The 72,089-nt window shown below is 40.7% G+C and overlaps 2 protein-coding genes across 11 annotated transcripts in view; both read right to left on the bottom strand.

The window, feature by feature from the left end:
- The window catches only part of RGS12 (regulator of G protein signaling 12), an 89,574-nt gene extending 79,574 nt beyond the window's left edge, over positions 1-10,000 (bottom strand). For all 6 annotated transcript variants that reach the window (XM_027642650.1, XM_027642651.1, XM_027642652.1 and 3 more), the window contains exons 1-2: positions 9,920-10,000; positions 1,335-3,278 (exon numbers count right to left, since the gene is read on the bottom strand). In XM_027642650.1, the coding sequence (XP_027498451.1) occupies positions 1,335-3,188 (1,854 nt within the window). In that variant the 5' untranslated portion in view covers positions 3,189-3,278; positions 9,920-10,000. The remainder of the gene's footprint in view (positions 1-1,334; positions 3,279-9,919) is intronic.
- Positions 10,001-22,938: 12,938 nt separating this feature from the next.
- On the bottom strand, positions 22,939-67,375 carry MSANTD1 (Myb/SANT DNA binding domain containing 1). 5 transcript variants are annotated; one of them, XM_027643033.1, is made up of 4 exons: positions 67,341-67,375; positions 41,719-41,983; positions 32,053-32,337; positions 22,939-23,980 (listed from the first exon to the last, which is right to left on the bottom strand). In XM_027643033.1, the coding sequence occupies exons 1-4, from the start codon at positions 67,354-67,356 to the stop codon at positions 23,740-23,742; spliced, it is 807 nt and encodes a 268-aa protein (XP_027498834.1). In that variant the 5' UTR covers positions 67,357-67,375; the 3' UTR covers positions 22,939-23,739. The 5 variants fall into 5 exon arrangements, with proteins under 5 accessions (XP_027498834.1, XP_027498838.1, XP_027498837.1 ...); XM_027643037.1 differs by lacking the exon at positions 67,341-67,375 and adding an exon at positions 55,969-56,129; XM_027643036.1 differs by lacking the exon at positions 67,341-67,375 and adding an exon at positions 42,403-42,489.
- Positions 67,376-72,089: the final 4,714 nt, after the last annotated feature.

Raw genomic sequence — 72,089 nt, 5'->3', positions numbered from 1 at the left:
TACTAGTTTACTTTTTTTATTTTCAGCACAAGAAGCATACAAAAGAACATATGTGCAAGTTTTTAGCTTCACAGTGCAGAAAAAGCAATATAAAATAACTCCTCTTTTCACATCAAAACATTCTGAAGTTCTGCAGTCTAATACCCAAAATGCCTATGACTGACTGTCACGGCACTGCAAAGATTTTTTTTGTAACAGTATGAAACAACTAATGAACCTCTACTGTCATCAACCTGAGTAGCATTTGTATATTTTTAATCAGGTGAAAAAAGCCACATTTTTTCAAAACACATTTGGATAGCATGATGGACATTTGAATCAATCATATAAGCAAAACTTCCTGTCATGGACTGACTAAGCTTCTTGAAGACTAATTTGGACTATAAGGTTCTGTCTTTCCCTGGAGTCAGCAAATGTTTCAGATATAACATTGCTACTAATTCTGTTAGTGTTGGACCAATGACCTCCACTTTACTAAAATCCCAGTTATCAACAATAGACTCCCAAGAGATTAGTTCCCTCAACAGCAAAACGTGTATGTCACAAAGGGAACAGTATGTAATCATGTTGTATACTTGGATACTCCTCCCACACCTTTTTTTTTTTTTTAATCGACTCACTTTGTCTAATATAGACAAAACAAGCAGATGCTTCATCTACTTCATCCAGTAATTTGGAATAAAATTTGAACTACAGATTACTGGCAGAATGTTAGATTTGTGACCTACCACTAAGGTATAGTTTTTGATGTCAGTTTTTAATGCTACTTGTATTGAGAGGTTTGCTGGAATCAATTTTTATAATAAAATAGTCTTATTCAGTTAAAACTAAAAGTCTATAACCCAGGGTTTTGACTAATGATTAGACTACATCTCTATAAAAATAGATACCATAGATTAGATAGATAAAATAACACTTGCAAGCCAGTCTTCTACAAAAAAGAACCAGACTTAAGATCCAGACTGTTTCCATTCTTTTGCTGCTGGAGGTCAAAAAAAACTGAAGTTGCTAAATTGTCATGTCTCCTTTCATTCCAATGCCACTGCAACATTTGGAAACAATGAAGAGACAAGAAGAAATGTGAGAAAACACTAACAGACAACACTTCCAGCAGAAGTACAATTCCAGAGCTGCACTAAATTAAAGAGGAATATGCAACGCCTCTGCAAACAAGAAAGAACCATATTATTTCCTTCATCTGAAATTTTGTAAATGATATAATACATGTTTACATTTTAGTATGCAAATATTATGGTGTAAAAGTACCAAAGACTGATGGGTTTCAGTGGGGTTTTTTGGGGTATTTTTAGGAACCAATGTCAACATATTCTTACCTTTTTATCCTCTTTAGACTTCCTAATACTGTGGGGAGCGCCAAATTTGTTCTGAATGCAAAACATCTTCTTAGACCATTCATTTTTGTGAGATTTTAGCTGAGGCTGACCAAAGCTGCCATCGACTCTGTATCTGTCAGCTGGAATCTTACTCATTGGTGGGGGAAGGGTTCCACAGTTAACACTTGACCAGCCGTCCGTAGAATCCGTGTACGACTCCTGGTCGCTGGCATTTCCATGCTGCCATTCTTGTAACACATGCACAGGCAACCATCTTTGATTGCCCGTGCCTGCAGCATTTTTCTTTGATGGGGGTACTGAATTTCGGGAGGAAACCAATGGCACTTCAATACGAGCAGAAGGACTTAAGTGTTTGCTTACGTTCTGGGTCTTATCATTCTGTATTACTTCCAAAGGGATGCTTCCCTCTTGTTCGTGACAGAAGCCATTCCAGTGGGAAGCAGGCTGATTTTGTCCCCTTCCTACTGGGTTTTCCCATAGGCTGTTAGGAATGTGTTTACTCGGGTTGGTCCCTAAATCAACCACCAGAACTCTATTATTCTTTTCTTCCTGGTTGAAATTTCCAATTCCACTATCACTGTTGCTGCTTGTACTATTATTTTGATGAGCATCTGCATCACCATCAAGAAAAGCCCTTGCACGCATTCCCTCAATCAGTTCCCCCATATCCCTGTACAGGACAGAAATAAACTGCAGAACAGGTAGAGATGATGTTGGAAACTCTAGACAGCCATTTGTATCTGGATCTGCTGTACATTCCAGTCCAAAACGTCTTGCTATACCCTGGTGAATTTTATGATGAAATAATTCAGGATCCACCATAAACACATGGCAAGATGTCCTCAGAACCCCTTCATCTTCTTGAGCCAAGCTTGCATCATTTGTCTGCATTGTAACTAGTCCAAAGAATCTTCTGTCATCTGGGCAAACAGCGCTGAATGCCAGTTTCTCTGCAGGATATTCTGCCACGACACCTGATTTGTCACTGCAGAGCTGAATACAGTCATGCATTATCTTCATCATCACCAGGGAATGGATTTTCTGTTCCGCCCGCAGACGTCTCATGCATCCACGAATAGCCTGCAAACTGTCACTTTCCAAATTCGAGGTCGTTGAAGGAAGTTCGATTGAGCCCAGGTAACCTACGATCATGGCAACATTTAAAATGCTTGCATCTAATCCAAAGTCTTCTGCGCCCTCCAGTCCAAGTCTAAAAACCGAATCATCATTCAGGACTTTGGCTATTTCTTCCTTTGACAGTAGGTTTGGATTGCTCACACTTTCATTGCCAGTTTCAAATTTCATAGCAGCAGAAACTGAAAATGATCTTTGTTTTGGTGCAGAACTTTCTGAGTTACCAGCACAAAGAGCAGGATTCTCAAAGATCATGTTGAAGATGCCACCAGACTGCATTTCTTCAACAACTTTCTCTGCTCTGTTTATACCCAGAGCCTTAGAGTCAGGTTTGGGTTTCAGCCACCCCTTCCCATCATAAAAACCAACTTCTTCATCACTCGAACATGAATCTAGATGACTAATCCCTTCAGCAATGACCATGTGCAGGACTCCAGAACATTTTCCTATAAGTTTCACTACATCTTCATGAGAGGCTTTTTTCACGTTGATTTCGTTAACTGCATATATCTGATCTCCTGCTTTAAGTCCAACATAATCTGCAGGGCTTCCTTTCATCACACAACTAAGAACACAAGGAGCTTGTCCAGAAAGGGTAAACCCATAACCTGCTCTTCCTCTAGCAACTTCCACACTTCTTATCCGTGGAGGAGCATGCATGTTGAGTCGACGTTTGACTGTTTCCCCTGGCCTATACATTTTGGATTTTATTCCTGCAATAGGAAAACTTTTATTCAGTCCAGATTTTTGTCATGTTTCAAGAGCATCACTCCTTCGCCTGATGAAGTCCTGACGAAAGAAAGAAAAAAGACATTTTAATTCTCAATCACATCTCAGGGCTTTTAGTACCCAGTATTCCCTTTACTGTTCAGAAATATTACTAATGAACTCTACCAAAACCTATTGCTAGAGAATTAACAAAACACTCAAAACAACTTGAAAAGAACAGGTACCACAGTCTTAATTTTACCTATGAGAAAGGAGCAGCAAATCCAAATAAAGTGGCTGTCCAAAATGACAAAGTGACTGAGTGGCAAAGAACAGAATCTAAGTCTTTTGATGTCCAGTCAGTGTTTTTATATTACAGCATGTTATGTCCTCCCCAACCCCCCAGCCCTCCCCCCCAGTCTATTATTCAGTTAACTTCTGGCTTACTGCACCATTGCAATACCACTGCATTTTACAGCACAGTGAAAATCCTGGATGAAGCTCATCTATCCTTTCCCAGCAACATCAAAATGAGAGCTCGCGTCTATCCACTCAGCTACACCTCGACCCTTAACATTCAATGTATAGAAACAGGTACCACATGTACCCATGTAAAACAGATTAACTGCCCCTAGAGTTGCCTGTATCTCTCCACTGACTGACTGTAAAGGCAGCTTAAAGTAAGTATCTCATACTTCAACATTCTTACACACATTTCAGTTACATGTGCAACAACAAATGGGCACTCAGTCATGGATCAGACCAAAGGGATCCAAGATCAGATTTGCTGTTACACCAACCAATTAATCTATTCAAAACCAATTTGTCAGAAAGCAAACACTGTAAAAATGCATTTCAATCCGTCATTCCAACATCCATGTGTTTTAGTTTAGCTTAACAATTCAAAGAAAAAAAAACAAGAGTGAGAAAGAAGGAACTCCGCATGCTGCCAGTGTTAATCTAGTCATGACTTTAGAATTAATATAAAGCAGCTTTACATGAACAGCAAGAAATAGTAGATTTCATTACATTTTGGTGTTGACATTGAAGTCTGGATGTCTTGTTCTAAATATACTCTGGGTAAATTCCATTGTTTTAGAGAAATTTCTTCCACTAAGCAGGTTAAAATGCAAAAAAATGTCTTAACACAAATTAAAAAAATGACAACTTGTTCAACTTTTGAAACTATCCCCTTTTATGATATGAACTCTCACTTCCATAGGTCTGGAGGATGACTGACAGAAATAACCACAGGACTACAGCTACATAAAATCACAATAAACTCCATCTGAGCAAGTGAGAACTCATGGCTGGGCTTCGTGAACAAAGATTTGGGAAGGGCTCTACCCACGTTTGTTACAAGCACGCTGGTGGCTAAAAAGACCAATACGAGACAGGCACGTCCGGTTGCAAAAGGCACAACAGAAAGACTCCTTAGGCGGTATATTCTGCAAGACACGATTCTTTCTGTGTTGTCTTCTCTCCTCAAGAGTGATCCTGCGTGCTTTCTCAAAGGAAACAGCAGCGTTACAGATGGTGTGTCTCCAGACCTCCCAACTGGAGGCCAGAGTAGACCAGTTATGTTGATCAATATGGCCAAGGCTGAGATGTTGTTTCAGGGAGTCCCTGAATCTTCTCTTTGGGGCTCCTCTCATGCGGCAGCCAGTGGCAAGTTCACCATAAAGCAAGATCTTGGGGAGGCAGTGGTTGGTCCTTCATCTTGGAGACGTGCCCTGCCCAGCGCATCTGTGTTCTCAGCAACATGGCCTCAATACTTGTGACTGCTGCTTGTTCTAGAACAGATGTATTGGTCACATAATCTGACCAGTGGATGTTTAGGATTGTACGGAGACAGCGTTGATGGAAGCGTTCTAGGAGTCGCAGGTGTTGGCAGTAGACGACCCATGATTCAGATCCATATAAAAGAGTAGACAGCACAATGGCTCTGTAAACACTGATCTTTATACTTTTCTTCAAGTATTTATTTTGCCAAACTCTTTTATGAAGCTTTCCAAAAGCACTATATGCCTTTGCTAACCTGTTGTCTATCTCTCCATCAATCTTACCACCCGAAGAGATGAGGCTACCTAGGTAAACTGCTGGACTGATTTGAGCTCTGATTTGTCAATGGTGATATGGGGATGATGGAAGACTAATCTGAAAATAATTACTGCTCTGAGTTGGTCCACAGGCTTATTCATAACTCAGTCACATTGTAACATACTTAAGGCGTGTAAGGTACTTGAAAGCAAGTATCTTGCACATGTGGGCAAAATGCGGGCAACGTTTTAGATAAAAACACGCACATAAAAATATATATACACATACACACAGAGACAACACATTTCTTTATCACATCTAAATGGCTAAATTAGTGGTGTCCCTCCCACTACTTGTATGGAAGAAAAATGACTAAGAAATCCTTCTGACATTGTTCTCAGCTACAGAAATAACAAAAAAACCCACACTCAGAATGTGATTCAATCCACAGCTTACTACTTTCACAGTATTTCTACCTGGGTTAGAACAAATAGAAGGGCAATTATTTCAAAAGTTTCACCAATTAAAACCAAACCAAAACCAAAATAAAATTTAGGATCAAAGTCTTCACTACTTAAGTACCTATGAGCTCTTTGATTATGAAGCTTAAAAAACCACTCATTGCTTGAATATTCCACTAAATACTCTACTACAGGATGTAATTCCCTTAGGACCCTTCCAAACCCAAAACAGGACAGCCTTCAAGATATTAGAAGACATCCTGTTGGCTTTACTTTTGGGGTTTAGTGTGTAGTGTTTTGAACAAAGGGACATTAGGTTTTTTGTCTTGACGGTGCAGCTGTGACTGTTCAACGTAGTATAGTTTTTGCAAATTGTTTTAATATAGCAATTATCTAGCTTCATTAGCAACAGTTTTCCTACAATTTTAGACAAAAAAACCCTTAACTGTAAGAAGTAATGAAACTTCACACTTAACCTTTGAATGGAAATCATAAGAAAATGCTTTGCAAACATTTAACCAAACTTAACTCTTACATTGCTGTAGGAGAAACCCCTCAACTTGCAGCCGTTCTCATGCCTTAAACGAAGTTTGACCCTTTCCTGATGAGGCTAAACTTGGGAACTAAGATATCACTGTGCATTCAGCTATCTCTAAGTAGGTCTGGTACTTTTTGAGAATAATTATTAAACATTTCAAGAGGTAGTTCTCCAACCAAAAAAATGAACTAATAAATGCCCATCAGTAAATAAAAACCTGCTATCTAGGAGCATAAATATATATGTTTTAATTTGCCTTATAGTGAATATTTCTGTTCTCAACTGTCTGGAGAATAGCCTAATGTGTCCCCTGGGTACCCTCCAAAATTCTGCTGCTAACCTAAGATAATGGCCTGTAGTATCTGGCACCTAAAAGTGCACTACTAGCTTGCAGGAGGAAAGGAAACAATTAAAAGAGCATGAGATTATAAATAAACTCATTCTAAAAATATAATAAAAATATAATAAAAAGCAGTCGTTACTTAAAAAAATTAAGATTCAATAATGTAATGCTGAAGTGGCTGATGAAAAAAAACAGATCTCTCCAGCTATCTTTCTATTCTATAAAAAAGTACCCTAAATGCCACTATAAAAAAAATGTACAATGAAAATTTAGTTAGGGTGCTCTTGGGAAGAAGCAAACCCCAGTGTTGTCTTACCTCACAATTCCACATTTGCTAAGAGAGGGTTCCTTTTAATTCTATTCACAAGTCATTTTACCTATTTGCCTTCCAAACCTATGCTCCTTACACATCAAACATTTGTTTCAGATGATAACCACTGATAATGGAACATCATTCAAAAACCTGACAATTATAAAAACAAAACAGCAGGCTGCTGGTATATTACTTTTCTCTAAGGATGTTTTTCCACAGGTGTGAAGTCTTCCACCTATTGATATGTTTATGTATTTTGTGAGTTTAAAGTTAGGAAGTAATTCAACATTAAAGGGGTTTGCTATTAATGTGTATATCCACTAAAATAAAAACAAAATGAAACAAAACAAATACCAACCAAAGGATAAAACTGTGTTACTTCACTGGAAAAATCACCTCTTCCCTCCCTCAGTACCTGAATATTACTGTGCATTTTTTGTGCCAATTTCAACCATGACAAAGAACAGCTCACTAAATTTATCTAGGAAACTTCAAGACAAAGGACAAATGTATCTCTTCTACAAGAACCTTCAGTAATCAAGTATGTTTCTCTGCAAAAATGGTGTGACAGGCAAATGGAAAAGTTATAAAAATAGTGTTTCTCATAAGCAAAGATATTCCAACAGAGATTTGTTGACGGACAAACTGTTAACAAACTAGTTCAAAACTAAATTATCTAATTGCCTAAGTTTTCTTTTAATTTCTTTGCAGATTTGAAACCTGGAGCTGAAGAGATATGGCACAGAAGTGGCAGAAACTTCCACAGTTTCAAAGTAATAATATGTCTGAAAAACCTTTTCCTGTAATAAATTACAAAATGTGTAGTATCTCTAATGTGAAACAAAGTACAAATGTACTGAAACAGACATCATTTTACTTGCACTGAGATAAAGCTTTGTGGTTTTATAACTACAAAATATTTCACAGAACATTTCAGACAAAAACACTAAGATATACATCAGCTTTGTCATAGAACTGCAAAACAAAATGAAACATTTGAGTTTTCTGCTAGCACACATTCTGGTCTACCATTTGAAGCAATTATTCGTGGGGTATAAACCACCAAAAATACCAGTTACAGTTGGATTGTACTTTAGCCCACAAACACTGCATTTCTGTATGTAACGTTTTTACATATCCATGCTGGCTTTTCATGTCATTTTCAAACCCTCCACTCCAAAGAAAATAACACTTATTTGCTTACTTTCAAGGGAAAGAGGTGGTTTGTTTCCTGCTTCTGCTCTTGTTATCTCATAGCAACAAAAAGAACAGAAACAGAAGGCACACTGCTGTTACAGTCTAACCTTCACAGTTACAGAGGGCAGTGAGGGAGCATGTGAAGTTTGACTACCTGACTGACCACCAGTTCCTTTCAAAAAGCCTTTGCAAATTAGCTGATACTCAGCACTACAGGATCCATATTAATGTGCAGAGACACAGCAAAGAACTGTCTGGCCTAATTTTGTTTTTCAATAGTGGGACTGTAAAAGGATAAAGTATGCAAAGTGGAAGTGCATAGAGGAGAGGGACTGTTCCCTCATCCCTCACACACGTCTTGAAGTAATGCAAAAGACTCTTCAGCATGGACGACACTCTTTCAGGCATCTTAAGGCATCATTGTGAACTGACTTTCACAAATGATGCCAAGTAACTACAAAGCTCAAATGAAGTTATAAAATTTGAATTCCACTAACTATTCAAATGTGGTACATGTTCATAGACAAGTTACACAAGAAATGTAACAGCACAACCTGTAGAAGACACCTACCAGTTGTTTGAGAACTTGGGCAGGACAATATTTTAATAAAAAAACCTTATCAGCATTTCAGAATTGGCAAAACAGACCATTATGTTCCCTGTATCAGCAGCAACTGCTTTGCTAGAAAACAATTAGTTGTACGGAGCGTGATCATTCAAAAAATACTGACTGTAATTAGTAAAAGCAGGCTAAAAAGTAGTTGTTAATAAAAACTGTTCTCACACCGACGTCGATGTACGAAGCGTAAGAAACATAAATAGGACATTCGCTGTTTTGTCTGACAAGAGCCATGCGACCAAGGACGAAGTTTTCTAAAGCTATTGTATAGACAGTCGTGCGTTTACAGCTCAGTTTCATTTGTTGCATTTAAGGAGGGGGAAAGGTTTTTTTGGCAGTCAGGCATTTTTTTTACCCCCTTCTTTTCTTGCAAACACGTTACAGAACTGTTAGGGTGCCGCGCAAAGAAAGGGCAGCACTTCAGGCGGCATCCGCTCAGGGACACGAGCGGCCGGGAAGGGCTCGGGGCGCTCTGCCGGGGCGAAGGCAGGAGGGACACGGCTGGATGCGCCGCAGCTCCGCACACCCGCTCCCAAAGCCTCGCTCCCGCGGGCTCCGGCTCCTGGCGGCGTCTGGGTGCATCCCGCGGGCACGGGGGGCATCCCGCGGGCACGGGGGGCATCCCGCGGGCACGGGGGGCATCCCGCGGGCACGGGGCGCATCCCGCGGGCACGGGGGGCATCCCGCGGGCACGGGGGGCATCCCGCGGGCACGGGGTGCGAGCCGGGACGCCGCGGGGTACGGGCGCAGGGTCCGCTCCCCGATCCGCGCTCCGCGGGGGTTACTCATTAACCGGGGCAGCCGCTCCCCGGGGGGGTGGAGCTGCGGGGAGGGGAGAAAGCGGCACCTGAGCCCGCAGGGACGGTTTGAAAAATCAAGCGGTAAAAGACAGGAGTTCAAGGAGCACCCCCGAACCTCCCCCCGCGGGCGGACCGACCGCCCGCCCCTCCGCGCTGCGCGACGGGGGTCGCGGGCAGCGCCGCAGCCCGAGGGGCGCGCACAGGGGCTGCCTGGGGCTGCCTTTTCTCCCCTCCCTCCCCTCGGCCCCCGCCGCCGCGCTCCCTTCCCCCTGGGCCCTCTCCCGCCGCCCATCTGCCCCCCCGCTCCTCCCGCCGCACCCCGGCGGGGTCCCGGGCCGGGCGCTCGGCGGCGCGGGGGATGGGAGAGCCGGGCGGGCAGCGGTGGGCGCTGCCCCGCTCGGACCCACTCACCTCCGTCCCCCGGGGCTGTGGCTGCTCCGCCAAGGCAGCGGCTGCGCCGGTCACCGGGGAGACGGCACCAGGCTCGGCCTGAGGGCGCGGCGGCCACTGGCTGCCCGGCGCTGTCAGTCACGGCGCCCGCCCGGCGGGGTGGCGGTCGGGTTCCCGGACAGAGAAAGGGGAGAGACAATACCCAGCGCCGCGGAACTACAGCTCCCAGCGTGCCCCGCGAGGGGCCCACTAACTCCGGCCGTGGGGAAGGGGCCGCGCAAGGCATGACGGGGTGCGTAGTTTTTTAGTCTCGCCTCGCCGCCTCGCCTCGTCCTGAGCTCCGGCGGGGCGTGAAGTGCGCAGGCGCGGGCTGGCGGCGGCCGTTCGAACGGGGCTGGGAGCGATCCAGCGGCGGGATCGGGACCAGGGCAGGGATTCGGGGATCGCATCCCACAGCAGCCGCTGGCGTAGAGTCCCCTCGGAGTCGAGAAAACGGGGTGCACCTGTCCCCATCTGAGCGGCGGCCGGCGGCAGGGAGGGACCCAATAACCCGCGGCTCCAGCGGCGAAGGGGCGGGTTGGTGAAGGAGGCGCTCGGAGGTGCCTCAGACAGGTGTGCCCGGCCTTTGAAGCCCGGGAACAAAGGGAGACAGACCTGACAAGGTAAAGACAAAGGTGGGAGGGAGCAGGGTGGCACTGGGTTCAGCCTTTAGGGCATCCAGTGAGGGTGAGGAGGTATTAACGCGTTTCGTAGTATTTAAGCATCCAAAGGGCAAGAGTTGTGCGTCCCTTCCAACTCAGTGTATTCTGTGCCCAGGGCACAGGCAACAAGTTCTTAAAATACATCGGGGACAGTTTCTTCATTTCCAAAGGGCGACTCTAGTAAACCTTATTTTAAATAGAAGAAATGGGAAGAGGGGAGGATGACACACACAGAAGTGAACACCAGTTAAGAGATGCCTGAGGAGTATAAGACTCAAAAAAAAAGGGAAAAATTAACCAAATCTATTGGACTTTACTACAGAACCTGAAAAGATTTTGTGATCTTTGCAGAAGATTGAGATCTTTAATTGTTAACACATACTTGTAGAAATCCTTTGTATGTGGGGTATTTCATTTCAGTCTCTATCTGTGCACTGAAAACCTGAAATGGAGCTGAACCTATCAGTCACGAGGTGCAGAAGAAAACCTTTTTCTGGGTTTTTTGTTTTGTTTTTTTTTCCAGTATCCAGAGCAGGATGTGTGTCCTAGAATTCACTGTTGCTGTTATGTCCATAAGATAACTTCTAAATTTTAATATGATTTAGCTTCAGTAATTTGTCTCATTTTTATCCAGTCTAGGAAATTGTTTCTTAATAACTCCTTCCCAAGCTGAAATGCTTAAAGTATACCAGAATTTTCAGGAAAAACAAAAACACAGAGCAAAAGAAAAAGCTCTTTGGAAAAACAGAGGATCCTGCTCCTTTACTCCAACCTTCACCTTCTCGTTCTGCTGTTTTTAACTTTGTCAGTCTATCCCAGGGAGACTTCTACCAACATGAGGTATCTCAGTTGACTTGTATCCCAGTTTTGTTATCTCTCTCATGCAGTTTTATGGGAAAATCTTCTGAAGGGAAAAATAACTGAATAAAACAAGCATTATGTCTTTTTCTTATCTTCACAAAAGACATTGTGGCAAATCAGTGTAACAGACTTCCGAACTTCTTCAGACATACTGTGTTCTATAAAAGTAATTAGTAAATCTTTAGCAAGGCTAAAAATTCAAAATGTAAGGAAGAAAATTGAGTGATTTTAAACCTCGCAATTGATTCTTTCAGGTGAGGTACAGTAATTTTAAAAAATACTCTAGAGACTTAAATTTGCCCAAAGAAGCGATAGTTCTTTATCCCTTTGACTGGGGAAAGGTCACAGGGAAGGAACTGCATTCCACAAATCAAGGGTGTTTGGGGTTGCCATCTCTTAATAGCCCAATTACTTCCAGCTTCCATATGAGGTTGTCAAGACTATATGTCTTTTGTCAGTATTTCTGTTGCCTGTGTAACCCCCACAGATCTAGCACTGATTTGCACTATCTCCTTGCCAACAGAACAAAAGATTGATCAACCAGGTATGTCAAACAGTCTGACCTTGTAAACGGCTGTAACAGAAGAAAATCTGTTTGAAAATGACAAGTAATAAAATGGAGTTGTAACTGTTCCAATAGAGATATCTACAAGTCTCACACTGAGTCTTTATGGAGTTAATACAAAGAAATTATGCTTTATTTTGTTTCAAAGAGGAGGGATGCTAAAAAGTGGCATCAGCACCTACTAACTGTAAACTAATTACTGCATGGCAGTGTCAGATTGCCCCTTCCAAATACACTGAACCTTTTCTACTTGTGATAGCCAACAGAATTTCCTGTGATTTTGTAATAGCACAGGAGTATGTAATCAATCTGACTTCACAGAAGGCTATTCTGTAGTACAGCAGAATTCCCTGTGTGAGTATTACTCAGCAAGGAAGAAGTGAGCACTGAAGACTGACATGGCAACAAGTGTGTTCACACACTCTACTTGCAGTCAGAAAAATCCAACTCATCATGAATGAATTCAGTGCTTTAGTTCTGTGCTTTTGGAAATGGTGATTAAGACTTTAGGTTAGAATCTGGAACAAGGTGATTAATGGCCCCTCAAAAATCCACACAAGGTCTCAGCTGAATTTACTGTTCTCACCACTGTTGGAGACAATAAAGGAAGAAAGGGTGTGAAACAAAGTGATAAGGCTTTGTGGCTTTGGGGCTGGAAAAGCTTTGGCTTATAAGCCTAAGTAGCTTAATGTTGGGTGTGCAGACATCTCAATCACACCAAGCCTGGCTGTCACAGAACAGTTTCTTGGGTTTCATCTGGAGAGGTTTGCAATGCATCCTGTACTGAAGCGTGATTATTGCTGTCACAAACACCAGATGAGAAGTCACAAGATAAACTTAGTCCAGTATCTAATGCAAAGTCTGTGGTTTTAATTACCAGTGTTTAATTACATTGGTTAAAGGAATGGAAGTGTTGATTACTCCAAAAAGGTTTTTAGACATACGGAAGAATCCTCACATAAATGTCAATTTTATCATATAATGTTTTCAACCTGTTAAAAATCATGAAATTATATATGATTGTCAGTATTAAATGCTTGTTCAGTATACAAGCATGGTTCCAACTTTCATCACTTAATTTTGTTCCAAACAGCAGGGAAGATTAGGTGTCATAAACGTTGTAGTTAGCGTGTGTTGGTCAGTTAATATGTAGTTGGGAGCAAAATCCTCATTATAAGACTTATTTCTTAAATTCCAAAAGCTCATCCTCCTACTGTTAACCATGCAGTTCAAAGGGTCAGCAAAGATCATGTTTTCCTCACTGAGGACTGCGGATGATCACAAAGCCATCAGTATCTGCCTTGGCTTACTAGTTAATCTAATATCTAGAAATACCTTTTCCTTATTTTAGGCATAGTTTTATACCTAGGTGAGAGACACTCTTGGCAGAGGGAGAAGGAAGAAAATATTTTTGTTTAAATGCATTTTGGTTTGGGTGATGGTGTTTCCCACCCTTGCACACCAAAAAACCTTCACATGGAACTGTGAAGCAGTAGAACTAAAGGGGGATAGATACTGATCTTGTTAAATCCTGACTGGCCAATAGAGGACATATCCTCTCAAATCCCATTTAGACTTAAAAGGATTGATCTATGTATCTTGTGCATCTACTTGGCTTTGTAATTGTGTCCTTACCTACTATGTTAATTAATTAAACATTAAATATAGTTAAATAGTTTTTGTGTTGGAAGATTCTTGTGTGCACTTAAATATGCCATTTACAAAATTGAAGGTTTAGATGGCAAACTGTCTGGAACATTTTTTTCTGTGTGAAAAGAGGCACAGCTAGGCCATGCTCCTGACTGTGCCCAGCCATATAAATATAATTATTCAATATCCTAAGAAAATTTATTTCCCTACAATAGAATGTGCTATATTTATTTTCCCAAATTCACTACCAGAAACCAAATTAAGCATTTTGTTGTAGGCAAAAACTGAAAACACAAATTACTGCGTATTGATGTCAATTTTTCCTCCCTTAACTGTGACTACATGTGGTCAAAGCTGGTGTCATGTTAAACCTTCAGTGCTGATAAGCAACCCTAATATATAGAACTAGAACATCTGCTTCAAGGACACAAGCATACCTAATACACTTCTGCCAAGAACTGGAAACCCAAGAATTGAGTTTGGCTTTACTGGTGTCAGTGGAAGCACAGAAACCTCTACTCTACCATTTCTTGTGGGCAAATAGTTTATACCCAAAATTTCTCAGTTCCTGAGGAATGCTTTGTTGAGCCTGAATGAGTATAAATTTTTAATTTCATAGTGCCACGGACACCTTCTAATATTGGTAAAACACATACACCAAAATGAAAAAAAATTGTAGTGTATTTCTTTCTTTTTTTTTTCTCTAAAGGGGTTGTCAGTTTTGTTTAGTTGGTTGGGTTTTAAGCCTTGGAGCTTTAATTTTCTAATTCAGAATTGCAAGACTAATTAACCTGCCATGGCTTTGCAGCTCCATTGAAGCTGTGTCTCCTGTCTCATTGGTCTCATTTAAGCAGAGTGTCTTCTGTCCCACTGGGCTTAAAAATGTGTATCATCTTGCAGCTGAATTTACATGTTCTGAAGAAGCACTTTGTATTTTTGGTGCTGTAAGGAAGAGGGATATCTCAGGTAGGTATTCCTTGTGGCTCCAAGTACCATGGCCAAAAAAGTCATTATCATCTTAGTCTGCAACAGTTTTTCATCCAGCAAGCAAGCTCTGTCGTTGCCATCTAAACAGCAAGCTAAATTAGGATCATGGATGATATCTTCCACTGCCCTATTCCTGTCTCTCTCTTTTTTCCTCTTTGAAGCCATTTCCAGTGTGCCTCTCAGGTCCACACATCATACAAGGGTGACATATCAGGACTCTGCTTGTTAAGTTTATGGCTAAACACATGTTTAAGTGATGAGGTATAAATGTCAGACTAAAAATGTCACTCATATCCCTAAACCTCAGGAAAAACATGCTGAGAGTTCTCCATGTTCACATATGATTTCATGAAAAGAAGCTGAGTGAAAATGAGATTCTGAGGCGCTGAAGGGTGACGTGAGTAATAGAGAAATCGACTTTGTATATTCCTATTTAACATAATTCCCCTGGTAAGAGACCCTATCTCCAGGACAAACTGTGCAGCATTAAAGAGAGGAGGAGGGATCCTCTACTCTCAGTAGTTAACCCAGGAATCAGAGAATACATTTTACCTTGTTCCTATCGGGATGTGACAAAGTCAAGTCCAAACATTTTCCCATTTTCTCATCCAAACTTTTCATCTCCAAGCTTCAGAGAAGACAGAAAGTCCTTCTGGACCAAGTTCAGTCTGTCTTTAGTTTACTTGCCAGAAACAGTGCTCTGCTTGTGCTAATCTCTTCTCCTGAAGTTCAGCTGACAAGGCATGGCATGACCACAGTGGCACTTGGGTCCACCTTGGCAAAGGTGTTTTTTGTACAAACGGTGCCCACGCCTAATAACACAGAATGACAGGATTCTGCCCTGGCTCTCAAATCTGATTTAGCTCAGGCTGACTTCATCTTCCTCCACCTCATAACTAGATTCTGAATGGCTTTTAAGATTAGGAGATACTTGCTCATTCTAGGTAAAAATCATCGTGGTTATTAGTATAAATTCATAAATTAAAACTCATATGAAACTCATTAAGATGTACTTACATAAAGCAGAATAATTTCTCGGTGCTCCACCAAAACTTCAGTTTCATTTAAGATTAAACTTGGAGTTATTCTAAATGACATTTTGAAATGAAAAGATATGGATTTCTCCATTAAGTGCACTAAGTTGAGTCATTTTGGCCGTGACAGCACGTACCTTCACCATCACTTTCTAATTGCCTCTCAGAACTAGGTTGAGGCCTTGCCTCCTACTAAAATTTCTGTTCCATGGTAAAAGTTGAATGCTGATGGATTATTTACTTGAACCTGTGGCAGCCAACTTCCTCTTTCACCTTTTTAAGGATACAACATTTGTGGTGACTGTTTCATGAGCCAGGTCATCCAGCCAGTTCCTGTAGTCCCAGTGATTATGGCTGATCTTCCATAAACATTCTTTCCTTGATAACTGGCTTACTCCAAGTTCTTGCCTAACATAACATCCTAATTTCATCTGAAATAGAAAATTAGCCTATTTTTTTTTTATAGGACATATTTTTCTTAATAGTGAACTTGAACTACATACCTTACACATCAAATACATTTCCTTTTGATTTGGAGTGGGCAAGAAAGATCATAAGACTTTGCTGTGTCTCCAGGTAAAAGATTCAGAGGCACAGCAATAGCTGGAGACAGATGGCTGCCTATAAGAACTGTCAGAGAGGAATTTTCTGACTGCTGAGGAATACTGCACCAGTGTTCAGGCAATTTAAACTTTCACTAGGCACCATGCTGTTCCTCATGTTTCAGCACAGGGCTGTCAAATGAAGATGCTGGTACTCTTCTGTAAGCAAACCACAAGTATGGAGTTGTTCATTGCACGAATGAACACATTTAGGCAATCTTACAGCAGCAAATCTGAAGAATAAAGTCCTTCAATGTATATTGTACCCTTTTTAACCACCTTTCTGAAATGAGGCCATGGCTTATTCTCATGAGAATGCATAAACCAAATCACCAGAACTTGGCAGCAAGGAGACACAAAACAAGTGCATAATTTCTGGTGTTATCTGTGTTATACCATTTCTACCATGGTGAAATTCAGTCTCATTTTTTACTGAATGTTAACCAATGTGAACCAGCTCTAAAGAGGCTTAAACCTTTGAACAGATGAGATGAAGATTTAAACCTTATATGGACAGTTACTTTTGTGGAAGATTTAATAGTGGTGTATTTTATCTTCATCTAGTGAAGTTTCAAGATAAGCTAAATGAAAAGGAAGGATATAAAACCTTATTCATATAAGTTTAAAGAAAATGTAAGCATTATAGTTAACTCCACATAAGTTCATGTGGGCAAAGTTTTATACATTCATAAAGGAGATTGCATTTAATCTGATTATATTGAATTAAAGATAAATTATAGTAAAACCTGTAGGGGGAAGAATGAGGATCATGGAGAGTTTTTTAAGTAGTTTTAATTAATTTTCTAAATATGTTTACTTTGCAGTTCATAGAAAATTGATATTTCTATAGCTTCCCTCAGTGAAACAAGCCTTCATCAAGCTGTGATAAGTACTTCTTAACATTTAAGTATGTAGGAAATTTTATACTTTTAATAGTATGCACTAATTCATTTTTTTTTCTTGAAATCCAGAACTTACCCCTAAAATAACAACATACAGTCAGAAATTTCAGCTTGCTCAAAGCTCAGCTGGGAGGGATTTCCTGGGAAGGTTCCATGGAAGATGAAGGAGCTTGTGAGTGCTGGCAGTTTTTCAAGAACACTCTCCTGGAAGCACAAAACCAGTTCATGCCCTTTAAAGGTACAGGAAGTAGGTGGCTTAAATGTGAGCTTCTGAGTCCACTCAAAACCAAAGAGAAGAACACCAGAGAGGGAAAAAACAGGGCACTGCCAGGGTGTGCACATGCAGTCAGAAAAGCAAAAGCTCAGCTCAAATTGAAATTGGCTGGAGATGTCAAAAACCACAATGGGAACATAAACAACAACCAGAAGGACAAGGAAATATTGTCTCACTGTTAAGCAGGAGAGGTGAATTAGTCACCCACAATGCTGAAAAGGCAGAGATTCTCAACACATTCTTCACCAGCACTTTTGGGCCACAGGTCCAGAGAACAGAAATCCAGGTTTATGTAAGCACAGACCCACCGTCAGTGAAAGAAGAGCTGGTCTGGGAACTGTTACAAATTGATCGGTACCGACATTATGCACCCAAGGGTTTTCAGAGAGCTGGCTGATGTCATTGCAAGGACATTCTCCATAATCTTGGAGAAACTGTGAAGATCAGGACATCCCAGAAGACTGGAAAAAAGCTAATGTCACCCCATCTACAAGAAGGGCTTAAAGGAAGATCCAGGAAATTACAGGCCCATCAATTTTACTTCAGACCCTGGGAAAGTTGTGGAAGAAATCCTCCCGAGGGCTATCACAAGTCAAATGAAGCACATGATTGGGAAAAGCCAGCAGGGATTCACCAAGGGCAAATTGTGCTTGACAAACCTGATCTCCTCCTGCAACCTCCTGCTTGGTTGATGTGGAGTGAGCAGTGGACATTGTCTACCTGGATTTCTCCAAGGCTTTCAGTATGGATTTCCAGAGCCCCCTCCTAAAGAAATTGATGTCTTAGTGTCTAGACAAATGGTCCATGCAGCAGGTGGGGAACTGGCTGACCAGCCACACCCAGAGGATGGTTGTAAATAGCTCTTTTTCAAACTGATGGCCTGTCACAAGTGGGGTCCCCCAGAGATCTATACTGGGTCCAAGGCTGTTCAATATCTTTATAAAAGATCTGGATGATGGGATCAAGTGTACCCTGATAAAGTTTGCTTATAATACCAGACCGAGTGGGGAAGTGGACATTTTGGAAGGGAGAGCCCCCTGCAGGAAGACCTGGGTAGGCTGAAAGAGTGAACTAACAAGAACTTTATGAAGTTCAACAAGGACAAGTATAATGTTTTGTACCTGGAAAACACAATCCAGAAGTGCAGCACAGGCTGGGATCATTCTTGCTGGGGAGCAGGTCTGTGGCAAGGCACCTGCGGGTCCTGGTGGACAACAAGCTCAACATGAGTGAACAGGGTGGTGCTGCTGCAGCAGAGAAAGCAAACAGGATGCTGGGCTTCACCAACAAGGCCATCACCAACAGAGATCAAGATGGCATTATGCCACTCAGCACATCAGGCTACAGTGTTCAGTCTTGGTCCCTACTATGCAAAAAAGATGTGGACAGTCTGGAGAGGGTTCAGAGAAGGGCCCCAAAGATGATCAGAGAACTGGGAAGCCTGCCATAACAGGAAAGGCTGAGAGAACTGGTTTTGTACAGCCCTGGGAGAAGAAGGCTTAGGGGAGACCTTATTGCCATGTTCCAGTATTTAAAGGCTGGCTACAAAGAAGATGGAATTTTTGTCCTGGGATTGAACAAAAGAGGACATTTTTTCACAATGAGAACAGTCAGACTGTGCTTTTGCCAAGAAAGGTTGGACCAGGGTCCCTTCCAACCTGGTACTATATGATTCTGTGACATCACTTTTTACTAGGATCAAACTGAGATCTTATAGGTAGTAATTACTTGGTCCTAGATAATGATGTCATTTACTGCAGATTACTGGTCTGTTTTTTAAAGAACATACCTGAAATTATTCATCTTTATTAGAAGAGTGCTTCAACTTAAAGTAAGCTGCAGTAGAATGAAAAATTTCCAACCAGAAAAATTATGTATGGGAAGAAAATTTCACATCCAAAATGGCAAAGTATTTTAAATGTTTCTGTTAAAACACTAAAAAAGATCAACACAAAAGTTTAATGATGTAGTCTCAAGCTTGCACACACAGGAAGTATGCTACCCATAAAATCAGGGGAAATAGATTAGCAATCTAGAGACCAGATGGTTAGTATTTACTTGCTGACATAACACCACCAAATGTTCCTAAATTTCTTTTTCAAATTTGCCTTTCACATTACATTATCAGCATAGGAACTGATCTCGCAAACATATATGTGCAGAGTTCAATATATTTATTCATTTGAGTAGTCCCATTGTCTTTAGAACATGAGACTGTTCACAGAACCAGGCTGTCAGCTTGGGGTTACAGAGCTGTAAGCTATTTGCCTACACCAAATTGGGCAGACTAAGTCTGGAAAAATAATTTTTAAATCCTGTATACATTTTTTTCTGCTGGTTTTGTACTTTGCAAGAGAGACACCAGTTTATGGAGAAAATTATAAAAGACATTCCTGTCCATAAATACATTGTGTGGTTTGGTGGGTAACTGTTAAACTTGGCAAGGCCTGAAATAAATTGAAATCTTAAAATGCTTCTCCAATTTAAGGTCAAGAAGTAAAAAAAAAAACCAGTTATAAACTATTTTAACCAAAAAATTGTTAAAACCAAATGAGAAAATGCTGTTTAATTATAATGGGATCCTCCTGCAAATTACTTAATCTCTCTAGTTTGTGAAAAATATTTTTGCTTCCAAATATTGGTCCAGAGACTTATTTTTCTCTGGTGGGAAAAGATGTCACTTCTTGCTGTACACTATAACTTCTCTAAGTTATCTGTAGGAGCTGTCTATTCAAAATATACAGAATTTCACTAGTGTGAGCTTTTCATGCTCTGACTTTTCTCCTTCAACATTATGCTTTGTCTTTATTTTCACTTTCTTGTCTTTTTAAAATGTTGTGTTCCTTCTCACCCATCATTACTAGTTTTGTTTGGAGGCATTTACATTGCCCCTTTGCCCAACATGTATTTTCCCATCTTTCACCACAATCTGCTTCTCCCTACTTGCTTGCATGTTTCTCATTTGCCTCCTCAGGCTCCTTTTCCTTCTATTTTTGCATCACTTACAAAAGTCACCTGCCTCCAGGCAGTATATTTCCTTCGCTATTTAATTTTTCCATTTGCACCATCTGTGTGTGTAATACAGGCACTGCATTTAGTGAAAGCGGTGTCATACTGACTTGACCCCATTACTGCCCTGAAAATAAGAAATTTATTTTCCTATGCTACAGTTTATTTGTTGATCACACTTCTAGAAGCCATGAGGAAGTTCCTTTAATGTCATGATAAACTTGAATAACCCTTGACGTGCTCCCCTTGAACATTTATTACACTCAACTCCCTACTCATACTGACACAGAGGCAGTGTCTCTGTTTTGCAAAACCAGGAATTCTACCAGGCATTTTAATTCTAGGCAGGTCTTTCAAGTTATAATTAGTCTGAATATCTCAAACATTCAAATATCTATACCTGCAGCTAACTGTCCCATAGAGATGAGGAAGATGTGCCTACCTTAAATAAAAAAATCCCCAGAAAAAAACACTCAAGTTTTTGTTCAAGTAAATGTTCCATCTGTACAGGAACAAATGAAACAGCAGCAAAAAGAACTGTGGGTAGGTAGGGAATTTTCAACCTGTTGTCCAAAAGCATTAGAAAAATTCTATCATACATGAAACTAATAATATTTGTCTACAGCAGGGCTGTGTTCACTCTCTAGGCAAAACCAGGGCTAAAACACAGATAATCTGCATTGATGGGAATAAAGCCTTTTTTGAAAGATGAGGTTTTAAAACTGAACTACTAAATTTAACTAATAAAAATGATGTTTTATATAGAAAAAAATCTCACAACTTCCAGAAAACACCAATTCCTTTAATGCGGTTATGTAAGACAATGTTCAGAGTCTCATCTAGAATGCTGTTTATCATTCTGGTCATTCACCTTTAAAATGGAGAAACTCAGAGCAAAATTAACAAAACAGTCATCAAAATCCTACCTTATGAAAGAGTGTTATCCATCAGAAGAAGGGCTGCATGGGAGACAACATCTGGCTCTCAAGACTGACCACCACATAAAGCGGCAAAACCAGTGCTGATATAAGAAGAAATTGGTATAAATTGATCAGGAATAATCCCAGAAGCAATCTTCTAAATGGCAGCTTACCCATCTGTAATGCATATAATTTTGAGGAAAAAACACCTGACTCATTTTAAGATACAGGTCCACACATTCACCAAAGGGATTATATGACATGGTTCCTTATGTTAGCAGGCAAGTAATAAGTAGATTTCCTCCATTCTTGTGTTCCTAAAGCTCTGGACCTGTAATAACATGCAAGGAGAGGGGCTACCTAGTCTATGGTACAAGGTTCAAATATGTTGCCATTGTTATTACTCATTAATTGGATTTAATTGTTATATGGTTCAAGTAGATAGCATCAGTAAATATTATTCATTCCCGTGGAGTCGGGGAACAGTTTCTTTATATCTTACTCTAAACACATTAAAGTGTCAGGAAGCACTACAACATGGATACATCAGCTCACCTGAATCTGTGACAGATCTACATTTGAAATGTATAAAACTATTCTGCAGAATCAGAACAGATACTTGCCACTTTTCTAATCATGCAATTACTGTAGTAAAAGTGCAGTGAAGGAAAGTTATTCTGTTTATACTTCAGCAGCCACCATTTTGTGCAATTTCAGTTTTCTACTACATTTGCCTTATCCCATTATTGTTAATTAAACTCTGTAGGAATGGGCCACACTTAGATATTTAATAACTCTTAATCTTCATACCTGCAGGATCTTCTAAGAAATATCTCCATGTATTATTAATTTGGTTGGTGAGCATAACCTTTATCCTGTTCAGCAAGCATAATTAGAGATTAATTTGTTGTGTCTGGATTTAAAATAGTTTAGCTTACCTTAGCACAGGCAACAACACATTAAATCATACAGGAGAATGCAAACACCTTCAAAGGCAAAGTTTCAAGAGGGGACATTACTGAATAGCAAGAATGGAAAATGGCCTGAGTTCCTAGTACTAATTCTATAGTTTCTATACCTGAATCCAACCTTCACTCTTGCCTATACAATAAATGCAGCAGAAATATGTTTTTCAAGGAGAACACAATAAGAAATGGTATACAGGAAATTCAGCCAGTGAATTTTTGAATTTAAGGTTAATGTCTTGTTTCACTGAAGAGCCAAACACTTGCTGGTGCTTCATCTTAACTCCCAAGACACAGTCCTTTATGCCTTCGGCTCCCTCGTGTGGTGCATCCATGTCGATCTGCCTTACAGACCCCCCTTCAAACATCTTAACACACACAGGAGCCGTGCCAGTAGCAAATAGTGCTGTTGAGGTGTTAAATGTTCTTCTTGACTTCCATCTCTATATTTTGGGCATCAGCATAGGAGATCTTTACACTGCAATTAATAATTGTAAACCTCTGACCATGGTTATCACTCCCAGTATTTTCTGCTCTCCCAAAGCAAACTATCTGCCCAGCAATAAGTAAGTTTCTTCTTTTTTTTTATTTCATTTGATAGACATTATATATGTATATACACACAGTACAATATTTTTTCTTTTGTGATAGAGAATAAATGCGAGTTTTCATTGCTGGTTGTTTAAGTCAACAGATTGCAGTTAATAATGAAAAAAATTAAACGTTTAATATCAAAAGCAACTTCAAGTATCTTCTATACATTTTAGTATTCAGTATATAGTAAGGTGGTTTGGGGAGGTTTCTTTTTATATCAAAAAATGTATTTGAATAGATTATTTTTACCCTAATACTTTAGAGTACTATTCATATCAGGCATGGAGTTTAAAAGGATGTACCTCATCGCCCCAACTAGCTCTTCACGAAAACCATAGGTCACTTATACAATCAGGCATATGTTTCAAAACAGGGTTTAATCATCAGCAAAGTCAAGGTGCAATTACCATGTTTAGAAATGCACTGTTTCATTCTCCTAAAACAGATCAAGTTGTAGTCCTTGATGTGAAGCAATATAAACACCACTGTTTGCAAAACAATACCTGACCTAGGCATAAACAGTACTTCAGTTCCCCGAGCTATTCATCCCTTAACCTTTCCGTATAAAAATAATTCAACTTAGGCATATATTGCACTAATTTTATCATACTGGATAGCTCTCGCCCTGCATTATCTCTTCTTTTGCTTAACTAAGATTACACTAGGGTTTTAATTTCCATGGAAAACCTGGGAATAGAGCAACAGACACACATATGGTGTGCAATAAAGGGTTATCTATAGTAGCAATAGTAATCTCAGAGGCATTCACAAACGAAACTACACATTAGATTTGGAGATCATTTTCTCCAGTAGATTCATCATTCTCTCCTGTAACTGTAAGCTTTGAACTTGAATGATGTTTTGCTGATCCAGAATCCTGCGCACTTCTCTGCAGGTTTCTTCCATAGCTCTACTCAACTTCTTCTGTTCTTCCAACATGGCTTCCATTAATTTTAGCTTCTTCTTTTGGAAGCTGCAGTTTTGCATTTTTCTTTTCTTAACTGGTCTTTCTTCAGCTCTGAAATGTGAATATTTTTTAACAATTAAACTCATATTTATATTAAAAAGAAAAAAGTTAGAACCTAAAATTCTATAGCACATTCTTGGCCAAGCTACAACCTAGTTGTATTTTTAAACTCCTGCGTTCTCCAATAAATTCCCTCTCAAGTTCATGCCAAAACGTAAGTATTATTGCATGGTGTTATAGATTATACAAAGAAAAAGTTTTTACATCTCATTGTTTTTAATAAGAATTTTCCCTGTGGAATACCAGGCTTTTTTTTCCTTTTTTAATCTTGACATTTCTTACACACTGAATTTATATACTGTATTGGGAGAGACATTTGGCTTATGTGGCCATTGAAACTCCAATTTTAAAGCTGCAATAACCATCCCATGGAGAAAAAGCGCTACACAGTTACGTGTGGTGGTAACTTACAGCTTGTTTTTTTAAAGCATTGCATCAGTAAGTCTGGTCCCACTACAGGATATTAGTCTTGGAATTCGCCCTTGCACCAAGATACAGCAGTTGCACTGACCGCTCTTTTTTAATATTTCATCACAAAACATTATAAACAACATAAAAGTTGGAAAAGGTGGAAAAAGACCTAGGGGTGCTGGTTGACAGCCAGCTGAACATGAGCTGGCAATGTGCCCAGGTGGCCAAGGCCAATGGCATCCTGGCCATTGTATGGCCAGGACACCAATATTGTGTCCAGGACACCAATATTGTGTCCAGAAAGACCAGGGCAGTGATTGTCCCCCTGTACTCAGCACTGCTGAGGCACCTCAAATTCTGGGATCATTTTTTGGCCCCTCATGACAAGAAAGACATTGAGGTGCTGGAGCATGTCCAGAGAAGGTCAATAGAGCTGGGGAAGTGTCTGGAGCACAAGTCTTACGAGGAGCAGCTGAGGAAGCTGAGGGTGCAAAACACCATATGGTTGAATTCAAATCTGTCTATGTACCCAGTCACGTTGACATTTCTGTGGCAGAGTAACTCTCTCTCGGGTTATAGAAGTTAGACAAGCGTGTATCAAACTGTACATCCTCGTCTGAAATATGTAGAACTGCCATGTGGAATTTGGGGGATATTTTAAGAATCTCATCTATGCTGTATCATTCTGAGTTTCTGTTTTGGAAGAGAGATAAACGTGCAATAAAGACAATGCTTTCAAGGTGTATAGTTCACATTTCTGTCCTAACTTAGGGTGACTGAACAACACATGGACTGAAAACCAGCCCACACTGCATACAACTGAGAACACACACAGAGATCTGTTGCTCTTAACCTGTAATCTAAGAAAGAGTCATGCTAAAACATGAAGGAGGAAGAAAGGCAAGCAGAAGGAATATATGTAAGTATAGTACACATCTAAGAAACCTCCAGTTAGAGGTGGATAACTTCTTTTCTAACTTCAAGTGCTAGTCCATGTCTTCATTCAGGCTTTTTGTAACTCCAGACTGGAGTTCCCAACATCAAAGTTATCTGATGATGTGTCTTGAAGTTCCTTGACACAAACAGCCACCTCAGTCGTGTTCTGCCAAATGCAGTATCTTTTCTAAGTGAAATGCAATAATAAGATGGCACAATTGTGACTAGTATGCCATGTCAACATCTTGCACATTTTAAGACACCCTTGAATAAGGATAACTTGAACTCTTGAGGAATGTGTTTCTATTAATGTGAAGAACAGTAGTGGAGGGGAGGTCACTCAGCTGTGGCAGATTTGTATCATAATTTCAATCATGTTCTTATCCTACTTGACAGGCTTTGTGCAACAGTGACTATGACATTCAGATCTCTCAGCAAGAGAAATAAACAATCCTAAGCACCTGAAAGACTTAACACAAATATAGGAAAAAGACACAGGCCCCTTGACATTTAAGACTGCAATGACCCAGAAAGGGTGAGGTCTATGGAAAGAAACAAGTAATTAAATTAAATGCTATTAAATTCTTAGAGAAAAAAAAATTAGAAGTGGTCTTGAAGGAAACTGTTTTGAGTACTGTTTAGTCATTTGAATATGCTGCCCCCCTCTGCACAGGCAAGAACAAGCAACAATCTTCCTTCATAAATGTAAACTAAAAGGGTGAAAAAAGACCACTCGCTTTCAGACTATCAGAGACTTTGAAATTACTTGTACAACTCAAAGGACTTCATCAACATTATACTGCTACGGCGATGCTAAGGGAAAGGAGAAGCTATCATCTTTACGCTAAACAAAACTTTGGAAGGTATGCAAAATAAACTCACCTTTGCAGGTTCTGTATAGCATATTTGATTTCGGGCATCAAAAAAATGTGCATAAAATAAATATATGCTGCTCTGCTCAAACTGTGAGTCAAGCTTGCCGCTGATGACCAAAATTATCACAGCCAATCTTGTGATAGGTCTTGGCTGACATCAAATTCTGTTTCTCCTCATTAACTCTAAGGGACAGAATTATTTCACATGTAGTTCTCAAAGAGGTCAGGCAAGTGTCTAAGGACAACACTGAATCTGTTATTCCAAGGTTCCCATCACTGAACTCACGGTCACAAAGAGTGCACAAGTTCTGGTATGCAGAGCAAGAACCTTTCTGAAATGATATTATTTTAGCCAAAGCCACCTTTTGTCTTCACAGAGGGTTTAAATGTTGAAAACCTGATGAATCTCTATCCTCTTCCCTAACACAGTAGTACGAAGTAGCTATGGCAAGACCTCTTGTCTTGAAACAAGTAGGAACTCACTCCTAGAGCCACAAGAGGGCTTGTGTGTTGTCAAAGTAAGCCCTCGTAAGAATGGTCCTTAATAAAGAATGAGAGAGAAAATCTGAGGCTTGTCAATGGTACTGAGATGCACGGAGTATTGTGTGGATTTCTTGGCATTCGTGGCTGCTGTTTGGTTTTTAATTGACCCCATGAGTGAGTTAGATTGAAAAAATTAAAATAAGTCTTATTTTCAAAAGAAAAAAAAAAAATTTTGAATCATACTTTCCTAGAGTCTGCAAAGGATTTTACCTGTTTTTCAGTTAAATGTGATCCATCCAACACCTGTAAGATGTAACACCATACATCCAAGACAGTAACTGTCCTGCACAGATCCAGAGAGAAAAGAGGAGCAAAATGTCTGGTGGTGATGGCAGCTACCTGGGGAACTGTGTCAGCAGTATCTTCAGTCTGTTAATAACTAAGAAAGTATTCACTGATGAGTGCTAGATCAAAACCGTCTTTCAGCACAGAGGAGTGCCCCCAAAAGAACAAAGATTCTTATCAAGGTCTCCGAAGTACTCTCTCTATTTGTTTCCCATTAACAAACACAACTTGGTAATTAGACAGCCTTCATTGAAAAGAAATACTTATTTCAGAAATCCTTGGCTTTGGTGGTAGTCCTGATCTCCTTTTCTTTCCAGCTGTAATGACTGTCAGGGAGAGGGTTCTGTGGTCACTCACAAGTTCATAGTAAGGACTTGGCACTTAAAATCCTCTCCTCTTGCAGAATAGCTCCTGAAGGAGAGCTCGTGACAGTATCCACAGCCCCCCTGCCAAAGAAGCATCTCCCTCCTTGCCAAGCCTAGACTCTGAAGGTAAATTTCAAGATCTGGAGGAAAGAGGGGCCTAGAAAACCAAGGACCTCTAATACAATCTCCTGATACTCTTGGGGTTCCAGTATCTATGTCAGGGAGCCTCCAAAAGGTTGGCATTGGCATTCCCCTGGCCACATGAACAAAGTAGGAAAGAGCTTTGGCACAGGCATCATGGTCCAAGTAGAAACTCACGAAGCTATTTCCATGCTAGGCTCTGAAACAGAGAGGCAGGGTTCAAAGGAAGCCAACCAAGGGAAAGAAAATGTTCCACCTCATGTAGGCGACTGAGCAGAAAGAACAGTGTGTATTGGACACAAGGGGGAAGAAAGCAAAACCTCCACATATAATCAGGCAAGATATCAGGCAAGTCTGAAATGCATTTGTTGTCTACCTATCTAATATCAATTTAATTCACTGTTCAATTAAAAGTTCCTTGATTGATTGCTTACACTCATCCAATGGGACTTGTTCAGGGATGTGTGTGAATAATTAATCAAGCAGGAGTTGGATACAAAGAGTAATCTATCAAAATGTATTACCTCCACAAAACCATAACAAGAATACTTCCTTTCTTACTCCTTCCTTTCTTACTACCTCATGGCAAATGGGTCTCCAGTACAATCAGATTTTGGAATTTATGGCTTTCAACATCTAACAGCTGTTTCCTGCTTGTTTGCACTTTTTTAGCTATGTACAAACCTGAGCAGACCTTCATAACCCATATCTTTAGGAAAAATAATTAACAATGATCTGGAAATAAGCAATATTAATATTGGAGATGGCACAAAGATCTTCAGAGTATAAGGACCAAGGATCAGGCAACCTGGATCTTCTGGTAAACTAAGCTCATTCAAACACAGCCAAATGCATCTAGGAATTAACAAGGCTCATCCTTGAAGTAAAGCATAGAAAAGAACCACAGAAATGGCTTGGAGCCTGGGCAAAGCACCTTGCTATGATAACAAGTCTGCATAATGAGTTAAGATGTACTACATAATGTGCATAGCCTAAAGCTCAAACTTCTCTGTAGATTATGCCCATTCAGATTTAAATAGCCATGGCATAATTTCAGAAATATTAAAGGCTTTGCCAAAACTGCTTTTTCCAGAATTAGCATGATCACCAGGTTTTAATGCATTTCTTTTAATTCATATGTTGGTTAATTTATGTTACCAATTCTTACTCTTTCTCCATGTGTAAACCTTCCGTACCAAATCACTTAATCTATATTTAAAAATTAAAGAATACCAAAGCCAGTGCGATCATGGTACACAACTACTCTGAGGCAAAAAGCAAAAAAATACTGAAAAGATCTCCAATATAGTGAAAAGAAAGGTAAATAGAAGCAACATCTGACAGTTTCATTCACTAAATTTGCATTAGAAACAAGGGACTGGTTCAAACAAGGGTTTACTTATCACTGGAAGCAAGGGAAGAGTGAATTCTCCATCTTCAGAATTTATCAGATCCAGACTGGATATCCAATAAAACATTTCCAAGACTCAAACAAATCATAGAAACAAAGAAGTGGAGGACAGCAGAGGCATGGGGCTCTTGAGTGCAGTTGTCCCCTGCTAAGGGAAGGATGTCACAGAACCCTCTCTCTCCATAACATTTCTGGGCTCCACACCAGAGTAACCAAATTCAAATGGTATCTATCAAGAAGTAAGACTAGATGATATGGTGGGTATATTATGGTCTTTTAATCTATGAAAGTAGCTCTTTCACCCCCATTTTCAGTGCAATAGAAATGGAAGAACAGATGAAGTCTGAACCACATTCACAGCCTGCATAATTATATTCTGCCATTACTTTAACAATGAAAATTAGTCCACAGGGTGAAAAAACACTGTTTTCAATTACATAAAACATCATTTATAATGGTGTCAGGAGTTTGGATTTTAAAAGTTTAAGCTACAGTGCAAGACTCCACTACATGGCATTATATTATACGGCCATAATAGAATAAATCTATTATTGTCAGATGTTTTATGCAGTATAATATGAGCTTTGTTGAAGCCCAAGAGCAGTGTTAGAACAATGCTAATAAAATAGCAGGCACCCCATTAAAGAGATATAGGGATTCCAGATGTTTTTCTCATCTGCAAATTGAAAGAAAAATTAAAATTAATTTTATCCCACATTAATTGTATTAACTAGCAAAATTTGGGTTTTGTAAGAAGGTCCCAAACTCAAACAAAATGCAAAGAAAACCAGTTTCAACTATTTTTAGCCTGATTGAAGAATAAAACTTGACATTTTTCTCTATCATGAAAGCTAAACATTACATTGAAATATTTTTTTTAAGTTAAAATTTATATAGCCAAGTAGCCTCCTGCTATGTTCAAGGATACTGTGCAAAACACAAAGCTGGCACTCAAAAGCTGTGTTGGAGATTTTAAAGGAATTACAGGAAAGTTTTCAGAAGTTTAAAAGTTGACTTAAAACTACTGTTTGAAGGGTTTTTTCACTACCTGTTGTTGTCATAACATTAGGATTTTTATTACTGAAAAAAAAAAAATCCCATAGTGTAACTTGTAAAATATACAGCTGTAAAACACATCTATATTTTACATATAGATTTGTGTGTATATTTTTCAAAATATTTTTCAAAGTAATTGTTCTACACAGCCATTAAGCACAAAAATAGAGAGGGAAATTGAGGACCTAAAATGTCTTTTAATTTCAAATCCCAGTATTGTCTTCAGTTCCTTTTGTGTGTTTAGAGGAAAGGGCATTTACGAAAAAAGCCAAGACAGACCCAAATTTTATATGGTAATTCTTTGCTCTCTTGTTGGCTATTTCAAAGTATTTTTTAAATACAGGATGACACACTAATTGCTTAGGCTGAAAATTGCTTTTCAGTTCATAATTTTCCATTAGTAAGTCTAAAACAATTAACTTCCTTGTCTTACCATGGCAACTCTAAGTGATTTTAACCCATCTGATATCATTAGCAACTCCTGTATTGCCTTCTGGTCAAGAAAGGGTTCCCTACTCTTCTCTCATTTTGGACAATCTGGACAAGGTTTTCCAACCTCCTTTGACTATTGGAATAACATTCTTTTTCCTGCCAGATACATGTCCCTTTATCACAACTGCGTTCTAGTTTTTAATCTGATCATGATGCTCACCTGAAACATTACACTGATCTCTCAAGTGGTATCTGCTGCTCAACTTTTTCTTTTTTTAAACACAGTGGAGCTGTATTTTAACTTGTGAATGTGTCCATATCTTGTTGTTAAATAAGATGCACAATATTATATTGCACAAATTTTTTTTTATAGTAGAGACTGTGAGAGTATGCCTGCATTCTTAAATAGTCTAGTGGGTAAACTCTACCACATCTGTGGAAAAGTAACCTTCTAATTACATATTATTTAATGTTATTGTGAATCAAATAGTTAATTGGGAATAAAGTTATTGCATCTGAAATGTGACTTTGGAGTTTGCAAATTCTAAAGTCAAGTGAGTTTGTGTACCAGGATTATCAACTACTTATAGTAAACTAGGATGAAAAAAATCTTTTTTTGTGAACAAAAGGGTTGCTACAGTTCAAGAAATACACACCCTAATAAACAGGCAGTTGCCAAAAAAAAGTTTTAAAAAATAATCAGCTATTCAAGGACTATTTGCTTGAATGATTGAATGAATTTATACATCCAAGATGGGGTCTGGAAACAATAATTCAAACTTGTTAGGTTGGTTCTTCTTCCAGCTCAACATCTTCAGAGTTGCATGACTGACAGGTAATTTTACTGTTACAGTTAAAGCCCCACAGCCTCGTGATAAGGATCTCTAGGATCAACTTTTTTACTGCCAGAAAACTGCAATCAACTCTTATTTCACACCACTCTGGATGAAAAATGAGACCAGAAAGTCTAAAATCTGTGTCAGGAGTACAACTCTGCCTTTTGTTAAAACTCTGCCTTCCAGAGAACTCCAGTCATATCAAAAAAGGAAACATGTTTGCATCTCAAACTGGCATTTACTTTTTAAAAAAATGACATTCTCAACTGTATTTAAAACATTGCTATGTACTTTCAAACTGCATAAATAGCTTTTCAGTGTCCACAGAAATATTTAGTTTGCATCTTTTCACCATCTCAATAATAACTGAAGCCAGAGAAATTTCATAGCAATATCAAAAGCAAGACCAGAGCAAGCCAAAAATCATGTAAGCAGTATGTTATATCTCTGACTGCACCACAGGACTCTCTTGAACATGCCTGTACTCCTATTATAAACACTCTACCTGATGTGAGCCATGACATGCATGCTGAATTTTGGCAATAATATACAACTTTTTGCCCAGTTCTCCTACTCCCTTTCAGTCTCTCATAAATAAATAAAGAAAATTTCCTAATTCAACAAAATGGCTGATACTGGAGAACAGATGTCATTCATGATTTACAGAAGAAACACAAGAGCTGTCAGAGAAAAATGTGTGAGGGTGTCCCCTTTACAGGGCAGATCTGGTTCATTCTGTAAAATACAAGAAAGGGCGGAAAATAGATGCTACCTCAGCTTGTATGAAAGTAAGCTTGATGAGCTTTCTGAATGTTCATCTTCAAAGCATTCTTCCCTTCCTTCATATGTAAACTGGTTATATGGCAAATACAGCGGTGTAGACTTAGCTGATGGAGACTGAGAAGCCTCTGTCTGTGATGTAGAAGGACCTGGTTGTTGATTTTCATGCATTTTCACATCGCTGTGGTCTGTCACTTTGGATAAGATCCTATCAATGGTTTTGTAGTAAGGCCAGTCAGGTGCAACAGTTTCACTATCAGTCATGCATTTTAATTTCCTGCAAGAAAAAGGCACACAACATTAAAGCTTGTTTTCCTATAAAAGTACTTTTCACAGAGACCTATCTCAAAATATTTGTTTTGGTCACATTTAGGACTCAAACTGAATGCTTTTAATGAGAATAAAATTAGACACTTTTTTAATCTCCAATGAAGCTTTTCAGGTTCTTTTCCTCGGTTTGACCTGTGATTAAAAGTTACACGTAAACCCCAAATTAAATTGAATACAAATAAAGAACATTACAACTTCTAATGGAAACAGGACTATGTTGGTGGTTGAATAATTTTTCTTCCCCTTACAGAACACCAGGCTTAACTAATCTGACAACAGTCCCTGACAACTAGAGTAGGCAACACATCACAGCCTTTACCAAACTGTGGGCAGCCCTGTCCTTCCATTCTTTGAAGAATTAATATTTGTTTTCCATATTGAATACAAGTGGCTATAAATATAATTCATATACTTTTCTTAATATTTCCTAAAAATTCTGAATTGCCTTGGTAAACATCCCAGTAATAACCATGAGATGTAGATGTCTGTTCATTTGTTACAGAATAAAGATCAGTGTAGGCAGAAGCACAGAATTTCACTAATTTACAAAAAAAAAAAAGGCAAAACAAAATATGAGCAAAAACAGTTAATAACACATTAGAAATAGCATAAATAAAAGCATTACAGTGAATGGACTGTCAGCCATGACCTTGTCTTTTCACATGCATTTTACTATGAGATCTATTATTCAGTCCTCACAGAAATTTCACTGCTATCCCACTTGGTACCCATTGTTATTTTATTTGGGTTTTATTTCGTTTTACTGAGAAATATAAAACTGAGGTGTATAGATGAATTTTACATCTCAAAGAAGCTCCAGTGCCCAGCTAGAATCCCAAACTTTCTTTTAATTTGCCTTTCCCAGTTGGGATCTTGTTACTCAAAATGCAGAAAGGGAACACAACAGGAAAGGCAAGACCAGTGACAAATGCTCCATTTTCATAAACCAGATTTCATTCAAATTAACAAAAAGCTGCATCAAATCTGATTCTCACAGATAGCAAGAGGTTTCCATTTGCAGGAAAAAAAAAAAAAAAGGATAAAACTATCCCTGGACACCTGGCCCAGCCCCCCTTTCTTGAAGCCTTTCAGATTTTTTCTTCTCAGAATCCATCCTGCCCACACTGGTCCTGCATGGGAATTAAATAACATGTAAACATAATAAAACTGGTGCCAACTTAAAAGTGAGAACTTGAAGTTCTTCCTTTTAAACAGCTCTCAGCCTAGAGTAAGGGGAAATCCACTAGTGAGAAAAGAAGTTGGAAAGATTTGCTTAGATTTTAAAGCCATTTAGGGATTCTTTTTCCTTGTCCTTGCAAGGTCTGATGAGCTTTTCCAGCTATTTAGAAATGCACATCATAGTCCTGCATAGCAAAGCCTCACAGCCATCCATACTTTTATGCCCTCTATGCATGCAAAATTTTAATTTCATACATGTTTCACAACCTACTGCTGCAATTTCATAGTCAGAGAATATCTAGCACAGCCTACAAATACATGCATATCCATTTAGCACAGATAGAAAATAGCTAAATAGAGGGCTGACAACAACCATCAATTGATATTGATTATTTTTAGTTCAATTATTTAGGCTATTTACATGAAAAAATATATCAATTAAACCACTATAAGCTACTAGCCAAGTCTGTCTACGTGGCACATTCGTTTGGCTGTGTTGAACTCCCCAATGTATTCAAGCTCTGCTGCTTAAAACATTACCATCCCCAGCTGCTGAGTGTAGTGCATCCACATCACACATCACTCATGCTCAGCATCCCCACAGGTGAGATGGCAAAGGCCACACGTGAGCACAGCTCAGCCGTGCACTGCCAAGGCCACCAGCTGCATCGAGATGTCACGGGACATGGTTTGATCCGTCCCAGTATAAAACCCCTGCAGTCCTACACTTGGCAATAGCCTCAAGGCAGTTTACAAGCCAATAACAACTACTCTTTGTGCCCAGAGACTGAGCCAGTTTTCCACCCAGCTGGTAGTACTTCCATGTGGAGTATAACATCCCAGCTTGGACAAAACAATGTTCTTGGAGATCGCATCAAAAAGGTTTCTGCTGTCAAGCTACACAACACACTTTGCTCTACCCTCATCCATAGATCTAGTCTTTTAATCACAGGAGGCAAGCAGGTCAGTCAGATGTGATTCCCTCCTAGTAAATCCATTCTGACTACTTCCAGCCACCACCTTCTCCTTTAAGTGACTGGAAATTGCTTACAAGGCAGCTTGCTCTATGATCTTCCTAGGAGTTTAAGGGGAGATGATCGACTTTTAATTCCTGTTCCTGCCCTTTTTGAAGATTCAACAGCCTTCCTCCAGTCCCCAGGGACCTCCCTAAATCTTCACAAAACTTTCAGAGATGATTCCCAACTCAGTCTTTTTCTACTACTGATACTTCCACTGACCCTGCCCCAGGCACATCTGACAGGGAAACCTGGGCAGTGAACCCTGAAGTAAAGAAGATACTGAGTATCCTCAGCCTTATTACTTTCATCTGCTTTCACTGAACCAGCCACCCTCATGGTGATTTTCGAGTCAACCCCCAATATCAATACAGGCTGAGGAATGAAGGGATTGAGAGTAGCCCTACAGGGAAGGATTTGGGGGTGCTGGTGGATGAAACGATGGACATGACTTGGCAATGTGCACTTGTAGCCCACAAAGCCAACCATTATCCTGGGCTACAACAAAAGCAGCGTGGGCAGCAGGTTGAGGGAGGTGATTCTGCCCCTCTACTCTGCTCTTGTGAAACCCCATCTGGAGAGCCACAAAAGTGCTCGGAGGAGCTAGAGCACCTCTACCACAGAGACAGGCTGAGAGAGCTGAGGTTCTGCAGCCTGGAGAAGAGAAGGCTCCAGGAAGACCTTATTGTGGCTAAAGGGGGCCTACAGGAAAGATGGGGAGAACCTATTTAGCAGGGCCTGTTATAATAGGACAAAGGGTAATGGTTTTAAACTTTAAAAGGGTAGAGAAAACAGATTGCACACATAAGCTGTGGATGCTCCATCCCTGGCAGTGTCCAAGGCTAGGTTGGATGGGGCTTTGAGCAGCACAGTCTAGTGGAACGTGACCCTGCCCATGGCAGGGGGTTTTCAAGAGTAGGTATTTTGCCTGAGTAGGTCATTATCTTGGGGTTTTCTGCACCCAGACCCTATTTTTTTCAGAACTATGATGATTTTGAAGGAAAAGCTGCTGTTTATTATCAGCCCATAGAGCTGTAGAGTTGCAGCTATATAAACCCAGGTATTTCTCTGGCTCTCAGTGCATTGAGTGGATACTAACTCTTCTACTTCTGACTGCTTACCATAATTCCGAGCTAAATAAAAGGGATCACTACTAGGAGTTAGGCAAGAGAACTGTGTTAGCTTAAAAGTACCACCAGCAGCAATCATCTACCTGTATGGAGTCTGGCTCCTACATAAAGTAAAAAGGATGAAACAGATAGAGAGATGAGAAGATAAAGGGGAAGAGAGTGTCAGTCCTTTGGAAAAAAAGCAGAAACGCTGCAGGTGGAGATAAATAGGGAGAACATTCACTGGAATAGTGGTCATGGTTTAGCTTTCTGGTAAATCAAAATCAAATAACTAACTTTGTAAAATTAATATCAAGTTTCAGGGTTTACTGATTTAATTTTTTTTTTTTCAACTACCAGAAGTTCAGAAAACCTAGTGAGACAACTGAGAGCTTTTGCCTGCATTGAGGTAAGCATAACCCTGGCAAAACTGAAGTGTAAAATTTATTTACTGCTGTCAGTCATTACCATAACTCATCACAGCAATCTTAGCTGGTTCCAAAAGATGCAAGCTGGGTTGTTTGTTTGTTATAATGTAACATGAAGATGTTAAAAAGAAACAGTACAATATGAAGGCTAGAATGCAATAGTCCAGAAATGAGAGAGCAAGATGTGCACTCTGAAATTGGGCAAATAGCTGCCTGAGTGAGCAAGGCAGGCAGAAAAATTAGGTAAGAAACAGGGGTAAGCGGGAAAGTCAGCAGAGCCTGAGAAACAACTTCACACTGGGTTTATCTAGACCTGTTGCTCTTTCATGAGGCTCTATTAAAATCTAGCTGAGAGCAGAGGCGACTCTGCTCTCCAAAAAATCAGGGAACAAAGTCAGATTTCCAGCAGACAAATATATAAGGCATGCCAACCCAGTAATTTGAAAGGTGGTTGCTTGTCTTATTCCAGATAAGTGAATAAATCAATGGACTTTGAGATCCTACTGCCAAATTGTTCTGCTGAATGGACTGAGACAACTGAGTCATTTGTGCTGCCATTGACCTTTCTGCAGGCTTTATTCTCTGTGCCTATTAATCCACTTTCTAAAATAAAATTATCATATTATGTTCTACAGAACTTTTTTAAATCATCATTATTTAGTCAGCAAAAAGCAAGCAATATATAGCTTGCCTCTTTTTCTAGGCTTTGCTCAAAACAGTATTGCTTTTTTATTATTATTGCAGTATTTGATATTACTACTTGCCTCAAGGAATGGACACAAGATCCATCTCCTGGGGTTTCTAGGAAAAGCTTTCAAAATAAATAATAAATAGCAACTGTTCATGAACCAATGAATGGTGAGGAAGGGAAAGATGTATGAAAGTACAGTATTAAGTTGTGCATTTGCTATAAATTATTGAAATTAAAGAGAAAGACTGTAAAATATTCAAATTCAGCTTTATGCAGTAATTTGGCTACACTTATATTTTATCATTTTCTGTAACAGAGGTCAAATATTCTAGTTGCTTAAGGTTACAGAGTATAGCAACGGGTTACACAAGCAACAATGTTTAATTGCTGTCATGTACACATGGAAATAAAAAATTAGACTACTCTTTTATTCAAATCATGAGACTGATTCGAATTTACCAATCATTAACATTAATTGACTGTGATTCAAATCAAAGAGCAACAGCTGCATCCTGTTTTCTAGGCTTTGGGGAGGGTGATTTTTTTAAAATAATAAATTCGCATTCACACAGTTCTTATTTTTAAACATCAGAAGGAATCAGTCAAAACTGTGGACCACTGTGCAAGCTGTACAAGCCCTGCTCCCTTTTTGTAAGCCAGTGGATATTGTGTCAGTGCCAATATTCTAACAGCAGAATCAGTGCACTGTTACACAGTAAGATCAGCATATTAGTGGTGACAGGACAGGGCTTTCTTTTAGAAGGACTAATTACAAGTTCATATGAGCTGATAGCCCCAAGCTGGCTACATAACAAAAGAATCTGGCACATACTCTGTGTGATGCTAAACTGCAAGAGCTGCCATGCTAATCTCAGCAAAACTTTTGATGACCAGAGCATCAGAAAGCTTAACTTTGAAATCCAGGAAGCTTGACTCAGCCCTTCCTCCTTCCAAGATGGATAAATAGGAGGTTCATGCAGCTCACTGCACAGGTGTCTTTGAAATGAAACATTAAAAACCTTGTGGATGATCTATCCACAGCAGATATTTCAGATTTTACAGCAATGCCTAAAAGCAGAATTTTATTCAAATGCACCTGCAAAAAAAAAAATTTCCTTCCACCTATGGGGCTGTGCAGTATTTTCCATCCAGTCAATTTGCACGGTGGATGAAATGGTCCCTTAATATACTGAGACTCCAGTAAGAATTATTTCAGGTCACGGTATATTTTTCCCTGAACAGTTTCCTCCAAATGCACTTGGACTACAGTCATGCAGAGGAAAACAGGAACTGCTGCCAGATCAGCCCATCATCTTGCTGCCTCACTTCTGACAAAGGTCAGTGCTAAATACTTCAAGAATGATTTTGACAGACAGCTTTTGGGGGCATATTCACCCATAAAAACACATGATTATTTTTCCATCAACAGCTAGTAATATCCTGAAACCTGTTGTCTTTTATAACCCTACCTAACTGGAAGATAAACAACACCTGCATTTTTATTTAATAAATCTAATTTTTACTAAAAATAATAATAAAACAACCTGCTGCTCTCTTGGTGTCAATGATTTTCAGTGGTAATGAGTTCCACATGCTTATTATGCAGTGCAATACAAATTTATATGACTAACTAGTTTTACATTTCTTGCCTTGCAATTCTAATAAATAACTTCTTGTATTATGGCAAAAAAATATCTGCTTTACATTCTGAAAAATAGTAGTGTACATTTTTATGCACCTCTAAAACTTCTTTATATTTCTTTGTCTTCACAAACTTTCCCATTTCTCTTTATAAAGAAAGCTTTCCACAGCTCAGCCTGTGTTTTCTGAGCAACTTCTTGTTTTCTTGTCACCTCACTGAAATATAGGGCAGTCAGCAATAAACACAAGAATTCAAGGAGGAGATAATGAGATAAAATAGATTTCTATATGGCATTTTAACATCTGAATAATGTTTTCACCTCAGATGTGGAGGAATGGGATGTGTTCACCCTAAAATTGCTTTCCAGAGAGATGCTCACATGCACTGAACTACACCTGAACTAACCATGTGGCAGTGCAAAATCCCACACAGGATCCAAACACACCCAGAACCAGGGTGAATACTTGGGCTGGGAGCAAATTCTGAGCCTCCTGCCACCGTAGGCATGTACATAGTTGCATTAGCTGCAGCAACTGCAATAATTACTGGATAAGAAAGGCTCCTCCTCTGCTTGTTCATATGTTTGTATGACTTTGACACCTTCTGCACAATAACGAAAGGCTTTCACTGAGCAGAATGAATAAAACAGTATTTTCTGAACTGCCTCTTGAAATGCCATGGGATCCTCAAAATAGAAAGCACCAATAATACCTGTTTCAAGAGATGTCCCAGGATAAGACATGCCAGTGATAACACTTTTAAAACTGAATTTGGTTAAAAAGATTAGTAGAAATATTCAAGGACTGCTTTTCCTTTTATAGAAAAAATATACATATAGGTATCCATTCATATAGGTATGTGTAGCAATTTGTAGGACAGCATTTTATGTTCCTTTATGAAATTGTGGTACAAAAATAATAATATGATCTGATTAAATATTCTAATGCAGTTCATTTCTGGCTGTCAAAGGTGGACTAGAGACCACTCCACCTTTGCAGTGCTGTGAACAGCTGCCTAAAAAAGTAAAGGACCCTGAAGTGATGGGAAGAAATAAGCACTCAGGTGCAGAGCACCCCCCTAATTCCTGCTACTGGTGCTACGTTCTCCCATGTCACACTTACTAACCCTACATAATCATTACAAAGTAATATCTCAAAATAGAGCATTTTCCTACTCTCAGGATCTTCTTTTCCAGCTTATGCCACAGTGCAGCGATGATGCCCAGAAATACAGTGAGGTAAAGCATCTTCCTCAACTGACCTGCAGGCAACAAAACATGGCTTAAAACTCAGCTGCCTTACAGCAAAGCCAGCACTCAGTGGCCACTCACATCATTTACAGTTTCATCACAACGTTCACTATCCTCACACAGCACCAAAAATTACCCAGAGAAACAGATATTGTAAGTCATAGCTTTTGGTTGTCCCTGTTCTCTGTACCACCTCACCTTGAATGCAAAACACACAGGTTTTGAACAAACAACAAAAAGATGCATTTCATATTCAAGAGTACAAAATGAAACAGCACTCTGACAGCTCAAGGCAGTTTTCTAACTCTCCAAAATTAGCATCTCAATCAATAAGCAGGGAGCTGCAATGCACTGCAAAATAGAAAAGCAGCGTGACAACATGCAACAGAAGCAATCTTAGAAGTTCACCAAAATAGAAGGGTATTTTTTTAAAGTGCAGTTTCTCGCACGCACACAGAGTGCATGTATGTGAGTGATCTTATTTCTCCCCTTCCCCCAGTGCAACTTTAAAGTAAAAACATTCATTAGAAAAAAAAAAAAAAAGAGACTCTCTAATTGATGACAACACTGAAAATTTAGAACAAAGGCTGACAGAAATAACCTATTCCACTTGGCAATTACGGCACTTAAATATCGTGCGGTGTTGCTAGACACCTGTAAAATCTCAGTGCCGCGAGATGTATTTCTCAGCAGGGAGGACTGCAGATTTAGCAGACTAAGCAAAAGCCTGGTAGCCAGCAACTCCCGACTTGCTGGGGTGATGCTGGGCAAAAATTTAGCTTACTTCCAGCTTTCTCGGCTACAGTCTGAGTGAAGAAAACTGTAAGGATTACAGCAGGGTTAGTAAAACATTTTGGAGACATCAGCATTTGCTACAAAACATCAGGTTTAATATTATGGCAAATGATGTTAAACATTATGCTTGTGAATCACAGAAATGTAGAAGGACATTCAAAGTTAAGGGGTTTACAAGATTTTCCCTAGTTTTCTATTTGATGAGCAGTCTCTGCATTAAATACAGTAAGGGTGCCTTACAGAAAAGCGAGCAGTTTTAACATGGTTGCCTGCTGTAATAACCTTTTTTATTATTAATATGAGCTTTGAGGAGAGATTAAATAAAAGAGTCACATATTTGATTTTCTTGCATTACAAGCACATAGCTCAAATCACCACTCAGGATTTCCAGTATCAGGCAGTTTGTGCCTCACAGAGATAAGAATTTAATAAAAAAAAAAAAAGAAAAAATATATGGAAATATTTCTGTTAAGTTCTAATTATTTTTCTTCCTGCATACAACAAATGCACAAATGCCTCGCATTTTCTGAAGCCAACTTCCCCTCCTGCCTGCCTGCCTGTTCTTTATCATCCCCTTGTAGACACCTCCGCCCTCCCCCCGACTCCTTTGGAGCAGTATTGACGGTGCACATTGATTCTCTCTCTGCAGATATAATAGTTCTTTCACTGCTGCTGCTTATAATTATAGCAATGTGTGTCACTCAGTAATAAGACATTCAATTATTCTTGGCCCCATGAAGTGTAACCCTTCAACTCACGAGACCAAAATCTAGGAGCATCAGCCCCCCCCAAACATTATTCTCTTCTAGTTTTTTTTTTAACTTTGCCTTGCAATTCCGATTCTCAGTGGCCACTTCAAACTGCAGGAGTTTCCCTGCAAGGAACTGGCTTCCAAGCTAACACAATCAGTCCCCTCAGCAAAGAGCAAAAAAAAAAAATAAATCTCTTTTCCCCACTAAATACATTTCCATCCCTCTGCATCATAACAACGCCAGCTAATTTTAAAGAAACAAAGTTGTCCCAGAGTTTGACATGAAATGGGGGGAAAAATTAACAATGACGTAACACCATTGGCAAGAGAGAATTTTAAAAGCGATATGAACAATCTTTAATCTTTTATCGACAGATTTCCTCTAGGAGACTTCTTTCTGAAAGGCAAAAATCACTGCGCCGTCCCTGCTAAAATCTCTTAAAATAAAAAGAATGAACTGAAGCTTACCTGTACTGGAATGTCATATTTGTAATTTTTATCTTTATTTCCTCTCCGTGGCGAATTTCTCCAGTCATTTCAAAGAGTTTGTTAGCCATTTTCTCATAAACTTTGGCATTCCTTTTAGTTTGTTTCAGCTCATCAAAAAATTCTTCCCAAACCAGCATTAAACCTCTCATTTCTGCATCAGTCCAGTTCCTGGCCCTCCTGTGTTTCTCAGTCTGAGAAGAGACAATGTAACTGGGAATTTCTGCTGCAGCCATTGCTGACTGACCTAAAAGGGTTTTAAAAGAGGACACTTAATATAGATTGAGTTTTTAGTTTAGGTTTTTTGTAGTGCAAGACATGCATATGTGGATAAAGAATTTGAATGACAACAGAACATATGAAACCTTTTTGCAACAGCTTGAAGCTTGAGTGCACAAAATGGGGCCTACATCTGACAGGCAGGAATTTAGTTAAAAGCTTTTAAACAGAGAAACGTCATTTTGATGTCACGTTTCCATAGCAACAGAGCAACTGCATAAGCTACAACAACAAAAACCTTTTAACTGAAAGCCAAAGAATCAGGACAAAGTTGACAGGCCATCAATATTAAAGCTTTTAAACACTTTAGGTTTAACAAAAAAAAGATCTATGCAGCCTTTGAGAAGCTACTTTTAAGTTTCTACTTCTTTTTTAGCTTTCCCTTACCTTTTAGGCAGACAATCTGCTAGCAGGGGGTCATGGTCGCCTGAACGAGCTTTTAAGTTGCGCCTTGACAGACTCTCTAGGAGGTTGCAAGGACTGAGGCCATGTACACAAAAAAAAAAAAGCTTTTTTTTTTGCAAAGATATTCTGCAAAAAGAATCAGCCAGCTTTATGAAAACTATACATCTCTAAGCTAATAAATGTTTAAGCAGGCAGGCTCATTAAAAAGGAGCCTGCATCTGGGTTTTAGACCATGCACAAAATAGTATTTAAGTGTTTAAATATAGAGAGAAATGTATATAAAATTTCAATATAAAGCCACTTTTTTCCCTGAGATGTTTTGCTGCTGATAAGCACACACTGCAGTCCTGTCAGTATGAATTTGCCTTTGTAGGTATGTATTACTGTATGTGTATTTTGTATTCCTAGTAATTTAGATGCTATTTATGCAGCCTGTGTTCTGCCTTAGGACTGCAGCAGAAGCATTTCACCTGCTTTATGGGCAACCTAAAAGGATTATTCAATGAGTTAAAAAAAGGCTGTGAGATGCTTAGAACTGCGAATAAATTGCTTTGCTGTAAAACAAGCATTTTGAGCTGGGTTTTATATAGGGCTAAATTCTGCCAGCAGTTATACCAGAGAAGAACCGCTTATTCATTGTACTAAATGCGAGCAGTGGGCCAAATCCTGCCACTCTTACACTCCTGCAATCTGACAATAATCTTTCACAAATGAGGGAGATGCAGGAACTGCATTAATTCCAGCAGTACAACCAGATAAAGATGTGCATTTCCTACAGTCTCAATTGAATCGTGTTATGTAAAATATAAATAAATAAACCACGGACCTTTCTTATTATTATTTTTCTGTTTCAGCATATAACAGCAATAACGACCTCACTGCAGGGCATTTCCTGAAGATTAATGGCAGGCAGGGGTTAATGGCCTGAGGCTCACCCAGTCAGTCGTTAATCCCCAGGAAATGTTCTGTGCCTCAATCCTTAATGCTTAAGTATCCTATAAATTGTAAGTCTTCTCATAACCACATCCTTGATCTTAACAATAGTTTAAAAATGCACAGCTTGGTTTGCATCCTAGAGATGGCAAAGGGAGCAAATAATGTTCCTTAAAGGTACACTAGTGATATTTGTAGTATCATTGCCTTCTTTCTATTTTATTTATTCTACTGTTTATTACAAGAGGCACAATAGCATACCACAGAATAAGGAAAGGGGATGGTGGGGGGAATCACATAAACTGTACATAGGAACTTCCACTGATACAACCCTGAATACGTCTCTGTCAGAAATATACCTGCTGAGTCACTGCCTTCCTAAGGAAAAAAAAATAAAGAGAGAGAGAGAAATAAAAAAAAAATCCCCTAGCTTCCAAATAACTGCTTTTAACTACTAATATGACAGCCTAGCAACTATTACCTTTAAAAATGTGTAAATAGCAGCATATGTTGTGATGATGATCTTGCACGGTTTGTCTCTTGGGTGGCCAGCTGGGAGACATCACATGATCAGGGGACAGATGGTGGTCAGAAGAGGATCAGCTGATGACACATTCATTTTATTAATTTATTGTTTTGTTTTGAAATTCTCATCACTTAACCTTGGGCTCCAGGCAGCTATGTTAATAAAACCGTACCAAACTGAGCCAGTGGCTGGGGATCACCAGGGCAAGTTTAAGGAACCAACACAGTGTTCGAGAAGAAAATACCATCGCTCTGGGTCTGACTTGGGACCAATGCATGCTACTGCAAAGCCAGGCTTGCTTCTCAACCTTTAATAATCCAGTAAAGGTTTGTTTTTCTCCTCCAGACTTTAATCCACCAAGGTTCTGAAAATGCTGATTAACACCACTGAAACCCATAGCATGATACACACACATTGTAAAAACCAAGAGATACATGTGATCCCTGCTTTAAAGATATTTTTAATCCAGTTTCAACTGCAACAACCAGGACAGGGTGGGTGAAAACCTTTCCAGCTGCAACAAGTTCTTTTTGTTGTAGTCCACAACTATTCCTTCCCCTCTCCAACCACATGTGCCTGGCATATGTGCGGCTGCTCCTTGTGCTTCACACTGGCCCCCAGACCCAAAGCCAGGATCCTTCAGGAAGGGGGCAGTTGTTTCCCTGTGAAATTCACATCTCAACTTTTCTATACCCTGTTTTCTATTAGTATACTTGACAGATTGATATAGTGGTATAGTGCTATTTAACATCTGTTAAATAAAAGAAATGCTTTCTAATAATACCTCCCTTATTCCCCTCCTCTCAGCACCAGAAGGGAATCTAAGTTTCAAGGACTCAGGTTTTATCCCCTCCTCTGGGAAAATAATTGATATTAATTATGGAGACCCCGCATGCCTCCTCTACCTCGCTGAAGCACACGTGCCAAGTGGTTGATAAAAGTGACTGTTTTCCTATACAGAGCTGAAAGCAAGAGAAGTTTCTTTTATCCCCAGATAATCCCTGCAGTCTTCACTAGAGCCAGGGGACAGAAAAGACACATCTCCGGGCTGTGCCTCTCTCTGATGGTGTTCTGTAAAAGTGTGCAGTTCCTGGTCCCTGAGTTGGGACAAACAGCTAAGACAGGACCAGCAAACCCTTACAGGAAGAGCAGCCCTGCAGCAGCAAGAGCTGTCCCTTTCCAAGATGGGAGCATTGGGAGAAAGTCAATTAGCACTCAGCTGCTTCTTGCCCCTCTCAAGCTAGAGGCCAGTCAAGATTTGTCATCTACCTCAACGACTGGCTGGTCACCAAACCCAGAGTAACTGCTGGCATGACAAGCTGCAACTCAGCCGGACCAAAGGCACTGATATCCCTCATCAACTCCACTCTGATATCTCTGCTGATGGCACAGTCCTCCAGCACCAGCTTCCTCAAGACCAAGGACCAGTCTGAAACCAAATACCCTGCAAGCAACTGGAGCTCTAACTGTTCTCATCAATAAAATAAGAATGTTTAGGTCTTGGAAACCAATGATGTACATAACAGAGCTACTGAGTACACCTGTAGATTACTTTCCTCTGCAGGAGAAAGCTGTCTTCTTCACCCTCCTGCTCGCCCCAGTTCCTCCTCTGATGAGCGCTGCCATGACAAATCCAGAAGATGTTCTTATGAACACCAATCTTAGTGGGCTTAAGGATCTCACTTGTGCCTTTCCTTTCAATTCACACCTGCTCCTGAGAGCTAAGGAACATGAATTTAATGATCCTGTTGCAAATCTGTTCTTCATATCATCTGTCTAAACACCCTACCTTTTTTTGCAATTGTTATATATCAGCTTGAATAATAGCTCTCACAGCTGTTCCATCTTTCACAATGATCTCTATAGATAACAAACCCCAAACAGGGTAGAAGGTTTTATAATTTGCAGATGTGGATCTAATGAACTTTTCCTATAAATGTTATCACAGAGTTCAAACAACTCCATTAATCCTAACACATCTGTTGACTACACTTCAGGTGATCTGTGCTAACCAACCCTGTATACAGCCTTCAGCTTTGCAAGTATGGGCTAATACATGCCAAACAAAACTTCCTTAAGCCAGGTTTTAGGGAATGGTGTTTTCCCTTCTGTTTGCAGGGAAATAACAGCTCTAGTCAATCACCAGAGCCCAACCCACAAACTGTGAGCAATTACACTGTGGTTACAGAAGAGCATGTCCGATCCTGCTGATGAGGACTGTGGTAGAAGTCAGACAGATGCTTCTTGGCAAATCAGAATTTATTCCATTAGGATACAAGAAATTTCTGCAACTTCTCCTAAATGTACTTCCATGTCTGAAACCCACACGGGAGCTGTAGATAGGGCTGCTGACACACAGATCACTGCCTTTCTCGATTTCAGAAACGGAAGCACATTAGCTTTGGTTCAGGAAAGTCTTGAGGCTAACTGGCAGCAAACACCCTTTCAGGCAGCACCTTGGAGCTGTGACACTAGGAGGAGGAGGCCCCCTCTGAAGGGTCATCAGATGTGTCACCCCTTGAAGGCACAGGTCCAACTCTAAAACGCATAAGTATCTCAGCAGAACATTTTGTAATGTCTTAAATACATATAACTAAAAAAACAAAACAAACAAACAAACAAAAAAAGCTGCTTTCACCCTTCTGTGTTTGGGGCAAGCTGCTGAAAGCAAGATCGTCCAAACCAGAGACTGGTCACTGCTCCTTACAACCCTCCAGTCTGGCCCACCAGGAGTGTAACATGGGGGCAACAACAAATCTTGAAACTGGATAGTGACTGAAGAGAACGTGTTCATCCTCTGGCCATTTCAGTGTAGACACACCTTGGTAACTCTTCTTAAAAGGGTGTACTAGTATGTATGTGTTTGTCTAAAAACAAAGCATTTGGAGCTTGCATTGCAGTGGGATACTATGTTTTAAGTTTAAAAAAGCTGCATGTGTTGGGAGGCTGTCTCCTGCCCCACATTTTGCTATCCACTGGGGTAAAACGCCCACTTTCTCACAGAAGATGATGGGTTTAGTGTCTCTGATGGCTGCCCACTGCAATTTGCAAAGATGGTTAAATGCAATGCAGTACGGACAGACTGGGGAATGAGATGCTGGAGAGCAGAGCTGTGGAAAGGGACTTGAGAGTCCTGGCCAAAGGGAAGTTAAATATGAGTCAGCAGTGCCCTGGCAGCCAGGAGGGCCAACCCTGTCCTGGGAGGCATCAGGCAAAGCATTACCAGCTGGGTCAGGGGGGATTGTCCCACTCTGCTCTGCACTGGGGTGGCCTCACCATGAATATTGTGGCAGTTTTGGGCATCAAAATATACGAAGGATATTAAGATATTAGAGAGTGCCCAAAGGAGGGCAACAAGGATGGTGAAGGGCCTTGAGGGGAAGCTGTATGAGGAGCGGCTTAGGATACTTGGTCTGTGCAGCCTGGAAAAGAGGAGACTGAGGGAAGACTTCACTGAAGTGAACATCCTCATGAGAGGAAGTGGAAGAGCAGGCACTGATCTCTTCACCAATGACAGAACACGAGGGAATGGTGTGAAGTTGTGTCAGGGGAGGTTTAAGTTGAATATTAGGAACAGGTTCTTCATCTAGAGGCTGGTTGGGCACTGGAACAAGCTCCCCAGGGAAGTGGTCAGAGCACCAAGTGAGACAGAGTTCAAGAAACATTTGGACAATGCTCTCAGACACATGGTGTGACTCTTGGGGTGGTCCTGTGCAGAGACAGGAGTTGGTCTCGATCCTTGTGGATCCCTTCCAACTCAGGATCCTCTATGATACTGTGATTCTCTATGAGACAAGAAATACTCTATGAGATACTTTATGGGAGAGGAAACACTCTTCCACTACTTCTGAAAATCTTGGCCAGAGAAGGTAGGCAGGGACAGGTGATCACAGAGGAGAAGTTGCCTTCTTTTCTCCTTCATTAAACCAACATGGCAGTGAAACTGTTGTGCTGAGGAGAGTGCTAGAAATGAGGAGCTCACCCTGAGGTAGGGAAGCACCTCACAGGCACTGTAGCTGGTCTTAGGAACTCCGATAAGGTCCATGCACCATTCAGTCTGCCAGTTTCCTTGGCTGCTGGAGTTATGTGGGTTTGTAAAGGCTCAGAATCTACAGAAAACCATAAAGTTGTTGTGAACACAGAGCCATGAGGTCAGTGTTGTAGCACTGTACACAGACACAGCTCATGCTGTCCTAGGACCTGGGAGGGAAGTTTAACAATACAGCAGCATTTGTAAAGGAAAGCCAAAGCTACCCAAACTGCAGGAGGTCCTATTGCAAACACAGAATGAAAAAAAAATTATTCAGGCTAAGTATAGTAGGTGTGTCGAGATACATAAAAAAAGGACAGTCTCTTTCCTCAGAAGGTCTGCAACTAAACTGGGGCATGCCACAAGGGAAACAAACAGGAGAGACCAGAAGGGACAAGTGACAGCAACACATTACTGAGCAAAAGACATGGCATGGTTGAATAGCTTTTATGGATGTCTAAAATAAATAATACCTGCAAACAAGTCCGACAACAGAAATGGGTGCTCTGGAGGAGGCTGGCTGAGGAGAAGGCACCCTGGCTGATGTGGGGCAGAGAAGATTTTGATATGACAACACTTAGAACAAAAAGAACAAGAAAAACAAATGTTTTCACACAAAAGCCCTGCCACAGGGCTGTCTGAATGACAGGTTTTCCTGATGGTGGAGTGGGGCACTGGGCAGCCCAGGACGATAGTCCAAGAAGGTGCGGGTGACCTCAAAGAAGCTGGAGGGGTTTTTTATTTCATTTTGCAAGACAACATCCTGCTTGAATTTCACTGTAATCAGAACATTTCCCAAAAGCATTTTGATCTTGCTGAACTGGCAAATTCTGACCAAAAATATCTCCTTTGCCTATTTTAGTAGTAACCATGGAAGCCAGCTTTGTACAGACATTCAGTTGGAGAGAGGATGGCAAGAGACAGCGAGGTGAATGCAGACAAGCTGGGAAATGAGGCTTCAGCAGTTTTTGTGGTCAGATCAGGAAGCATTAGCAGACAAGGGAGAGAGCTGGAATTTTGTGGGGTTTTAGAAGAAGGAGCTCATGGACTGCAGGAACCCAAAGAATTCACTGTTTGGAGAAACCAGGTATGGACTTGTATGTCGATAGTGATTAGATTAAAATTTACAATACTAAGAATTTTTTTTTAATTACTTTGTATTTTTTTAAGTTTAGCAGAAACACAGACACTCATGCTACAGACCATAGCTTAGCATATTGAAGAGGGGAAAAAGAATCCCTTGTGTCCAGAAGGTAAAAATAATCACTGCCCAAACGTCTGGCACTTACAATACATGCAGGCAGGATGCCAAATTGGATGGACTTTCAATCACACATGTTCCTAAATTTTCAGGCATACAGGGAAAGATGGGCAATATTCTCAAAAATTTAGTTATATAGTATTGAAAGCAAAAGACATCAGTCCTACCTACATATGTCATACTCCCAGTTCAATTTATAGCAAACAGATAATTTCTGAGATTTCCTTACTCTTAAGAAAACATTTGAGGATCCTTAGCATACAAAACAACCCATAGTATCAGACATACTCCTTTTCTGGCAAGGAAGCAACAAACTATATTACAATGAAAATCACTGAGTTCCCAATGAATGGTTTCCCAAATTCCACTTGAAAGAAATTATTTTGGCCCTGCTTACTTACAGGGGTTAGTCAATAAGTCCTCCTACCCATGTTGGTTTTTAGCACGTTTTAGCAAGCTACATGCTGAAAAGTGTCTAATTCATTAAAAACTCCTCTAAAATGCTATGAAAATGTTGCTCTTTCAGAAGTAAATTCCTCTAGAGAACCTGTTCCAAGCAGTTCACTTTAGACGTAAACCATGAGTTAATCCGGTTTGGATTTGAGTTGTATCACAAAAGAAGAAAAATAATCCCTGTTGTGCAGGAGTCTGCCCTGTGCCTTGTGCTGAGTGACGTTCCCATGACTCAGCAGGGCAGGAGAAAAAAGCCGTGTCACAAAAAAACAGATGACAGCAGCTGGTTTGAGCGTAGTGCTGTACACAGCATCACTTCTCCCCCAGCAAGAATTAATGCTGCTGGTGTCATCCCTTCCCAGCAGCAGCATAAAAGGTAGTGACATTTAAATAAATGCTTGGAGGAGTTTATCGATTCATTGATCCGTTAGCGAGAAGCCATTCCCCAGATTCCAACAGAGGAGAGGGAGCCAAGCGCAGGGAGCTTGGCACTGGTGCAGCACTCCAGCTAAGTGAGTTTCTGCAGCATTGTGGTAACAGGCATTAGAGTTGTGTTGAATAAATGGGTTCTAGCTTGCTGTTCTTCCAGAAAGAAGAGCAGTGTGGGCCCTTTTCCAGCAACCTCAGAGAAACTGCAGCACAAATTGCTGGCAGCTCTCTGCCAGAAGCCCAGCCTCGCTGCTCAGAGTTTGCTACTGGCTTGGCAGCCTTTTGCATCCACCTCGCAGCTGTTTGCATCCCCACACTGTCTCTCTCTGGCTTCCTGCCAAGGCTGGTAATGGATGTGGGGAGGCTGGACCAGCCCCTTGCCCTGAACCCACAGCCACACTCCAGGTGAGCCCAGCAGCTCCCAGGGAACACCTCGCACAGGCTCATCTCAGTGGGGGACAGTGATGGAACCAAGTCCTGCTGCTCTGCAGTTTAATCAGCCACAGGTTTTGAAAATAAAAAGCATTAAAATTCAAAGATGTCTGCCAAGTCAAGAAAGGCAGGAGCTTCTCTGACTGTCCTGCACTTCTGCTTGGAAACCCCACACTTCCCTCAGCAGCAGCCCTTTCCCCCCCGCAGGGGTTTACTCAGCTCTCCAGCCCCTTGGAGGATAATTTAAAGATTTAAAAAAAAATATTTCAGATAAAATATTTAGGGCACAGGAGATTTTCGTATCAGTTCATAAAAGATTTAAATGCTAAAATGTAAATGGTGTTTTGGGTATTACTGCGAGGCAGCCTCAGGAATGGAAATTCAAGAAAAGCATTGCAACCTATAAAGTTCAGATGATACTTGTAAAGGCCTGTCTGATCTGAGAGCTGCCAAAAAGGTCAGTAAAACCAAATTCACCAGCATCCTCATGCTGTGATAGCCAAAGACCTTATCTACTTAAGTGGTTGCTAATGGAAGTTGAGACCATACAAGAGGTCATTTCTGGGACAGGCTGCCAGCAACGTCACCCATCCCACAGCATTCGTATCCTTACAAGGGAGGCATAGACAGCTTCCAAGGGACTGAAGTAGAAGTATCACACAGGACTTTACTCCAATACCATGCTGAAAGTGTTCCAGGGAGCTACTGATGGGGCTCGTGAAGTCCTGTGTGGTCTGTGTTTGCAAATCCTTCCCCCAGAAGGATGGCTCCTGCCTTTGTGCAGATGGTCAAAATTCTACAGCTACCAGGACACTGAGTAGCAGCTCCAAGACAAACACAGTATTGGGAACTTATGCATTAGCTCTCACATTTTGTGATAGGCAGGAGGATTTATCTCAACACAGAAATGTTTATTGCAATATGCATGTAACATTGCCCCTTTTGACACAGTGGTCTGCAGTATTTGGGGTCTTGTAATCCCTCTTGCTTTAAGGATGCACAGTCTTGTTCCATGGACATCCCATGGACATCCAGGAGGAGTCATCTACCACATCCAAGTGTGTCTCTCCAACCAGCCTTCTGCCTTGGGATTCAACATCTTTTGCTGCCTTCACCATAAGCCTGTACTGTAATTGCTGTCATGTTTATCATTTACTCCTGGCTTCTTCCAGCTGTTTTCCCCCTCCCATTGTCTCTCTGCTGTTTGTCAGACACAAGTCTGCTCCAAGCACTCTGCAGACACCAGGGTTCAGTTTATATTTCAGCCTTAGTTTGCTGCTCTGATCCAGGTATTATCTCCTATTGTTTCAGCTATCACTAGAACAAGGAGTGTGTATGTGTTTCCTCTCTTCACTACAGTGCAAAGCTGCCAGCAAACCTATCAGCCCACAGACCAAAGAAACTTTTTCTAGCTGCCACACTCAGGAGCAGCATTCTGACCAGCCCCCTTTCATAAGTTCTTCTGAACTAACTGATGCCCAAAAACCACTTTCAGATACAAACTTCTCCAGGTCCAACACCAGGTGTCCAAAACAACCAGAGATGTTTAAATCCTCCCTGGTGCTTTCCATTCAACGTGGCATTCAGTGTTGTAAGCCAGAGGACCTGCCTCAAGTAAGTGCAGGTCTGCACAGGGAAAAGCAGCATCATTTGCTTCCTTATAAATGCCACTGCAGTGTGGTTATTCATAGAATCATAGAACATCTCAAGTGGGAAAGGACTCATCAGGATCTTCAAGTTCAACTCCCTGCTGCTCACAGGAGTACTGAAACCATGTAACTAAGAGCGTTGTCCAGACACTCTTCGGACTCTGACAGGCTTAATGCCGCGACCACTTCCCCGGGAGCCTGCTCCAGTGACTGACCATCTTCTTAGAGAAGAATCTCTTTTTAATGTCCAACCTGAACTTCCCCCAATGCAGATTTGGATGTAAGCAAAGCTAATACTACCAAAAGGGGTGACAGAGTGCCTACCACCATCCATTTCTCAGCTGAGTCAATCATGCAAGTGCAATCAACAAGATTACTTTAAATTATGGATTAACTGGCCCCGGTTCACCTGTGGCGGATTAGCAAGCACTCAAATGACTCTTTCTTGGCAGAAAAGCTGCCTCCAGTAGGTCAGCAAAGATTATTCTGAATAGTAACAAAACTGAAGAGCTAACAGACTGGATTTTCAGTACTGCAGAACCTACCTACTTCCAGCCAAACTCCACAGTGTGCGAGGTATATGCAGCTTAAATAAGAAACCCAACCCAGATGTTTGAGGAGGGAGTGCAGGCCTGAAGTATGGAACCTAAAACCACACAGATGAAGGAGATATCCAGCATGAAGATGCCTGTACAGACAAGCTGTCTGAAGGGAGTCTGCAGCAGATGTGATTGGCAGTGGGAATTCTTATTCTGTTCATTCCTTAACATTAAGTTGACAGATTTCTCCATAGCCAGAAGGAGCACTTCTGAATCCCCATGTTCTAAGCAAGTCTTCAATTGCTCAGAAGGCTGGGATTCTTTAGTTATAAAAACCAGCTTTAATGACTGTAGAATCAGAGACCTAAACAATGAAACAAGGAACTACCATCTGATTGCAGAGAAACAAGAATAAACAATTTACAGAAAACCAAGCCATTTCACAGCACAGTGTCTCACTCTCTTTAATAAAAGTGGCCAATGTTTTCCATTGTCTGTGCAAACAGAAGGCAATGGTGCATTTCCCAGGGGAGGCACTCTTGTGCAACTGTTTATTAGAGGCAATCAGTCAACTCCAAAGGACTTAAAAATTCAGTCCTCTTCTCCCTCACCTCAATCACCTTATGGTAAAAACTACTTTGACTGGCTTTAGCTCCTATTTTGCTGTGGATTTTAAGGAGCTCAACAGCCTGATCCACAAACCTTCCCAACCAAGGGCAAAACAAGTCTGACTGCTTCTTGTCAACATCTCACCAGCCATATAGATGAAAATATCCCCCATGCTGTCTTTAATGCCTGGCAGCAATATCCCAGTGGCTGAAGCCGCTCAAGCAGACCAAAAATGCATCACAGGCAGCAGTCTAAAATATTCAATGCTGGTATCATGGTTTTCTCCATTTGCAGCCTCTTTCCTCTCTGCACACTGTGCTTCATGGTAACTGGACAGGCAGATTATACTAAAGCTCATGCCCACCTTGTCAAATGATTTCTCATCAAGTCTCAGCAGGAACTAATTGAAGATTAAACTAATCATTCCATGAGGCCTCTTATGCAGTGTTTTAACACTTTTTGTGAATACATTAAGGAGAACTTCAGTGAAGTGCTGATCTGGCAGGACCACTGAACACACAAGCTGGAGTGACTGGACAACCCAACACATATCTGAGAAATGAGAACTTTGGATATCCTCAATAAATGGGACAAGACAAACCCTTATGCATTTCTTCTGGCTGTAAAAACCAGCCCAGCAAAATGGTAATAGTGTTTTCCAAAATATCATCCTGCCTTTTCTGAAAACAAAGGAGCAAGTCTGACAAGAGCTGCTTGATGTTACATGAAATATTCCCAAGGAACTCTCTGATCTTCTCTATCTCCTGAAATCTGGAGAATACCACAGCCAGGCACTCTAACTTGTGTTGATCTCTGCTTCAACCTGCTTCCACAATAGCCAAATTCTTTCATCAGCCAATCTGTAGCTCCATCCCTGACCTCTGATCCGCACAGCGCCTCTCTGGGTATTGTACACAGCTATCAGATAACCACAAGTGACATCCAGGCTTTCTCCAGCCTCTGGGTAAAAGCTGTAAAGAGGGGTCATGGCAGACCCCCAGTTGAAAAAATTAATGTAGTTTTTCTGCAGTGCCTTGCAGGGTAAAGGAGCCATTTAACCAGAGATGAAAGCTGAAAGATAGGACCAAAAAGCTTTTTTGTTTTGAAGTAACAGAAAACACCCTCTGGAATGGCAGAACCTGACACTATACTCAGTAATAAAAATCAAGATCCCAAAAGCAGGATCAGATATACTCTTACTAGTGTTTGCTTTGACAGAAATTTGCATTTTCAAGGCTCTTCTGCTGTAACGGCAGAAGAGAACCCCAAATACTGGTCACCACAGCTATCAGGAATATTTCAGGAGTATTGTATACATCTCATTATTGTGCTATATTCTACTCTGCCTCCCTTGCAAATAAGAACTACTTCAGGCAGGCATCACATGCAAGTTCCCATCTAAGCATTTAAAATATTACAAGTGGTGTGAGTTATCAGTCAAGGTTTCTGGAATCACTCTCACTTTTAAGATAATTTAGATGCTCCTCACTACTTTCAACATGCTAGTATATGGGAAAGCAAGATTAGCTTTGGTTTAGACTATTAACGTAATATGATTGCAGTGCACTCAGAAATGGTAAAAAATCAACTCTCTTTCATTCCCAATTGCTCAATTCAGTATGAAACCACAGTAAAACAGTAAGCAAATCTTGTGAATAAGGCTTTCATTTACATTTGACAGAGAGCCAACATCTGTGTTGCTATTTTATTTATACACACAGACACATATATATACACACATACACACTTTTTATACTTTTATATAAATACGCAGGCACATTATTTTACCTGGTTGCTTTCTAACAGTAACTATTTCCATATAAGTTTCTGAAGAGGAGAGGAAAGGTCTGCTGAAGGAAGATTTGGTCATGGCCTCACCATAGAGCCCAGACAAAGGGTTCAACATGCACATTAACCCTCATAAAGTGGAAAAGCATTGTATTTTCTCTCCAAAAATTCAGAAAGCATTGCATGTCCTTACAGACTGTGCACCATCTCAGGACAAATCCCAGACTGCTAAAAATCAAAATCACGCTTGGATGCCACAAGTTGTTCTTCTGTGTCCTGTAATTTTGTATAAGAATCACAAAAAAAAAAATTATTTTGTCCATCTTTAAGGAAGGACAAAATTCTCATTAGAGAATTTTGCATATAAAAGCTTGAGGAGATGGTAAGTCCAATACTGAGCTGCAAGAAAGCATGTTGCACTCTCAAAACCGTGGGAAAAAAAATGTTTAAAGTTAACACATTTTAAAATATACTCCTCCAGCCTACTGGCTAACATCTCTGACATGGTCCAGTGGCACAGCACCCTCAGAGCCAGTGCATCAGAAGGAACCAAATGAGTTCAAGGACAAAGAATCAACCAGTTAAACCCTATGAAAACCCATGTCAGTGATCACCACAGAGAGAGGTGTTACAGCACAGACTCCTCTGTCCACAAGGAACAAACCTGTAAAATCACTGCCTACAAGGGACTGAAACAGTGACCGACTTGACCTCCTCTGGCCAATGAGAAGACAACACAGCACCTTCTCCATACTCAAAAACTGCAGCCTGAACCACTTGGCTCCATTCCCTTCCCTGATTTTTCAGAGGCGGAGCAGAAGGAAAGCACAGGCTCAGTGCACAAACCCGCACCTTTGTATCTTCAAGGGTTTTATAGTGTGGAAGAAAAAGTTCAGTACCTGCTGTCCTAGGAACAGAAGATCCTCCATGAGCCTTAAAGTCAAAGCAGGACTCCTCACAGCAGATCACGGACCCAGAGCAGAACTTCGCATCTGGGGAGAGAGAGTTTGGCAGAACAAGGCACTGTGTGGGGAGGGGAGTGAGGAGACATTTCATACCACTCAAGCAGGAAGGTCAGCTGTGGTTAGCCAGGGTTATCTTGCAAAGGTCTAGAGAGCTAGGTTTGATTTAGTTTTTAAAGTCTAGCCTTTCAAACAGCACTGACAAATGTATTCCCCATGCTATATAGCCCCATCATAAATAACTTGAATCAGCCCACAGGCCTTCAATAACCTCATTCCCGTGTGCTGAAAGCTGCTCGTTTTAAGCATAAAGAATATGACACAGATCGTCATCTGCACATCTTACCATGGCCAGCAAAAGGTGTCTCTTTAAAAGACATTCCAGTCTCACCCAGGGCACCAACAGGCATAATTTTTCCTGACTTTTCTGTCATCTGCCCAACTTCTTCATTAGGAAGTTAATACTCAGTGCTCAGCCCACTGTCCTTCAGAGGACTGCAAACCCTTTTTTAAAATATGGTGGGTCCTGAAGGTATTGTTATCTCTATTTTACAGAAGAAGAAGCCAGAGAAAAGCAAGGGGAAAAATTTCTAAAGCTTCTAAATGATTGTGAAACTGAAGTAATTTTCAGAAGAGAATTGGACACTCCAGAGCTGAAGTCAACCTTGCACGTCCTTCAGTCACATCTCACAATGAAACACACTCTCAACTCACTTTGGGCAAGGTCCTCAAAGCCACACGGATACCTGAAGAGAATCACAACAGGAAACAATTTCCAGCTCTAAACACAGAGCTAAATCAGCCATGACTTCTCCCCTCCTCCAACCTGACAGTCTGCAGGAACCCATTTTTTCACCAAAAGAAGGTATTTGGGTACCTCAAGTTTTTCTTCCTCCATGCTGGGATCCAAATATTTTGGCCAAGCTGAACCTCTTAGCGCTTATGCCCAGGAAGCCCACTTGGGACTGTGAGGTCGTGAACACAGCTAATGCTCCTCAACGTGGCTCTGGTGTCAGTATGAGGGAGCAGCTGCTCCAACTTTCATTTAAAGACGTTGCTGGAGGAAGAAGGTGTGGTTTGGGGTGGCACCAAAATAGCACCTGCTGCCAGGACAAGGTGGTTGCAACCTCTCCCTGTGGATAGAAGCACTGGGTTTGGACTCTGCCTCCAGGGCTGGTTTTGATTTTTATCCAAAGATGTTTTAATGCAAACTACATAGTAAGCAGCCTTGGGAATGCCGCCAGATACCTGCTCCCCACCTCTCTTTAGGTAGGCCACAATCAGGCTCCCACTTGCTTCTCCTCTCCGGCTCTGCGAATCCTTCTCCGCACCATGGCACAACTTCAATAGAACGGGCTGAGAGGTTGCCTACAGCCTGGGAAGGGACAGGTGGATTTGAATATCCCTTGGGAGAAGGAGGACCCAAACCCAAGTTCGACCACTTCTGAGATGAGTATTAAAACCATTGAGTTATTATATGAAAACCACCACACCAATCATTTGTATCTTAAGCAGCAAGTGCAGGGCTGTGAGCTGAGACCTCAGCAACAGGGGCAGGTTTGACTCACCAGGCCGGGTTTGGAGCTTGCAGAGTGTGGGAGCTGCTTGCGGGATGTGGCGTGAGAGCTGGCTGGGGATGTGGGTGGGAAAAGGGTCTCCAGGAGTCCGAGCAGATACCAGGACAAGTACTGGGGAGGGAACCAGATCCTGCAAACAAGTCCTCTTGAAATCACCAGAGGTACATCTGGTCCCAGCATTTGAAGTCCTAACCTTACTTTAGGGTTAAAATGTCAAACTAAAATCTCTTTTATCACCACCAAAGTGCTTTTACCTTGCATTTTTAAGTGTTTGTTTAAGCTGAGGTTAAAAACAGTCTGGGCTTCTTGACTCCTTTTCCAGATCATAAAACTCTCTGAAGTCCAAAAGAGTATAGAATGTTTCTACAGTTTGACTAACAGTTGTGTGCCTAGTTAGCTTCCTGCACCTTCTTCATCCTCGACCTAAAAGAGTTTATCTGCAAAAATTTAACTAAAGGCATTTCTTAAAGGAATTTTTAGAGTAGCTGTTAGCCAGTGTGTTTTTATCACAACTCAACTCAATAAAGTAACAGCTAGTTCTACATTTAATTGTCAGGAAAAAGTCCGTAATTAAAGAGCAAGTCTATGCATGTGTTTTTAAATACTGTGAGCCTCATTTTCTTCAAATTTGTTGTTTCTTCCAATTCTTTAAATATGCATTTGAAAGAACTAGAGGGGCAAGTAGCACTCTTTGGAAGTTGCAAATAGGTCTTTTGAGAAAATAAGTACATTTTAATCTCACTGAAACATACTTAACCATAAAAACAGGAGGTAAGAGGTAGAAAAGTTGCACTTTTTGACAAAACAGAGGATGTATCCCACTAAATAGGGACAGTTGAATAGCCTGAGTAAATGGAAATATTTGCAATTCATTTTAGACATCTAGCAAGATATGTGCCAGAGCTCTAGAATTTGTTTCAGGCCCTTTCAGAAATAAAGTCTGACACAAGATTTTGATTTAAATTTCACTCATCCTAGTGACACAGTCATTAGTTTATTCAACAGCATTAAAAGTGAACAGCAAGTGCCCCTAGAACCTCCTCCCACAGAATAAGAAAGCGAGAGGTAAAATTCTGCATCATTCCACACTGATGATTTTTTTAGACAGAATTTCCCACTCACCTTAACAAGGTGATAATTAAAAAATCTCTGCCAAGGAACACAACCTCCTCACTGGACCCCCGCAGCTCTGAACACACCTGCTGCTGGAATTTGATGTCCTGTATCTAGAGCATCAGAAAGTGTTTGGGAGACTTATTTAGGAACAAGTACACAGTTGCACAGAGATTAAATTCCTTGGAGTTCTTTTTCTTTTTTTTTTTTAATTATTCTAAGGCAAAACAAGAGAGGATCCTGCAGTTTGGTAAATCTGAACATAAGGACACAAACATGGCTTGTCATCCTTCCAGCCAAGCATCTGATGGCTACAGAAGAAACAAAACACAGTTGTGTCTCTGCTGACTTGCTACAGCTGTTCTTTTCAGGTTTTGCAATGGTATGGGAGTATTACAAAGTCTAATATTGCTTTTGGTATATGGAGAGCAATGCTGGCCAATCCTACTTGCCCGATCCCATTATTCAATTAAATATCCAAAAATAAAATATACCACATGCCAATACAGAGCACAGTCTTACCAGCCCTAAATCAGGGTCAGGTTTATGCTTTTGTGGCCTCTCTAAATATGCTCAACTTCAATGAGCTGTACCCTCTGCCTGTTTGAGAATGACTGGCTACTTTCATTTCACAGGATGGATCCACACCCCTTAGAGCACATCTGAGCTCAGGCTTATTTTTTTTCCCCCACAGAACACTAAGGTGCAGATCAGAGCATGGCTGATATCCACACTAGTTGCTGTTCTGTCAGTGTATGTTCTGTACCACAAAGAAAGAGAATCCAGACTGCAGAAAAACCTACTGCACACACCATCACCTTCCTCTGAATCTCATATGAGCAATGACTTTGCACCCACAGGAGGAGACCAACTGTGTCACTCTTCCAGCATGGGCTGCCATCCAAACCCATAGCTGGTACTACCACACACACACACCCTTATTCAGTGGCAAGCAAGCTCCTATTGTCCTGTATCCTTCCTCCTCTTTCAGATCTCAGTCAAGACTTTTCACCCTTGGCACTGAATTATCTATTTTACTACCTTTAACCCCCCTCAATTTGGCATCATTTGTTTTCCCAGACCCACCACTGTGATTTTCCCAAAAAAATGAAGGAAGCAAAGATCACATAAGAAAATCCTACATACCTTCATGGCACTGTGTAGCTCTCCTACAACACTCACTAGTCTGTGCCTTCATGCCAGCCTACAACATCTTCAAACCCTTGAGCCCCATCTCTTGGGCAAAGATTCTTGGTGAGACAGACATTCACTTCAGCAGTGAGAGCTTCAGCAATGAAACAGTCACTTCTGTCGTTGCAAAATACAGACAAAATCCGAAAAAAATATCCCCTCCAGTTCACACTTTTGTCTAGATCAGTCACCCAAGATGCTCCACAAAAAGCTAGAGACTGGATGTTGGTGCAGAGCTCAATAGCCCTAAGAAGCAGAAACTCCCAATTAATGCTAAAAAAGAGCTTCTAGTCAGATTTAAGCTATGTCCCTAGACAAAAAGAGGTTCATCAGGAGAATGATCCAGCCTCTGAAACAAACGCATCAAATTCCAAATGTCATTGGATTTGATCCAAATGGATGCCTTTTCTGGGCCTGGTGCTAATAAACCTGCATGCTTCAAACAAGAAGCAGCACCAGAATTGCAAATGTCTTTTCCATGGACCAGGGCAGTACCTCACCTCTTCTCTTCTGACATTTTCCTAGTCTCACACCCAGTTCCAGTGAGAGAACCATGTCTGGGATGTGTGTATGATAGTCGTACAGATGTAAAATGGTTAAGTGGATCACTGAAGGCATCCACCACTGCTTTGTGATGTATTTGAAGAACTTTAAAAGCAAGCAAATAAAACATATCAAGCAATGTAAATGAAGAATTATTTTTTCCCTTCTTAGATTACATAAAAGATTTTGGCCCATTTAAAATAGACATCCTCAATTAAAATTATATCTAGCTACAATGAGGTAGTAGTCTTGTTATGACTGAGTCATTGTTGCACAGACTTGACTCTTACTATGGAAAAAAAGGGGGCTCTTTGGTATGGAATAGTTTCTCGAATAAAGTTATTCTGTAAAGAAAACTAACATAAGAAAAGCAAAGAGCCCCTTTAATTAATAGCTATATGAGGGATTTTTTTTAACCTAGTTATTCTGCAACAGAACTTAATCATGAACTCCTCTCTCCCAATGATTATCTCATCTCTCTGAACAGTACAAGCAAAAAATTGCTGTGTACCTTTCTCCCTCTAATGAGGACTATGGGAAACAGCAGAGACATCTGACACTTTATATGCCTACCTCTCCCCATATGTCCCACAGATGCCAAAACCCTCAAAAATTTCCCTTCCCTGATGTCAAAACAAATATGAAAAAGGATTTTCACAAATATAAAAGAGACAGGGAAGGGGAAATTGGGCAGCTTTTCAGGTGGATATGACAGGTAATTCAGATGTGACCCAAAAAATAAATAAAAAAAAATAGGTTTAGAATCTAGCTCAGTTTTCAGGATGAATGACACTGCTGAACAAGGGGGGGGGAAGACACAATAGGTGAGTGTAACAAGAGTAGGACAGCTGTCTACTGACATGTAGGTAGAGCTGAAAAAGTTTAATGCATTCAAACCAGACCAGAGAATTCACTGGCAGCATTTGAGGAAAAAGCTGTGTGCTGTGGTGCCAACAGTAGTGGAGGTCTGGACATGGCAACCCCAGGGGACCTTTCCAAGCCTATGTTTAAATCTCTTGGCACAGAAACCCTTCTGTACCTATAAGCATTCTTGCAGCTTTTCTGTGTACTATTTCTACTCCTACAGTATTCAGGACACAGTTATCACACTTAGGCACATTGTGGATTTACACACAAACCTCAAACCTTCTTTTTTATTTTAAGCTTTCTTTAAAGTCTTTTTCATCCTATTTATCTCCTTGATCACTACTAAGGATTGAGCTGATATTTTCCAAGAGTTACTCACAATGGCACCAAGGTATTTTCCTGAATGGTTACATCTCTGTGCATGCATAGGTACGGTTCTTTTCTCTTTATGCATTACTTTGCAGATGTCTAGATAAGGTGAGAAAATGGAGAATATTCACAGTCAGTTCTAGTTTTAACTACCTTGAAAATTTCTTATGATAAGTTTGTCCACTCTCTTTTTTTCCCCTAAAGCATTAGTAGGTAATTTAACAGTAGAGATACCAACAGAGGTTCTTGGTGACTTCCTGCAATTGGAAAACAGATGACTCAATCTCTAGCCTCTGTTTTATTACCTTTAATTAATTAGAACCATAACCAGTTCAAAACTACAGGAAGACATTCCCTTTTATTTCTGAACTATTAAGGGAGTTTGTTGACTATTGGTAAGGGGCCCTGGAAGTCCAGCTATACCTTATCAACTGAATCATCTCTGCCCAAGGGCTACTAGGCTTCAAAGTACACAGATTTATGACAGCTTCCTTCTACAAAATTAATTTTGACATTTACCCAACATATCATATTTACAAGTTTTCATTTTAGTTTCCATAAATTTGACCAAGGAAGGCTCGATTTACCAGTGTACACAGCCCTTTAAACATTCATTACATTTGCCACCTTCAATTGTCACATCAATTATTTAATCCATATCAAAGGAAACTATTAATTCAAGAACTCTACATTTGGGACTCTTGGGTGGCTACCATGGCTACCACCTATTTTTATCAATAGTATTACGCATTTTATCTAATTGTTCTAAACCTGTTCTGCTGACACTTCAGTTTAAAACACACTTTCAGATGCTTTCAGATACCAAAATGCTCCAGAAGAGAGGGCTCCCTGAGATCCTTTATGATGAACAGCAAAGCAAAGATTTATTTAGCCTTGCTGTAACAACCCTGTGTACTTTGAGTGTTCTTATTACACTGCAATTGCCTATCAAGCTGCTGATGGACAGGCTTCCTACTCTTCATGTGTTTGAAGGGGTTTTGTCATTGTTTCTGCAAGTTTAGCAAGTTGCCCCTCAGAACTGATTTTACCTGCCTTGTTTACCTTGCCTTATTTAACTTGCCTGTATGATCTTTTCTATTTATTCTGTTCAGACATCAACTCCACTTTCTGAAAGATTTCTTTTTACTTCTAACATCATTCTGCTCTTCTTCTGAACACTACCAGCTTTTCAGAGTCCTTCTTCCTCAATCCTTTTGATAAAAGAGATACATGCTTCCTTGAGCTCATGATAGTCTTCTCACCAGCTGCATGTTCTCTGCAAGTATCTTACTCTTTTAGCTGTTACTTTGAACAACAAAATCCATAGAATCATTCATATATTTATCTATTCTACCTCTTAAGAGATTTTTTTGTTTGCGCAGTGACAAGAGAACTGAGTTTGTCATGGTCATTGCACGTTGCTCTGGTTTAAAAATAGTGTCATCTTTTCACTGTTACATTAAATCATAGAATCATAGAACAATATTATGTTGTTTCACATCTCTGTGTTGCTTTCCCTGTTGTCTCTCACATCAAGATCTTTCTCCTTTTCTGGTCCTATGTTCAGCATCTTTGGTATTTCTCCATTTACTTCTGCAGGGAAAGGCCCTTTCTTCCCTTGTACTTCACTGCACACTCTCTGGATCACAAGCATTTCAAACAAATACCAGTCTCTCCTCCAAAAGAAACTGCTCCATTTGCCAAGACAAGAGCAGTTCATATTTCCCATATTTCTAAAACAGAGTTCTCAGATTTCCCCAGTCAGCATTTTGATAAAGAGAGTTTTCCAGAGGGTTTCATGACCATGTTTCTAATTTTTTTTGTTTGTAATACTAATTGCAAACACAGTAAACATCAATACCAACACTGCCACCTCCACGCCTCCTCGAGATAAGAAATGTATTCCTCTAGCCTTATTTTTCTTTGTTTCCTACAAAAGCACTGAAGTTCCCTGGAAGGGCAGTTTCTTCACACCTCCAGGATAGTTTGGATGACAAGTCTAAGAAGATTAGCTTCTGTAATGTTTTCTAAAAACCACTGTAAAGGAGGATCACTGACACGGATGACTGATTTTCATCCAGGAGATTCTAGCATTGTTCCACTATCTCATGCATTTATTAGGATTTCATTTCCTTCTGAAGCCTCAAGGGAAATTTCATAATCAGCACACCTGGTATGTGTAGTATAAATAATTAAGAGGATGCCCTCTCTAACAATCTATGCAGAAAGGCTGTTCTGCTGTAAGAAATGGCCTGGATCACAGCCTTGTTAGAAGGAAGAATTAGGGTTGTAAGATCCTCTCCATTTTCAGACTCAGAAAAACTCATGAACATTTACTGAACCAAATGGAGTCAAGATTCTACCTGATTGAGGTAGAGGAACCTACTCAATCAGTATGTTTAGGAGTTGTTTCAAGATTATTCTTTCTACACTGTCAGCATAAATGGTACTTTAGTACCATTTTTCTATCCCACAATTTAATTTATTGCTTGCCTTAAGAAAAAAGATCATGACACCAATTTAGCTTATAATCACATCAAGAAAAATACTTTATGTGACAAATTTGGCAATAAGCCAGCACTGCATAAACTGGTTTGATGAGAAAAATACTTAGGGCAGACCATGGTAAAGAGGAGAGAGATCATGAGACACTCTCCATACGTGGCTTTATCTGTTCAGCAATTTTCAAAGGCAGTAGCTGTCACAGCCCAAGCTCTGGTGGTCTTCGGTGGTTTCCCCCCTAGACACCAAGAGCACTTAAGTCTTCACAAAGTGAACATTATGCAAAGAAGGAATTACTTTATTATCACAAACAGATAAAATAGTTAACACCTGCCTTGCATTGCCGGACATGCAAATTCCTGTCTGTCACACTAACATGTTGGTAGCATCTCTGCTTTACCAATAGAACCCTTTGTTCTGAATTTTTCTTTCCGCTACCTTTGATCAGTCCCCTGTTTTAAGCTGTATTTAATACTTTCTCTCCAGATCCCTCATTGGAAATATTTTTTTTTTCTTTCCCTAAACCCGAACTCAAGTTTTACTTTAAAGCTTCTAAAAAAGTTTTATCATATCATGTGCTTCACTTTACGCTGCCATCTGGAACTAAAGTACAGCAGAGTAAATGACATATTTGTGATTTGGAACCCAGTTTTGTAGATAGAAGAGGTTAAGCAGTTCGTTTAAATATGCCGTTTTGATATGTAACTAAAATAGATTCAAACACTGAGATTTGCTCACCATCATTACTCCCATTTTCCAACACATTAATTAGATATAGGCAATCAAATCAAGAAAATCAACTTCTCATCACGGACTGTATTCTAAATTATAAATATTTTACAGCTAAAAAAATGATAATTAATAATTTGTGACCAGAATATTAGACCTGCCATGAACAGTACCAGACATATATGCAACATTTTGTAAACATACTCCCACCTTTTGAACTTGCCCGGTTGCCTTAGGTCCATTTTGGCTCTTACATATCTTTCTAAAGCAGATTTGAAAGATCTCTGACTAATTAAATCTATTGCTATTTAAATTCAATTTTTAATGGGTTATGACCCAGAAGTGTATTCATTACCAGAATTTCTCTCTTTCTAAAAGCCTGATACTGCAATTGGATTGATGGGGCACATCCTTACACCAACATGTTGCTTTACGGGGACTCTGCTTGGGTGCAAGGGTCCTCTAGAACCAGAGCCTTTACCTGCAGCATGATAAAGCATGACAGGATTATAGTCACTGCCCCAAGAAAAATAAAAAAGACTCATCTTTATCTTCTAACTTGGTTTGTCTTGGCATCATCAAGACTTTACCCCTCAATTTAGAAAACGAGAAGCAAGAAGTTACCAAGGCAGAAAGATCCAGGCATCCTACAATAAAATTCAGTACTTAGTTTCCATGTAGCCTTTTTCTTACTCTACCCAGAGCAGTAGGATGCACAGGATCTGACGCATTAAACCCATTTCAGAACCCTCAGCAGAAAGTAGGTTTCAGTTTAGGAAGTGATAACAGGAGGGCCCTGGGCATGTCTGCAGTGAAAAGTCCACTAGTAAAGCTTCATAAACTGAGCAGTATTTTTCCTCTCTTTGACAACTAAATGCGTGATTTGAAAGTGCACAGAATGGTTTTACTTCCATGGGACAAGCACTTGACAACTTCAGGTACTTTGTGACACTGGTAAGACTCACCTTTCTCCTCTGGATGCTCCGTGCTGCTCTAGTGGGAGCCCTTCCACCCTCAGACCCTGCTCCCCTCAGTCCAATTGGCCTGGTCTGCACGGGCTCAGCTGTGTGAGCCCACTGACATCCATGTGCTGTAAATACTCCCAAGCCGTGGGGACTAAGGGGTTAATCCAGCTCGTAGGCATACATTAAACCCTGCTAAGAGCATTCCACAGAAATACCATCCTGAGCTCGCAGCCCAGAAGGAATAGCCAACCTGACACACTCTCTATCCGTGATTTTAAAGTCAGCAGCAATATGGCATTTTGTGGGGCACTCATAAACCCTTAGAAACCTGTGGGCATGGAAAACTAGCCATTGTATGGACAGCTGCACGGAAAAAAACTGGAGAGCTGTTTATGCAGCATTAGCTGTGAAAGTTGTACTTTGCTTTAAGCACTCATTTCGAGTTCTACCACCTGTTTAAAAAAGTATTTCCTCATTCATTTTAAAAGCTGCAGCTCAGTCCCCCCTCCTGTCTGCATAAAGATGTCATAAAGACGCACACTTACAGGAGAATAAAAGAACCTGCAGTTGTAAGTATCCCAGATATTGGTCTCTATCAGGCTATATAAACCAGAGCTTTAGCAGTCTCTCAGGAGTTTGATGTAAAAGCAATTGGAACTGCAATTAACAACAGCACATCTTAGGATAGGGAAAGACTTCTAACTAGAAGCTAATTAGGAGGGCAAACACTGAAGCTTGTTAGCTGAGATGCTAATGAGAATTATACTTGAGTGGCAGCAGACTAGCTATTCAGAGTTAATTAGAAACCTCAGCTGATAGTATATTGCTCTTAAGAGCTTTCAAAACAAACAACTGGAAAAACTGTCCTGCAGCTAAGGATCCAGCATGCCATGTTGAGTAATTCATGGGCACAGAGAACAGCCAAAAGATTACACTCAAGCACCAGGGTAATCTAACAGTCTCTGAAAAAGGTAGAGAGGAGGTTTTTAGGAGGTGCATGCCCGCCTGGATTTTCAGCAATGGATCAGTTCATTGGTGGCAACCCTGATGCTGCATTACCCACTGCCTGGCCAACACAGCATCCAATTGCACCAGAGCATGAGTGGGGGGCTGCCACACGCCCAAAATATCCTCACCAGTCTTGTGCAGAAGTGGGACACGGACCTGGGCTGATCCAACAGCCCCTGACAGCTTTCCTATCCCACCCCCAGCCTCTCCCATTCCAGCCCTCAGCTCTCGGCCGGGAAAGCTGCTGGTGTCAGCTGTACCAGGGCAAAGCCACAGCTGTGTGCAATTGCTCTCACCACGACTTTGCCTTCCCGGGGCACGGGAGGGGTTTACTCTCTCCCCCTCTTTGTGCGGTGAGGGGGCAAAGAGTAAATCGGAGCACTTCGAGAGGAAAAACCTTTTAAATGTACGATGGCCGCAACGGGGATGTGAAGTGTGGCCTTACCTGGGCTGAGTTGCATGGCTGATTCCTGCTCTGAGCAGAGCCAAGGAGGCAAAGCAGAGGGGCTGCCTGTTTAAATGTTTCCTCTGTGCCTGATTGGAAGCGCAAGAGCCAGTCAGGGGCAGGGGAGAGGCTGCTAAACTCAAAGTAGGTTGCTTGTTTCAGGAAAAGGTTGGATACTGGAGAACCTGCACACTGGTTTGCAGCGCACATGAAAACACATAAAAACATTCAGTGTCACAGGGGAGAGAAATGCTCCAGAAGAATTAGGGGGATTTACAATTTCACCAAAGCCCTGTTTGCATTAAAACTTGCAGCAATTTAAGCAAAATGTGGTTTTAATTCTATTTATTGAAACCAATTGCAAATCCATGTGGATGCTCTTAAACAGATTCAGCTTTCCAAAAGAAAAACTAATGTAATGGAGATTTCAATTAAAGCACAGAGGAGCATCCACAAACGGGTTTACACCAGTGTAATTAAACAGATTTCAAAGTTTAACTTTAGCTTAACTAACGATTTCAAAGTTTAACTTAAAACGAATGTGACTTTTAATGCAGATGTGACCTGGCAGTCACTGGCTGATGGCATGTGAGGGGGTGGGGAACTGTGTGCACTGAAACCTCCCTGCCAGAGTCCTGGGAATGAATAGGTGTAAATACCCCCTTCACACAAGCTTTTCAGTAACTGCAGTGGAAAGCATATGAAAGTACAAAAAAATTAAGAGTAGACACCAACACTGGCAACTATAATCCATAATTCCATCTATTTCTTAAAGGAAAAAAAATCCTGGTGCATAAGCAGTATTCTGCAGAGACAAATTTACTTCACTAGAGTTTCTGAAGCAAGAGTCCTGGATTGTGGTTATTCAGGTTTAACAGGACTTGTAAATGCTGACTGAAGCTAGAGGGAAAATTCCCCCAACACCAAAGTGATGTAGCTCTGGGCTTGACCACCCTGCAGCTCACTGGAGATCATCCCAGCCACAAGCCACATGCCCAGGCTCAGCAGACACCAGTCCACTGGTGACCAGGACATGATGGTGGGTTTGCCAAAGACATTTCACAAAATCCAAACTCACCTACAGCTGGTGCCTGTGATCCCTCAGGGGGCTGGAAGCATGGGCTGGGGATCCCCTCGCTCAGAAACTTGCACAGCTGCTCTGGGTTTAGGAGAAAATGTAATAAGCTGCTTGGCGACTCAAACCAGGATAAATAAAAGTAACAGAAGAGATTTAAATGCAAGTAACTCATATTTAATGCTTCAAGGAAGATTTACTAATGGAGAACTAAGGGTATAGATAGTGGTACCTCTAGACAGTCCAAACAAACTGCTCTCCACCTGGTGAAGGTCCTACACACAATCCAGCCAGCACAGCAGAGCAGTGAAAGGCAGCTGCTGTCCTCTCCTTCTCAGGGCATATTCCCTCCACCCCTCATCGCTTAAGTCTTTGCAGAAGCCACCTTCCCAGAGCTGCAGAAGCAAACTGGGACAAGGCTCCAGATGTGTCCAGGGTTTATATTGCTGACAGCAAGCAGGTACAGCCACAGGAACAGGTGGGCAGAGCTTGGATTTGGCCAAGACACATCTGTGTCTATACTCCCTTTGTGGCCATCCCCGTGCCTGGAGCGGAAGGCTGGGATGCTGGTATCAGACACAGCATCATCCATAGGATATGCTGTCTCCAAGGAGTGCTGGACAGTAATTCCAGTGCCTGAGCTGACAATAAAAAGTATGTACCTGTAAACTGACCATTAAAAGGTCAGTTTAGCTAAGGCTGATCCTTTTCTCAGCAGACCATGCTCAAGCATTTTTCTCTGCTTAAGCATATTGATGCTTAGCTTGCTTTGCAACAGCAACAGTGCCTTCACTGATAGCAGTGCCACAGTCCTGTGTGTGCCTGTTCTTTCAGGGCTGCAACTGGGGAAACCTACCAAATGTACCCTGATCCCAAAGCCAGCCACAGTCCTAAAGCCAGGATCAGAAGGCACCCACCCATGCTGCTAAGGATGCCTTCATCCCTCCTGAGGGCAACTCAAGCCATTTTATCCACCACTGCATATTGGCTCATCAAACATAGTCCGTCTATCACGGAACACAAGGGTCACATTTTTCTATGAGACAAAAGGTCCCTGAAAAACTCAGCTTTCACCAGATTGCCTTTGGTTTCTGCACTTTTCTCAAACTCATCTTCAGTTTCTCAAGCTCCTTATCAGGACTAACACCTCATGCCCAGCAGATGTCCTTGGACAGCAGAGCTCTGCAGTTGGCCACAGCACAAGTTAAACCAGAGAAGCAATTCCCAACATAGCCCAGCATGCCAGTTTCTCTATCCCACCTGTCTCCCAGATAGGTATTTTAGTGAGCACCCTTAACATGTTGTGCTGACACTTCATTGTACGATGTTTATTTGGGGGAAAAAAAAAAATCAAAGATGTTGGGCTAAAACCATCACTGGTTCATATGCATATATTGGCATGGCATTTTAGCCAATGCACATATAGGCAAGAGCCAGTGGAAGTGTGTGTATATATATATATATATATATGTAAGGGTGCCTATAGTGATAATCTAATGGTAGTGAAGCATTTTTAGAGAAGGATACATATTACCAGAAATTCTTTTGGCTTGGACCACAGATTGAAGTGCTGTACTTGCTCCACTGTGCTCAGGACATGCTCACTCAGCTCTGAGCACTGCAATTCCCAGAGCAGGGAGTCTTCTCACCAGATTTTTCAGCCTCTGGGGAAATTATAGCTAAAAACTGAGTTCTCTGAATACTTGCTGAGCAATCTCCTTGCTCCTCAGACATCCCAAACACAGCAATCAATTTTTCTCCCCTGGATTCAGGAGGGTGACATAGTCTTTTGACATCCTAGCAAGCATAAGCTACAAACGGTAACTTTCCCCATTTATTACATGTGCTTGTTCCCATCTTCCCTCTGCAGGGATAAATGTGCAGCTCTAAACCTGAATTTCATCTATTTACCTTCTCCTGACTGTGAATCCCTTTCACTATTGCAAACGTCACACTGGCTTGCAAAGCATCCAGCTCCACACAAGCCCAATTTTCCTTTCAGGCTGATGATCTCCCGCTGCAGCAGCATCAGCTCCCCCTGCCAAGGAGCCCTCCATGCCAGCCCTCCTCTCCTGACTCACGCTGTACACCTGCAGCAAAATGACACAATCTGTTGCAGCTTTTACCTCTTTTTCTCCCCCAGAACTAGACTGCTGCTTGGCTTGCATTGTGGGTCCCCAGGGAGTAGCGTTTTAGCTCTGCAGGACATACTACCCCAGGTCTCTCTCTTGTAATGGTTTTAATTTTTTATCATGCTCAGAGCACTGCCTGCTGTCTCTTAAGCTTTCCTATGCACTGGGGAATTGCCTTTGCTTGGCAAATATTCGTGGGTTTATCAAAGATTATTGCTGGATTTTCTAATAATGGGGTTTCTAGTAATGCCTCTCAATTTACTTTCCCCCCCTAATTGGCAGTCTGATCTCTCACAACTGACATAATGCCCCAAAATTGTAACACTGCACCTTTAATCTTAGATCACTCATCAGTCCTCTTTTTCTTCAGGGGAGAAAAGAGAGAAAAAAAGGTAGTATCAGGAGCAGAAGTCTCTTCTTTGTGTTGAAGCCTTTGGCCTCAGGTCAAGAAGGCTTTTCATGGGAAAGCCCTGCTGTTCCCTGGAGAACTTGCATAAAACCCCATTCTCTGCTGCTGCCTTCACCTCTTTGCCCTCTGAAGGCAGTGGCTGTATCTTAGTTTTCCTGTGCTGCTTCTTTCTCTCTGCATTTAGTTTTTGGTAATCAAGTACAGCTATCACATCCTGTGGGAGGTGACTAAAGAAACTAGTGAATCCATGATCCTGTTTTCATTGTTCTATGAATTATTTGGATCCGTTTTGTTTGCTATATTTTTTAAAACAATTTGGCCACAGTTTAATGAGGGTAGGTTTATACTTTGATTTTCATTAAGCAATCCTGTATTTTCTGCATGACCTGCAATCCCAGCATGCTGGATTTCCAAAACACCCTGTATGCCATTTATTTTGTCCTTACCACAATCACCATGCTGTCATTTGATTTTCACTTGGCTTGGCTTCCTGCAAGTTTCTCTTCTCTCACATCAGATGGAGGAAGTCTCTGTATCTCCACATGTTCATCACTGTCTCACTGTTGATGGCAGCAGTGCTGCTTTCCCTGAGCACGTGGTGCTGCTCTGCACTTCACTGATGGTTTTTGCTGCTTTGCACTGGTCATACCTGTGCAGTCTCATTCTCCAAGTCACCACTTGTATCTCAGCACAGTGCTTTGCATCTCCCTGAACTTCTCTTGTCCACTAACTTTACTCATTGTATTTTACTTCCTCCTCTTGGCATCTTTGCATCCTGCCTTTGCACAAACTTAGGAGCACTTTTCAAAGCGCTTTTCATTATGGCTCTGAGCTACCTCATCAATTTTCTTTGCTTGCATACTTCTTTTCCAGAAGTTTTACATATGTCCTGCAGGCTGTGGGAGATGGACAGGAGAATCTACACGTTATAACAGAAGTTTACTGTTCCCAGGCCCCATCAAACAACTGCATTAGTGCAACACTGGGGCAGAACCAAAACAATCTGGGACTTCTTCTCTTGGGCTTGATCCTACAAGAAAGGCTGCACTTGCAGTGATCACTTGGCTCAGGTTATGCTTCTTCAAACACCATCAGCAAGGATCACTGACAATAGTGAGCTAATAAGTTCAAGC

Source organism: Corapipo altera, unplaced genomic scaffold (assembly GCF_003945725.1).
Source record: "Corapipo altera isolate COAL_440 unplaced genomic scaffold, ASM394572v1 22, whole genome shotgun sequence".
Taxonomy (NCBI): Eukaryota; Metazoa; Chordata; class Aves; order Passeriformes; family Pipridae; genus Corapipo; species Corapipo altera.
This window is presented reverse-complemented; position numbering and strand designations above follow the sequence as displayed.

Coding starts and splice junctions, on each gene's coding strand:
- MSANTD1 (XM_027643037.1), bottom strand. CDS start 56,125: ATGAAATGTCTCCTCACTCCCCTCCCCACACAGTGCCTTGTTCTGCCA. Junction 41,984..55,968: donor TTCTGTTCCTAGGACAGCAG/GTACTGAACTTT, acceptor AAACCCTTTTAG/GTCAGTCAGCAATGGCTGCA. Junction 32,338..41,718: donor AATATGACATTCCAGTACAG/GTAAGCTTCAGT, acceptor TTTTTCTTGCAG/GAAATTAAAATGCATGACTG.